This window comes from Diadema antillarum, unplaced genomic scaffold (assembly GCF_040938485.1).
Source record: "Diadema antillarum isolate AM-2024a unplaced genomic scaffold, OU_Dant_1.0 seq00000261_RagTag, whole genome shotgun sequence".
NCBI lineage: Eukaryota > Metazoa > Echinodermata > Echinoidea > Diadematoida > Diadematidae > Diadema > Diadema antillarum.
In genome coordinates this window covers 629,459-701,547 of record NW_027271299.1, presented here as the reverse complement: position 1 = coordinate 701,547, position 72,089 = coordinate 629,459, and the positions used below count along the sequence as shown (strand labels likewise).

Genomic DNA, 72,089 nt, shown 5'->3' with positions numbered 1-72,089 from the left:
TTAGTCGCGCGAAAATATCCACTTTTACAATACATTATATTTAGCTTCTTTCTGCAGCTCTTCAGTGTATTTCACCAGATTTGCAGGATTGTCAACTTTAAAATGTCATACGATGAGAAAGTTTCGACACACGACATCCAAGTGTGTGGACTTCGGCCTACTACATGTATGACGAGTGCCATTATGGGATTTCAACAAAAATTGATGCCGACTTCAGGTGTTGTTCACATCCACCGCAAAGGGCAAATTATCGTGAGAGTCAAAACAAGAGAGCAAGCAAGATTGAGTTTTGCATCCCATGTGTATTGCATAAATTAATGATTTGTGTGTGTGTGTGCAGGCGTACACACACAAGAATTGAGAGTTTTTGCATTGCATTGCCATAAGTCAATTTTAAAAAACTGTTAATTTCATATGTGTGTGAAAGCAGCTAATGAGTGGAGGATATAAAAAGAGGGAGATATTAAGAGAACCATTATGTGGCATTGTGTTTTTTAGCCTCGTGACTGCTGGAGATTAGAAAACAGAGAAGAGCGGACTCGAGCAATTTTGTTTATTTGCTGTTCATGTTTTTCTCACCTCTCCTGAAACTTTTGGCGGAGTAACACTTAAGGCCAGGCTAGACCTTATTGTTCAAATCCCGTTCTCCTTCTAAAGAAGTGGAATGCAAGAATTCTTGCCTCCTCTTTCACACACGAAATGAGGCACTTAAAAGAATGAACAGAAGAAGGAAGAGAGAGAGAGAGAGAGAAAAGCATCGGTTCCTTACCTTTGAATTGCCTAAAGACCTGTTTGCCTTTAATAGCCGGAGCCAAGTAAAGTGATGCTCTGTTTTTATAGTCATTTTAAGTGTTCAATTTACGCCTGTTTGTTCCCGCCATCTGTGTCGAAAGGGAAGAAAACAAGAAGGGTCGGGAGAAGAAATAACTCGTCCTTGCCATCTAGACAAGTATGGCTGGCTAAGGATCTCCAGCTCATTGTAGATAGGCCATTAGGAGATGCAGAAAGGAAATATGTGCCTAGGAATGTAAGAAACTTACCTGCAAAAAGACAGACGAATGTGATTGGAGCGGTTTGTTCCGATCCCCGTGTACCCAGCATTTCACTTTTTAAGGTTTTGTGATGTTTTCAGACAATTGTCTGTTTTTGAAAGCAGCATTCTGAAGAAGGAAATGAGTGGGGGGGGGGGGGGGGGGAGGAGGGGGAGAGCAGGCAAGAAGAAGATGAAAGGGTCCGTGTGAAATTTGTCGGTTAAAAGAAGACTGGCTTCTATCACTTGTGTGGTTTTCCATCACCCTTGGACATTATGTTCGATGTGTTTATCAATGATTTACCATGAAATATTTGCATCACTTCAAGCAAACAGAAAACAAGTAATTGCCTGCGTGGCCTTGATTTCTCTCGTTCTCCTCTCATGGCTCAATTTAAGCATTTGTTTGGTATCTGCGCAAAACAGCGCACTCCTTCACAAAGGGATGAGACCTCAAAAATAAGGATGTTTTGGTTTGTCTAATTAAAAGTCAATAAAATTCAACAATATGCATTGTTAATGGACCTTTTACTTTTTATCACCACTACATCATGACTAGAATGGGAGAGTTTTTTCCCATGGATTCTCAAAAAATATGAGATCTCTCTGAAAATGGTGATTATACAACTGTAGAATAATATAGAGGAAATAAAGGTATTTGGTAATTGTTTTCTTTAAAAAAGTGCAGAGAAAGAAGTGCAGTGACTTTTTATTTGTTGACTGGGGCAGCTTCAGTAGTTATGTCTCTCCTTACAAACTCATGAAGAATTTAAGCGGTGAGAAAGATGCTTGGTAAAGATAGTTTGGCTTGAGAGAAATGAATCAAAGAAATTGAAGTAAATTCAGATAATTTGTGCAAAACTTTTGACCATTTTAGTAAATTCATTTGACACTACTTTCAGTGAGACACCAAAAAATGTATCATGCCTTGGACTTCCCTTCCAAGGCATCTTTTTTTGGTTTTCAGACAGAGAGACCTGCAATTTATTTCCAGCTATAGGCAAGATATTTTACAGCATGAAATTTTTGTGAATTGGAGCCAATGGCCTTTTTTTTTTGTGATACGAAATTTTTGCAAATTGCCAAGTGCTGGCATTCAATGCATAATGGTGTAGACAAGAGCTTTCGCGTGCATTTCAATTTGGTGAATCTTGGCTCTTGCAAAATTTGCGAAATTACAACATGTAAAATGCATGCAAACATTTCTGGATTTGCAGTACAAAAAAAAAAAAAGATCTTTGGAACATTATAAGGATTCTCTTTTGGATGATCTGCTTACAAATATGTGCAATGAATCAAATGAAATTATCTTATCTTCTTTTTTTCAAAACTATATTTCAATTAATTTTGATATCACTGATACTGTCATCTGAATATGTACAAGAATGTGCATCAAAGATCATGCCAAAAAACGTCCCATAATGAATGTGTGCTTTTATGCACATGTACATGTTAAAAAGAAATATTGTGCAAAGTGCTCGTATTTTGCGCTTGTTTTTAGTCCATGGACTAAATTTGAAGCACGGGTTTGATTTTAAGTACCTTTGTGAATTCGGGCCATTGTTTCTTGTAAATTTATAAACCCCATGATTGAAGACAGTTGATGTGATTGTACACTCTTACTTTTGTCGTGTGATGTGATAATAGGCCCGTTCACACACAAGGGAAAAAGTGCGATTTAAAAATCGATTTTCTTATCGCGATCAAAATTTCGAAATTTTTTCGTGTGTGGACAGAAAAATCTCACTAATTACCGCGATCCTTATCGCGATCCAACTCGCACTATTAGTGCGATTTTTCAGAATAATCGTGATTATTTTGCTTGTTTACAAAATCGAGTCTCTTTGAATCACGCACGCACAAAACTCTATTGGGACTGCGGGGTCAGTCTTCGGTCATGCAAGTTTCGCGCATGCGCAATTTGGCCACTGATCGTTCTTTCCTTGCTGCGAAGTGCGATTTTTCCCTGAGTATGAACGGTTGAAAAAAAAATCGAAATTTGGCTCGCGATTGTAATTTCAATTTCCGTTGTGTGTGAACGGGCCTTATGTCAAACAGTCTTGGGTCAGTACAATAAATTGCATGGAACAGATTGCCGCATCTCATGGGTGTCATGATAGTGGATAACAAAAAGCATGGCCACTCATAAATGGTCATTACCCTTTCTATTTTTCTTTTTTTGTGGGGGGGGGGGGCAGATAATACTGGACTGGAGACTTATTGTAAAAGTCCATTGTAATAAACTGTGTTATTTCATCTAGGACAGAACAATTTATCGTGATTAAACCTGCACAGTAGCTAAAGTGCAGCCAATGTTGTGTATTATCACAGAATCACATGACAGACAGCCTTGATGGTTTTGAATACAGCTCTAATAACCCAGGACAATTTTCTTCTTCAGACCTAGGTCAGCAGGTCCCTAACTACATGTAGTTAAAGTTGATGGACATGCACAATCAAAGGTAAAGAGAGAAACGACAAAAAGAAACACAAAGAAAAAGAAATAAGCTGACCCTATGCATCTCCCATCAAAGTTTTTTTGCCAGTTTCAAAATGAAAGCAGGCCTCAGTTGTCGAGCTGAGGACTTTTCATTGACTGCACAGCTGAAGATTTTCAGGGTCCTCGTTACGTCCCATTAAGTTCTTCTTCACAACAGTTGATCACATGACCATGACATGGGGCACACACAGATTCCAGCTACACCCTTCTGTAACCCCCTTTACCAGCTCTTAACCCCCTTCTACCAGATCTTAAGCCCTCCTCTACCAGCTCTTAACCCCCTCTATCTGCTCTTTTAACCCCCTCCCATCAGCTCATAACTTTCCTCTACCAGTTCTTAACCCCCTTTGTCAGCTCTTAACCCCCTTTGTCAGCTCTTATGCCTCTACCAGCTCTTAAAGGACAAGTTCACCTTCATAAACATAAGGATTGAGAGAATGTAGCAATATTAGTAGAACACATCATTGAAAGTTTGAGGAAAATCAGACAATCCGTTCAAAAGTTATGAATTTTTGAAGTTTTTGTGCAGTACCCGCTGGATGAGAAGACTACTGCAGTGTATGAATAACTTAGATGTCACATGCGTACAACAATATAAGGAAAATATAAAGAGAATTTCACAAAATTCCATCTTTTGAAAAAAGTACACATTCCCCTGACTCGTTACCGACAAATGTTATGGGTAATATTATTCCCCCTGCCTTTAGAAAGAGGCAAGTCAAGTGCTCTTTTATTATGCGAAAAAAGTGAAAATATGTTGAATTTTCTTTTACATTTTCTTTATACTGTTGTACGCATATGACTCACAAGCTGTAGTAGTCTCCTCATCCAGCGGTTCCAACACAAAAATTTAAAAAATTCATAACTTTTGCATCGATTGTCCAATTTTCCTCAAACTTTCACTGATGTGTTCTACTAATATTGTTGCATTTTCTCAATCCTTATGTTTATGAAGGTGAACTTGTCCTTTAAGTCCCCTCTACCAGCTCTTAACCCCCCTCTACCAGCTCTTAACCCCCTCTATCTGCTCTTAACCCCCTCCCATCAGCTCATAACTTCCCTCTACCAGTTCTTAACCCCCATTGTCAGCTCTTAAACCCCCTTTGTCAGCTCTTATGCCTCTACCAGCTCTTAAGTCCCTTCTACCAGCCCTTAACCCCCTTCTATACCAGCTCTTAACCCCCCTCTACCAGCTCTTAACTCCATCACTGCTAGAGATGGAGGTTTCCTCCCACGCTACTCTCGTGACGTGTCTGCTTGTATAGAATGCTAATGGCACTTTTTGAGATGATGATCTGTAAAGGGTTAAGGGAAGAATCCAGGTCTTTCAGGATGAGGGAAAAATTTGTGAAGCTGATGGAAAATGTGTGTTTAAATCTTGGCCTGCCTGCCAGGCAGAAACTAGCTCTTTTCCAGGGGTGCGTTCATTGACTCCTCTTTGAATTGAGTGGTATAATGCCTATGGCTGGCAAAGCCAATTTGGGCGATGGAAGAAGAAACCGCACAATAAACTTGGAATGGAACACCTCGGGTCGAAAAGTGCTTTAAATGGAAAATTCAGACAATACTGGTACCTCAAACCATAAACTGGTAGCTGGGGCATGTCTCCTGTTCATTGGTGGAATATTGTTCATGGTTTGCTTGATGGGATTTGCTGATAAGAAAACTCACGTTTTATTTACTTACCCAATAACTGACAAGCCTCTGTGTTGTCATTTGTATGCCATTTGAGTGTTCCTCTTTGTTTGTGTGTGCGTATGTGTATGTGTCAGTGTGTGTGTGTGTGTATGTATCATACTTATGTTTGTGTGTGGATCTGTTCACACATCTCACAGTGGGATGCATCTTGAGAACCTGGTGTGAATGACCCCCTGAGATGCTAGAGATCCTAGTAACGATCAGACAGGATTTAATCTTCCGATCTCTGGTTTACTAAATTCATTTACACTCATCGGTGCTTCTTACTCAAGTCTACTGATGAGCTATGTGCTGTATGAGCTGTATTTTTCAGCTCTAATAATATCCTGCAGAGCTCCATATGAAGGTGTTTCCCCTTTAATATATATCTGGCAAATTTAGGCAAGTTTTCAAGTAGTACCTGTAAATATAAAAAGTTGTATAATGGCAACATGCATAGTCCTGTAAGACGAGGAATGTTTGTGTGCATTTTGATTTCGCAAATTTAGCGAGTGCCAAAATTCGCGACATTAAAATGCACGCGAAAGTTCTTGCCAACACAATAAAATGCATTGGATGCCATTGGCAATTTGCAAAAACGTTATCAAATGCTGCAAGAAAGCCCGTCAGCTCCAATTCGCCAAATTTTCATGCTGTGAATATACTGTAAAACACGATATTTTTGCGGCATGAAATTTTCACGAATTTGAGCCGACGGCCTTTTTCGCAGCATGAAATTTTCGCGAGTTGCTTCTAATATCCATTGCATACAACGTGTAGTGTAGACAACAACTTTCGCGTGCATTTTAATTTCGCGAATCTTGGCTCTCGCAAAATTCACGAAATTAAAATGCACGCGAACATTCCTCATTTTACAGTATTGTGTTTTACAGTATTTGAATATTCAAGTGAAGTTGGCTGAGAGAATAATTCTATGACTTTGGTTTGAATAAAATTTGTAGTAAGTTCTAACCAGAGCCAAACACTTCTCTATTTCAAGTGAAATGGATCACAAAGGAAAACAAAACCCCAAAATAAATGTGGATTGAGTGAAAGGAGCAATAAAAGTATAATACCTTCCCTTTAAGAGAAAGTTTAGATACACGGTGAAGTTGTCATTTAATGTTTAGACCAGTTTTAGGACTTGAAATATCCATGTTTTTTGGTCTCAGAATTACATATTTTTCTTTCGTAGTCCCCATCTACATACGATGAAAACAAATACATTTTCTTGGATTCCTCGTGAAGGAATGAATTTTGTGAGACATTGTTTATACCTGTATGCTTTTGCCTGTTCAGTGGAACCTCATACAAAGTGTTAGCATACCCAAGTATAGCATTGCATAATTGAGGGCATAATTTACAATCTTCTTTTAACCTTGGCATTTCTCAAACTTTTCCTGTGTCTTGGGTGCCATTGTTCACCTGGAAGATAAGTCTTTTGTCGCTACTACAAATCCTCTTTATTCAGTCGTTGAAGATTTTGGCAGATTTGCCGATGCGGCATTTAGTCTTACTGAGAAAGGAGAGCTCTGCGAGTCGAAAAGAGTGGCTGAGGATTTTTTGAACAATGGCTGATGTAGATTTTAGAATGTTACAAATTGGGATCAGCACTGCTGGCTGTTTAGTATGTCTTTCAATATATGCAAGCTGCTTACTAAGTTGAGTTGAGTACAACATTATTCCACATTATTGTGTGTATGGTAGTCTTCTATTGATGTCTGATTTGTACCATTCTCCCATCGTGAGCTTAAAGGGAAGGTAAACCCAAAGAGAAATGTGGATTGAGTGAAAGCAGCAACATTAGTAGAACACATCAGTGAAAGTTTGAGGAAAATCGGACAATTGATGCAAAAGTTATGAATTTTTAAAGTTTTGGTGTTGGAACCGCTGGATGAGGAGACTACTAGAGGATATGACGTATGAGTGGACAACAATACAAAGAAAATATAAAGGAAATTCAACAAGAATTCACTTTTCTAGAATTATGAAAGAGCAGTGGACCAACCGCTTTCAGAAAGCAGGGGGAATAATTGCTACCCTTAACATATGATATGTCAATATCAAGTTGATGGAATTTGTAATTTTCATGAAAAATGGATTTTTGTAGTATTTTCTTTATATTTTCTTGGTATCGTTGTCCACTCATACGTCATAACCTCTAGTAGTCTCCTCATCCAGCGGTTCCAACACCAAAACTTTAAAAATTCATAACTTTTGCATCGATTGTCCGATTTTCTTCAAACTTTCACTGATGTGTTCTACTAATGTTGCTGCTTTCACTCAATCCACATTGTTCTTGGGGTTTATCTTCCCTTTAAAGCCCCATCTCAGCTTCACTAAAATTCTTTAATGTTTAGATAAACAACCTAAAATCTAAATGTGGTGGAATAACAATATCCTACATAATTTTACTGTGTTAACAGTAAGAGCTTTAATCTTTAAAAAGTCTTAACATGCCAGAGAAAATTACACCCCAATGAACTTTTTGTAGTTACATGTATACATGCGACTTTTGCATTTTGAAAGTTAAAATGAGGTTACAATCTAGTGTTCTGTAAGTGATACATGACTAGAGAAGTCATCATGTATTTGGAATTGTGGGACACAATAATGATATTACAGTGGATAGATTGTTATCATTTGGTCATAAGAAAGTTATCTTCCCATTGAAACTTTTATTGCATATCTATTTGTGTCAAGTAAGGCCTATAGAATAATAATTGCATTGTTCAAAGTAAAGTTTTGCAAAATTCTCTTTAAAAGGTGACCTGAAGCAACAGTGTACATGTATGCTTATTAGACATACCTGGGGTACTTTTGCATATATGTATCTATTTTGTTAAGTATTTTTTTTTAATTTAAAAATCAGCAAAAAATTACATGTATCAGACTATGATATGATCATCAGTGCTTCAGATGGTCACTTATAAATTTTACCGAATTCAACAGAATGTCAAATAATTTGATACTGACACAAAATTAGGACTCGATTGACAGAGGAATCTAAATTGGACCTTCATTAGAATTCTCTCACCAAGTAGGCCTACCATGACATGCCATCTATATTCAGCGTATCAAAATAAGAGATTATAAATCTAGGCAATAGTTTTGCTTCAAGTACAAATGTAGGAGCTCTAGAGATGAAAATTCAGCTCTCTGTTTGAAATAGTGACCAGTATCCTTGGAATAAAAGGCAAATTTCATGAAATTCATGATGCCACAGCTAACAATGCAAACTGCAAAGGAACAGACCACCGACTGAAAACCATTAATTATGTATTCTGATATATGTGACACAATTTGTGCTTTTATGATCAGTAATTGAAAATTATGATAAAGGAAGATGAACATGCTTCAGAAATTTATATGGACACTTTGATTTGGTTAATATGGACACTTAAATTAGCCTTTTTCTTAAAGCCACTCTAATTTTGATATGGTCTTGTCATCCTTAATTTTTCTTTTTGCTTAATTTGAAGACGAGGTAAACAATAAGCAATGATGTCATGTCAGATTGCTATTATTATCTTATCACCATTTAAAGAGTGTAATCACAACAGTTTTAGTATAAAAGTCTCTTGTACAATGAGTCAGTAGGGTGACGTGTTACCTCCTTCCTTCCCTACCCCCCCCCCCCCCCCCGCAACAACAACAGCAGTTTTCCCCTCTTTGTTCATATTTCCAAGCTGACCACAGTCTAAGCTTCCCTTTGTGTGGGAGATAGCATTCTATTGAGGGTCTTAAGGAGCAAACTATTGATGGGAGAATGCACAGGTATTTAAGATTCAAGGAGAGGTGTAAATCGGGATTGGAGGGCGAAGAAAGAAGGGGAGGGGGAAACCAATTCGTCCCTAAAAGGTGGTATGTGTGTAAAGGTGGAGTTTGTCCAGCTGAAGAGAACTGTTCAACAAACTTTTTTTTTATCTCTCTCTCTTTCTCTTTTTCTCACTACGCTTACTATCAGAGATGACCAGAAAAGGAGAAGGTAATAACTTAAGCATCTTACAAAGAAAGTTTACACACGTCCATCCTCCATACCGTGATATGTTTGCCTTTTTCAGGGAGAGATTTGGGTCACATGTATAGAAGAAATCTGATAAATGTTGTTGAGTGGACAGCATTTAGTCACTGCACTGTGGCAGAGTCTTCATGGATGACTAGGGACCGTTAAAATCTTTATTCCAGTAAAACTTTGCAAATGTTACGTATCTTCCATCTCGAACTGAGAAAATGCGTCCTCAGATTCAAATATTCATAAAACATGGAAGACTTCACCTGAGCACTGTAGGATTTTCAAGAAAATGAAATGTGGTAAGAATTTGATGTTATACATGAGCAAGTATTTTCCTCTGAATGTTTCACTTGCTTGATGAACTCACAGAAGATGTCATCAATCAACAACACTCCTCAAGTTCAAAAAGAAATTGTGCAATTTGGGTTTACTAATGAGCTACAAAGCTCCCTAAACCCTGCCACACTTGCAGTTTATGTACTGAAGATCGAGGTGTGGCACTTCAAGGTAAATTCTGCACAAAATGGATATGAATCAAAGGGTTAATTTGAACCAACATTGTGATCCAATGGCTCTGACAGGGAATCTAAGAAAAACAGATTAACCCATTCACTCTTCTTCAGAGGACCCATTGGATGAGTACAATGTACCTATTTCCCTCCACCGGTCCTGCACAGGTGTCTGTATGCGGATGAAATTCTAGCGCCATGCTTTGACCGCTAAAAGGCACGCTGCTGTCCTTTGATCCACCACACGATGATGACAGAGTTTCTTTTCGCCAGTAAGCATGTGATTGGCGTCTCTCTTCTCTCTTTTCAAGTTATTTTTTCCTACTGAAAACATTGGTGCTTGTCAGAGGAGAACGGAGGGTTGTAATCTGCCCCCCTTGCCCCATTGATGGAAGGTACTCTGGCTGCAGCAGTGCAAAGAAGGAAAGAAGGAGGGGGATATATGGGGTGGTGGTCGGGCATCGGTAGTCTTTCTGTGCAGACCTTTGTTGTATTATTCACTAACCTGAGGATGAGTCCTTCCAACCATGATTTATGAGGAACAATCTAGCTGTCCTCGGAATAAAAGATACTCTCAATTTGCATAGATCGGTTCAACTGGGTCTACATCAACAAAACAGACACACAAAAACATAATGATGATAGTGAGGGTTACATTTGGCACAAACTGTTCAAATGCAAATCATACGAGGGGTACTATACTTTGACCTTTGCTCAAGACTGATGACTTACTGATGCTGTGCTATTGACATTGAACTAAAAAGCAAGTGTTCAACTATACCAGAAATGTCGTACCTGGTTGCAGGGGAGTCTGCAATGGGAGACTAGACGTGTGCCCAAAGTTTTTTTTTTTTTTTTTTTTTTTTGACTGACAGCTGACAATCTCGATCTGACAAACATTGGGGAGTTTGGACAAGGAGGAACACAACCAGTCAGAAGACTGACTGAATGTAATCTCCGTCGCTGACATTTATGGACACATTCAAGAAAAGCCCTCTCCCCCCCCCCCCCCCACCCCCATCCCATCCATCCATATCTCATCTTCTATGTTGTAGTCTATTACAACATTGTAGTGGAAGACTTTCTAACCATTCTGAACTGGGAGGAAAGAATTTTAATTTTGACCATTCCCATTCTTTGATATTTCGAAACAAGTTTCCTCTTCTCCCTGATAAGTTTACTATACAGACTCCTATGGGAACTGTTCTTTCTTGCCTACTTTTGAGCCAAATCATCAGTATTTTTCAGTCAGAAAGTTGAGAAGGTCATCTATTCTTGAAAGTGTGTATGCACGCAGAATGCATCTACTGCAGTGCATATCATTTATTTTCAGTTGTCTGATCAATAAGTTTCATCAAGATTTAGAATTAAACCTGAAATCGCGATCTACAGGCTTATGATTTGAAGACATTACATCATTCAATGCTGTAAAGCAAGATATTTTTGCAGCATAAAATTTTTGCAGCATAGAATTTTTGCGAATTGTCCTTGGCAATGGATGCAAATACAATATTACGCAGTGTAAACACGAGCTTTCACATGCATTTCAATTTCACTAATCTTGGCTCTCGCAAAATTAGCAAAATTAAAATGCACATGAACATTTCTGGTTTTACAGTAAGCTTAGAATTGGTAGCAATGTTTTTTCCTTGTTCGTGAAGGATGGTTTTGGTGCTCTGTTGTTTCATACACGTATGAGCAAGAGTCATGGATACAGGATGATTAAAGCACAGAACTATTAAAGAAGAAATACATTCATGCAGCGCTATTGTGTAAACGATAAACTCAATAATGTGCCATGATATGTTAGTGTACAATATATAATGGAAGTTAACTTGGAAGCTGAGGGAATAGGGTTTATGAGAGCTACATGGAAGCAGTGTTGCACACTGACACTGGTCCGACGATCCCTGACTTGTAAAAATCACTGTTGGACCAGTAACTTTTTCAGGAATGGACCAGTAAAAAAACTGGAAAAACTGGGTACCCACTGGTCCGACAAGTCGGACCAGTAGAAAATATGGGTTAGTGTGCAGCTCTGATTCAGGTCATGAAACTTTTGATTTTATTGATTAAAATCGTATGTACGTGTCGTAAGCTACGATTGGGGACCCCTTGCGGCTTATGGATTGATTGCACAACCTATGTATGATGTCTTGTTGTTCCAATCATCAACAAGTCTTTATAAAGACTGCTAACTTTTTGAGTGTGTCTACATGGGCTAAACTGCTAGCTAATCGATGAAGATTGAAACTTTGAGCGTACAAATTTTAAGTTTAGGAATGTCGTTCGAACGTAACTACCAGAAGTCAAAAGGGATCGACTGGGCGTGGCCAGCAAGAAGGCAGAACAGGTTGAGAGGATTTCGGGACTAGGATTTGAAATGTGGAAGTGAATGGAAGTGATGATGGCATGAAAAGAGCACAGAGCGTTGACGAAAGGAAGACAAGACTTTGAAACCAGCGTGAATCCTCTGGCATATTTTCCAGATGGCTTGATCTTGGATATGCCTCCGCAATGTCTTCGGGATCGCTGAAAGGAAAAGACAAAAGTGTTTGGATGGTTGAATAAGCTTCAGAGAGCCTCCTTAAATCGCAGGATTAACCTTATAGAAAAGTAGCGGGCTTTGATCTTCTTTTCTCTGATGTGAGCTTCTGATCTTTAGACTTCCAAGTGCACAGATTGCAGATTTGATAATGCTGATGACAGCCAGGGCTAGATTCTTTCTTCACTCAGCCAGGAAGATGTTTTCCAAGAGTGCTAGAGACCTTTCTGAAATCTTTTAAAGGGATGGTATAGTTTTGGCTGAGATGAGGGATGCAGATTTAACTATTTGCGAGATGATTATTAACCACGAAATGTTAAATAGCATGCAATTCTATTAAAAGGAATTCACAGAACTTTTTTGTGATGACAGTTGGTTTGAAATGGCTCAGATATTAAAAAAGACAAAAAAAACCCTAAGTGATAGGAAATGGTCCTAATAAAAGGTGGAACTCACCTTTTATTGAGACCACTTTGCTCTTGGATTTTAATTCAGCCATTTCAAAACTAATTTTTCAATTTGTTACAAAAAGGTTGGAAACCTGAAACCCTTTATCACACAAAACTATACCATCCCTTTAACCCTTTGATTCACGTATTCAGCCGAAACATATTTGTACTATGTTCTTCAGCAAATCTCAATGTGGGTTTGGAATTTCTACAAACAATATGTTGCTCAAAATATGAAACTTTTTTTTTAACGATACATAACATTTTTGATGATTGTGATTTGATTTAGGCCTCCTATTGCATTACAAAAGTCTTCCCTGGTATTGAAGAAAAGGCTCTTTGAAAAACAGGCAAAAGCTGTACATAAGAGCTGATAAGGAGTGATAAATTCTTGGAGTTGTGACCTTTCGAGACTTGTCTAATCATTCTGAATGTTGTGTGCTGTGGGCAAGTTGAAGATGCTATAGGGATGGGATCATTCCATTATTATACGGAGGGGAGGATGCATTACATGTGAAGAAGGGAATGATAAGGGGCTGTGTATATCATACATCATACTCTTGTCGACCAAATGACACATTGATGGATGATACTCTTTGTAATGAAGGGAGGAATGTTGAAGATTGGATAAATGATTCATTTCTGTTTTGTGACCTCAGAGTTTTCCCTATCTCCCAGGGATGCTGTGTGAGTATGTTACTCAGGATTGTTTAAACAGGAAATATGCTTGAGGAAATATAACTTGAGGTGTGCATGTACAGTGTAGTTGAAATCATCCGACGTTTAATAGCCCTTCCTCTTAAAGTACCATTATTATAGATTATCTTGTTTGTATACCTTATTTCAGATGGAAAACTATTGAGTTTGCAACAACACTGTCATCTCTGTTTTAACACTTCCTGCTTTTTTCTTGTGTTCACTTTACAGTTCAGTTTTTACTAACAAGTTTGAAGTGGTACATTGTATGCCTACAATGTACATGGCATTATAAATGCTACTTTTTATCCATGCCCCAGAAAATTCATGTAATATCCTTGATTTTCTCAGGTCTTTAAATATTTTTAGCACATTCATTCAGGGGAAAAGTCATTTGGATGATTCATTGAAAGCCTCATTAAACGAATTTGGTGACACCTGCAGTCTTGTGTTTATAAGATTGGTGAATGACCTGTCTATCATCTGTAATGTTTCAGTGAAATCAGAAAGATTTATTTTCCTTTTAATATAGTGAAACACCATGCATGGAAGCATGAAAAACAAGTAGGCCTACATGTATTTCTCTCAGTCCCACGTATTGATCTTTAAGTAGCAAAATGCTGACTTCATGGAGTGTATGCAAAATTTACTGCTGTCCTGTCACTCTGGTTGTGATATTCATGATGGTCCTGGTTTGAATTCCTGAAGGTACCGGTACTTCAAAACTTGCATGAGTGATATGTTTTCCAGCATGCCAACAAAATTATGCTTTTTGTGTTTTAATCCATTTTCTCAGAAGAGCATTTGGTACATGGGCCAGTCAATGTTATGTTTATTCAGTGAGAAAAATTTCTCTTCTCTCTTGTTACATGTCTACGTGAATGGAAGCAGGAAATCGTAAAAGTCTGAAATTGTTTTTGAAGTCTTCTCGGTGTGGGAAGAATGCAAACCAAAAATTCTCAAGTTGATTTGATATTTATGTGTCAGAGTAGTTCTAGCTGAAGGCAAATGTTAGTCGGTCAAGATTTGCTTGATGTAAACAAATTAGGAGATTGAAGTCGTGCTGGAATGCAGGGGATGTACAATTTAGGAGGCATTTATGGTGGGGGAGGTATTAGGCAGGTGGGAGGAGGGACTGTGGTGAAATGGATGAAAATTGGAAGAAATAATGCCACAAAAAGATAGGCAACTGTGTGGTGAAACTCTATAGACCTGCTGTTTTACCCTCATGCTGAGACAAGGGACGTGAAAGCGATCTAGATTTGGAGCAGATCCTTTCGTCTGCAAGGATGCGCCATTGTTGAGGCAAAATGCCGCTTTTTGACGGCGACATTCCTTCAGTGTCTAATGAACATGAAAAGGAAATACGAGGAAGGACAACATGTTTTGTTAAATGTCTTCAACAGCCAGAATTCCTCGGAAAACACAGAGCTTGAAAAAACATGCTTTTTTCAAAATGGGTGGGAAGAAAATAGCAGAGGAGGAAAGAGTCGGGTTGAGTAGGAGAAAAACATGTTTACGACTGTTCCCTGGAATCACTGGCTCTTAGACTTGCAGTCAGGGCTTGATTGTCTCGGCGGGTCGGATCGTGTGTTTCAAACAAAGACTTGTGTGCGTAGCAAATACTTTGATGTTGATTCACACGCTATTTACATGTTTGTTCTGGTGTCATGCCAAGGCCTTATGGAGTAAGGCCTGAAACCATGGACCTACAACGAACTAAACGCCACGACGAAAATGAGCAATCACTATGTATGGACACATTCGTCTTTTGTTACTATCACCATGAATGTAGCCCCCCTTCAAAAAGCGCTTGCCTTACCCAAGGCCAATGAGAATAGTGACATTTTATAACTCTCTATATTACATAATGTAAACTAAGCCTAAATTGACACCTACAAATGTAAATGGGTAAAAATAAGAACAGAATTCTCTTTTACCCTAGCATGACAGTGACAGCTAAAAATACTTCGTTGTTTTCATAAATTTTTGGTCCAATAGATGTCAAGGCCTGTATTGTTTCACACCTGCGAGGTTGTTACTAGATAATATGTGCAGTACAGATGTTACTCAATAAAAGTGAATTGCAATGACAAAAACGATAGCAAACATGAGTTAAAGTGAGAAGAAATTCTGCAAACAAATGTATGGAAGCCAAGAGTGCATGATATAGAATTATCCCTTAGTGAAATGTATTGACTTACAACTTAGGAATTTCATAATTTTATTAAATGTACTCATTCTTGCATTAATCTTTGTTGCTTGTCAACCTACCAAAGAAAAAGAAATTTATTATTTTCAAATGATTTTATTGTCTTCAGGTTTACTTGTTGGGATGTTACAGCATCCATTTGAAAAACAAGGTTTATGATGAGGTTTCCTCATGGAATTACATGCTCTTTCATATTTCATAAGAGATTTCTCATTATCTCACCAAAAATGTTAGAAACCTGAAATTAGGTCTCGACCAAAACTATATGATCTCTTTAATGAAGACCATAACTATCGCTATCACTAGTTTTCATCATTATCGTGGCTTCATTATTATCAACTGTATAAAATCGTTCATCAGTGCACCATTATTGCACCAATATTCCTTTGTTTCTCAATTTGATACTTGTCAGTGACTATAAACCTTTGTGCATCTTTTCTTAGTCTTTTGACTGAGATGGATGTTTCAATATTATACATTGAAGACTTTTTAATCTTCCTTTGTTGGGTGAGTGATGTGCATTGTTTATTCCTGGAAAGGAATTAGGGGCAGGGTACAAAAGTTAAAGATTATTTAAGAGGTGCGTGTCAGCTACGCTAGCATTTGTGTACATTTGTACATGTGTAGAATGTCTTGTCCTTGCTGGGTGTTCTGTCTCTACAACGTCTCCAACCCTAGACGGCAAACACAAGGCAGCTTTTTGTTCTTTTAAAAAGATAATCAAACACCGGGAAAAACAGCCAAAGTTTCCCCCCTCCTTGTACAGGCCAGATAATTATGTACAAAGGGCACGCACACAAGCTGACAATATTTACACAACCACGAAGGCGACTAAAAGCTACAATACAGCAAGTATCAATGAATTCTCTTTGTTGCTAGGTGATGAATATCATTTGCAATTTGGTTAGTAAACAAAGTGGAGGGTTTCATAAATATGAAGGTTTTTTTCTTTAGAATCATCAGGTTTTTTTTTTCTTAATCATATCGTAAGACTCGCAAGATGCAGACTATTTGTACTTAACAGTTGTGAAGCAAATATGAAAACCATTGAAGTGATTAATTTTCAGCTAATTGAACTCCATGGGACTCCCTGCGCCCAGTTCATATATCTTTTATGTTTCTTTGTGTGTTTGCTGTTTGTTAAGGAATGAAAGATAGGTGCGTGAGGGATTGGTAGAAAGCCAACAAAGTTGATTGATTCTGTTGTAGGGGATATAGTGTTTGTGACAGGGATTTGGGATTTGGAGTGCGCTCCGTATTCATGCTTGATTGGAGTTGATTGAAATGATTTCAGGCAGAAAGTTACTGCTGTGGAATTCTGTTTGCAGACCCCCGAGAGAGGTCTACTGCAGTCAGAATCTAATTCTCACTCTTTTTCATGTGAATTAAATGTTTTATTGAATGTTTCCATATTGGATTAGCCCTGCATGTCTGTAAATTTGTTTGTTATTGAAATCGATGTATAGCCTTAAATGTCAACACTAAAGCCTCCAAAGTTATAGTAAGATAAAAAGCTTGGTTCTTTTTTTTTCTCCCCCACTTGGGGGACCTTGTATAGCAATTTATGTATTCAAGGTACTGTAGGAAAAGGAAAGATTTTTTCAGGCTTTTAACACCCAATATCCCACTTTAAAGAACATGGAGAAAATTATGGCAAAGGTGAGTGCCAAGTTTTATGATACACCGCCATATTCATTACAGTGTACACCATGTACACATATATATTCACAGCTGTAAGTGTAAATCAAGCCAATTCTCAGTTACCATACATCAAAGAGATGTGTATTTCAAGATGGAGTTTAAAGATTTTAATCCCAATCATTTGGATCAAAGTTATGCAAACAATTTATACAGCACATGACCCAGCAAGATTCCAAATGGGGCAGTATACTTTTAATATCAGTAAAGAGCCACCTTACTTTGTACCAAATTTGAGCATTGACGTACTATGTAGTTGATGTCATTCAAATTCATGAAATTCTTCCGTTGAGATGTTTTTCATTGCAACTGATTCACAAATTGCCCTATTGTACATCGATGTAAATGAGCACTGAATTGATCAGTACTTATTTCTATCGATGTTGGACAAGTTGTTACTCAATCAGTTACAATAGTTGTTAGTTGATGAAGATGGAGGTTCTGTTGAATTCCTGTCTCGATTTGTTTTAGAGACCAAACCATCTTTTTTCTTTACATTTTGTGTGAATAAATCAACTTCCTCTGTGTTAAAGGGTTTGTGTGGTGATGCACCATCCTTGATATATCTTGACTCAAGTCTAGAAGGAAATTTGCTCAGAAAATAAATGCAACTTTGCTAAACTGTATTGAGTGCGATGGAGAAATGCAAATTGACTGAAATGAAAATAACTCAATCTGCGAAAGATTCTCCGCAACATCCTGTAAGGGGGCAGCATTATCAGTGATCTGCATTCAACAGATGTACAAGTATAGGAAGAATATATTGAAACAGTAGACAATACATTCACATGGATGCCTTCATTGATGATAGCAACTCATCAATGATTAGAGCTTACTCCCAAAGCTGTGCTGCAACAAGCATCCACACCACACATAATCTTTAAGATTGAACTTTTGAGCGAGAGTCTTGATCGATGATTGAACCACAGTAACCAAAAGAAATACATACGCACAGCACTCGCAATAAACCTGATAATGTGCAAAGATACAGTAGTGTACTCTTAACACTGGACATTGACCCAGAAGATATTAAAGAGGAAATGGGGTTCACCGAGAGGTTGTGCTAACTTCAAGTTTGTTGATAATCGTGTCCACACAACTCGAAACATTCAACTCCCATGACTCATGGATGGAGCGTAAACCACATGAAATTTTGTAGTTCTAATCATTGTCTAATCTTAACCCATTGAGGACGAGTCCCGACTCCCGAGTATACTCGAGCAGGTGTCTATAGGAAATGCATGTTGTATCAAAATCAGTCCCTCCTCAACGGGTTAAACTTTGCTAATATGTTCAGTGTGTCTGCATTTGGCTACAGCTTGTAAACTTGGAGCTATTCACTGAAGTTTAAGACTTTGAGTGAGTACAATGTAATCTTTGAGATTAGGAGTGTCGAGTGAACCAGTAAGTTCTATCAATTGTCCATTTTTTTTTTGTTTTGACAGGTGTCCTTGGAAACGATGTATCTGGGTCGGAGTGCCACTGTCAGCCATACCAGTTCGCCTGCCCTCCCAAACCCAATCAAGAGTGCATGTGCATCCCCTTAAGATGGCGCTGTGACCGCGACGACGACTGCGGCAACAACGGAGACGAGATCGACTGCGGTGAGACATTCAGGGAAAAGTTCCACTGATTTTCCACGAAAATTTGATTGCGTTTTATGTTGTCCCTCTGTAATTCTTCTGCACCTGCACTGGTTTGGTTGCTTTTGATTTAAATCTGCACTACAAATTGTAGCAACAAGCATACAAGGTTTAAAAAGCAAAGTCCAGGTTTTAAAGAAGTAGAAGTTAGAAGCAGCAGATGCATTGAGAATATTCTTTACCGGGACCTAGGGTTTAAAAACATCCATAAAATTGACTGCATTAGAAATGGGTATGTTGAATTGATTACAATAAGTTGCTACAACAACAAGAACAAAATAGATCAAGGGTGTAAATGCAAGGGAAAGGTCTTCTGTAAGCATTCTGCTTAAAAAATCTCCACAAAGTTGGGACCATACCTTTTATGGATCTGACTCAGGCCCCCCTGCCCCAGCCGCCATCTTTGCAGTGCTTCGATTGCCCTCTGTCATGCGTAAAACTTGAAAGTAGAAACCGAAAGGTGACCGAAGTCACAGAATGACACCTTAACCCAAAGTTTGCCAAACTTTGGGAGCGGTAGGAGCTCTGGTGAGAATTAGTACCACCTGCCAATCCACTCTCACAGCAGGTTGCCAAGGTGTATCAATATCTGAGAACACCTAGGCCCTAACTCCAACTCCTTTCATGAACAAAAATATCACCACCACCTCTCACTCCTTTCACACTGAACTGTAGCTTGGTTGGAATTCATGCTCTCTCTCTCTATTTCCCCTTTCATACTGACTCTGGATTGGTTGGAATTCATGCCTGCATATATTCTGACACAGGTGATCACATACATGTATTAAATCAAAAACAGTTGTGAGTGCTATAGACATCATTGTTCAAATGTTTTATTTCAAAGTCGTACAAGAACAAAGCACCTCATAAATCTGACACTGAATCACACTTAATTTTATAGCAACAATAGCCACCTGCATCTTTTGTATAAAAGCAATTTATGACTTCTACAATGTATTCATTGCGTTCTCCATGTTAGCAGGTGGAAAAAAAACCCAATGAGCCTCAAGAATTATGTTTCGTGTCATGGTAGCAATAACTTGAACAAATGATGAATCTGTTTAAGAACCGGGGTCAAGACACATTAGAATGAGAGACTATGTGTGAAAGCTTATTGTACAGCACCTAAAAAGCTGTTGAGTAGTCAGTACCTCATCATGTTACTTGCAGTTAAAAGTACCAACAGTTTTACAATGTTGTTGTAAAGCTGTGTATTTTTGTCTTCAAAGCGATTTTGGACATTGCACGTCATTGTCACTGAGTTAATAGGCTCATGATCAACTCGTAGTTTTTGCACCACTGTATGGCTCAGACATCACAATGGGGTGGTGGATCTTTACTACACACACTCAATCAGTCACAAGCACACATTCAGTTGCTCATTCTACTGTTGACAATTTCTGCAACTGATCACTTTCGGATATGACCGTACTGTCCCACAATATTGTACCGGAATAAACCTTGCATTTGCCTTTCATGAAAAAATGGTTGCCATTTCTGTACTAATGTATCTCAAGGATTGGTGTAGATCACATCTATTGACTTGCGAGGTGTTATATTATAATAAAATAGTATGAGGTCTTAACGCATGCAATGGAACAAGATTTCGCACTTAGTAAAAGTTGAGGCGCTCTATTCAACTCGGCTTTTCCTCGTTGAATAGAGCGCCTCTATCTTTCTCCACGTGTAAAATCTTGTACCATCACACTCACGATCATTCTCTCCAATACCATGCTGCATTTATGCAGGGAGGTGGGACCTGTTCCCACCTCCCTGATTTATGCCCACTTGGGACCATCATCACCAAATGCCCCTGACATTAACAAACAGCATGCCAGTTGTAAGGCCCCGTCACACTACAGCGAATGCCCAACGAATGCCCAACGAATGTCCAATAAATTTGAAAATTTGAAGATATGTTCACATCCGTTGGTAATACTAGAATAGTTCGTAACATGCTTGGCATTCTTTGTATTCATTAGCTATTCGTCGGGATTTGCAGAGATACGCTGGAGCCGATTCTTTTTTTAAACGTGTCCAAAATCTCCAGCGTATCTCTGCGAATCCCTACGAATAGCTATTGAATACAAAGAACGTCAGACATGAAAACTGTCTTCACATTTTCGAATTCGTTGGGCTTTAGCTTGGCATTCATTGGGCATTCGCTGTAGTGTGACGGGGCCTTAAAGTATTAGAGTGTTAACTTGGGCACCTGTTCGCATTATCCTTCAAATAATGAAACTCATATTTGTTCCCTGCTGTTTTTCCGCACATGCATAAATGCAATCTATGGCTTTCATTAGTCACTGTCTCTTTCTCCCCCATTCTGGCTAGCCAAATTTGACTTCCAGTGAAACAGCCTTATAGTATTTTCCATCTTTCCATCACACCTCCCAATTTTTCTCACCATGTTGGGTGACGCCAGACGACTACCAGCTGGGCAGGTGGAGAATTTACAGGAAGCGCCTTTTTTGCCACTCATATTAAACTCAGGAGTGCCTAGTACACCTGCTCCCTCTATAACCTATAAACCCCATGATTGGCTTCTTTCTTTACCAGAGACTCCGCCTCAGCCTCCACCACTGCAAAAGGCAGACCACCTTGCCCTCAAGCCAGTGCATATGTTGCCTAGCAACAGGAAAAACATGGGGGAAATGTTGCCAATTTGTTGTTTGTCATGTTCTCTAGAGCATTTCAGACCAAATTTTTGTGGCCGTTTAGAGAGCTCATCATCAATTGCCTGAGTTACTAACAATACTTCTCTCAAGTCTGAATATAGTTATTTTGACCAACTCGATGCTTTTATATCCTACCGGTACCTTCTTTGGACCACAGTTCATTGGAGAATTGCTGAAAAATTGCTGTGAGGAGTTTACAGTATTTCTTGAAGAATAGATCTTACTTCCAACAGTATTCACACGTTGAAAATGAAAGCTACTTTTGTGCATTGCCTACAGGCAATCAAATGTGACGTGTCTGAAACACAATGAAAACATGCTATAAAACCGATTATGATGTTGAATGTGTGTCTACAGTGTTTTTACAAGCCATCGGTGCATGAATTCAAAGATTGAGTTATGGTGCTCTATCTTTAATTCATAGCACAATAATATACAGTCGAGATACACATACCAGGAACATGCATTGTACAGTACGTTTATGGTTATTTCAAGTACTCTTGATAATTTCTACCATTCACATGATTTGATGAAGTAATTTTGCGAATTTCGCGAGCGCCAAGATTTGCAAAATTAAAATGCATGCGAAATTTCTTATCTTCTATATGCTTTGAACGGCAGTGGCAATTCGCGAAAATTTCATGCCACGAAAAAGGCCGTCGGCTCCAATTCGCGAAAATTTCGTGCCGCGAATGTACAATATCATGTTTTACAGTATTCAAGATGTCAACCATCCATTCTATCATCACTCAAAGTCAAACTAAAAAAAATTAAAATGCATGCGAACATTCTTTGTTTTACAGTAATTCATGGTGTACGATTGCAGTATATGTGTCAGTATGACAACTACGACATGTACCAGTATGTGAAAACCATAGTGTGCAGAACATGCACCTTCTCTCAAGTGAAGATTATACACATAGTTTGTAGAATCCGTATGAAACTTGCCATTTGGAGCAAATTTCAAGTTCTCATTGCATTTCTAAAAGAAGTGATACTGCTACTCCTTCAGAGTAACATTTTTTGATAGCCCACATTTTCTGGAAATTATTAGACTTTGCATGTTCATATCGATGTGGGAGCAACTTGTACTGGTCCTGTGTAAGCTGTTATTTTCACAAGGGTTTCATTTTTGCAAATTTCTCGAATCACTGTTGGACTGCAAATTTAACAACATACAAAAATGTCCCCTTGCACTAGAATAATAGTGCACTTTAACAATAGCCTCGGTGTCAATCTGTGAAAACAACATCTTTAAAAAATGTCTGTGAGCTGCTCATTCACAAAAATATGTGGACATGAAAATAACAGCTTATACAGTAATTTATTGCATATTTGTCGATGGAGTAGTATCACTGTCTGCTGTAAAATGAAACCCTTGCTGGTTCTCTTCCTTGTTTAGATCGTCCAACGTGTAGGGCGGAGGAGTTCAGCTGCGACAGCGGGGAGTGTATCTCAGCCGAATGGAAGTGTGACGGAGACAACGACTGCTCCGATGGATCGGATGAGGCTGAGTGCTGTGAGTACCACTCTTCCACATCGTCAAGGGGTGCTACCCCGACCCCCTCTCCCTACATATGCCCCCCTCCCTCTAGAGATGACCCCTCCCTCTAGGAATGTTACCCTCCCCAGCCCCTGTTTCCAGGGGTGATAGTCATAACTTCTTTGTACTCTTCTACATCATCAAGGGGTGCTACCCCCAGTCCCCCTCTCCCTACAGATGCCCCCCCCCCCCCCTCCCCAGGGATGCCCCACCCCAGCCCTATTTCCCTGTGGTGATAGTCATAACTTTTTCAAGGGTACTTCTCTAGTGGCAATGCTGAACTGCCTGTATTTCAATTTTTGGTGCATGGGGTGTATAAAGATTGTTCCATAGATCTACAAGACATATTATGTGTGAAATAACAACATCAGAATGACAGATCCATTTTCATTTGGTTTAAGATTTATTGTACAAGTGTACTTTTGACTTCTTTCGTTGAGTTCAGCCTAAAAAAAGAAGAAGAATGATGAACAATCAGCAGATATTCATAAAGATTCACTTTTTATGACACAAAAAAAAGCTATGTCTGTAAATTTCTGATCGTTATTTTTTTTTTCCTTTTCCAACAGCCGACGTGGAGTGTATGGGAAGCGACATGTTCCGATGCAAGAACGATCACTGCATTCGGACGTCGTGGGTTTGCGACGGCGACAACGATTGCCGAGATGGATCAGACGAGACTTGCTGTACGTATTCTCAGACTCATTTCCCTTTCTCTTTAAACACTTCCTCACAGGGGTTGCTTTGATCATTGTTTATATTATGTTCAATGCATTATTGTCTATAAAGTTACAGTGCTATGTTATTTTGTCATTCTTAACCCGTTGAGGACGAGTCCCGAGTATACTCGGGCAGGTGTCTATGGGAAATGCGTGTTGTAGCAAAATCAAACTGTCCTCAACGGGTTAATGATGTTGGACTGTAGTGTCCTTTACTCAAGAAATAATGATTTCTGTAAAATATATTGTAAAATGCAAGTATATCCAACATTGATGTGTAAAATGCATATATCCAACATTGATGTGTAAAATGCATATATCCAACGTTGATGATAATGAGAATACTCTTATGAAATGTGAAAGAGCATGTAATTCTAAGAGGAATTCAAGGTTTATTTGATGAAAATTAGTTTTGAAATGGCCGAGGTATCCAAAACAGAGCAATCCTAATAAAAGGTGGGACCCACCTTTTATTACAATTGCTTTGTTTTACTTTGTTTTTGGGTGTCTCAGCCATTCCATAACCGATTTTCATCAAATAAACTTTGAATTCCTCTTAGAATGGTATGCTCTGTACTCTTTCATAAGTGGTTTCTTGGCATCGTGTAAAGTTAAAAGCCCAATCTTCATCTCCACTAATACCATACCATCCCTTTAATAGATGATGATTTCTTTTCTCAAATCTCTTCACCCTCCAGTGATGGAGTGTAGTCCGGGTGAATTCCAGTGTCGAGGGGGCGGGTGTGTCGACATGGAGTGGACTTGCGACGGTGACAGGGACTGTAGTGATGGATCCGATGAACAGAATTGCAGTGAGTGGCTAAAGATGTGGTAGAGTAATGCTGTCGGTAGAAGTAAAGTGGAGAGATTTTGATTGACGACGCGTAGGTTAGACTGCGCGTGTCATGTGCAATTTCTACTGTTGGCATGGCTACGATCTTGAAACGGTGCATCCTCTTGAGTCTTTAACAATAATAGACCAAAATAGCATTCACGTGGTAGTGTAGTGGTGTCGGTTGAGGTAATGGGGAGATTTCGATTGAGGTAATGGGGAGATTTCGATTGATGACCTGTAGGTTAGACTGCATGTCGGATGCAGACTTTTGCCTTTGTCATAGTTGCGATCTTGAAGCCGTGTTTCCTCTTGAATCTTCAACGGTAGTAGGCCAAAATAGCATTATTCTAGAATCACCGACACATCTGAAGGAACAATACTGTTTGATAACGCTATACACACATTTGTACCTTGGAAAGGTGCAACTCGGCTGAGTAGATACAGTGCACATTTGTGAAAGCGTCTGTATGGCACAATGAACGGCAGGACGCAGTCCTTCCAGGTTGGATGGTTATTGCATCGCAGAGCTCACTGCATTGTCAGTTGAAAACTCCCTGGTGGTAGAGGACTGGGGAGTGAGGAAGGAATAGATACTGGTAGAGATATTGGTAGAGGTTTCGGAAAATTGTTAGTTTGATAGAGTGACAACTTATTTGTTTTTTTGCCCAGAAGAGTACAAAATTGGCACAAATCTTCACACAATGAAATTTGTCATGTTTACAGTAACTTCTTCAAATTTGTCAGGGACCTCTTTTTAACTTTAGTTGAAATTTACGGGGTGTAGTTTGTATTAAAATATTTTCGTGCTTGTATATAATGACCCACAGCAAACCAGGACAGCGCCCCGTGTACCAGCGGTCAGTACATGTGCAACACAGGGGACTGTATATTCATGAGCTATGTGTGTGACGGCGAAAGAGACTGTCCAGACAACAGTGACGAGTCACACTGTGGTGAGTGACCATCCAGCTCTGACCCGCTGACCTCTTGACCACCTGGCCTCGTTTCATGAAGAACTAACGATCATTGTGACTTTCAATCTCTGTAGATTTTATTGTTGCAAAAGAAAAGTAGTCAATTAGCGGGGGGGGGGGGGGGGGGGGGGGGGTTTGCAGTTATGGTTTTGTAATTGCAATAATTTCAGGTAATTGTCATTCAAAACCATTGAGATATTGACCTTGGGGTGATGGGTCTATTTATGAATGGCATTGGTTTCAGACTGTATCAGTGACCTGGCAAGGCTATTATTAGTGACCACCCACTTTCGACTACCCACTTTTGACCATTTGACCAGCTCAGAGATACGCTGTCTTAAATTTGCTAGCGAACCTTCATAAATCAGCATTGTGTATGCCATCAATATATCAAGAGCCTAAAATCACCCCACACCAACTTCTTCTCTCTGTTCAGTTAATCAATTTCCATATTTCTTTATTTGTGTGAAATTGAATGAGTGATGATACTTATTTGGTTAGAAGGCAGTTTATTTACTCAGGTAATTGTCTTTGATTTGAGAGTGCTCACATGTTTTGCATTGATTATTTACCTTTCTTTCACTTTCATTCACCCTACAGCAAATTTTACCTGTAGAGACAATGAGTTCCTCTGTGCTAATAATGTCTGTATCACCATGCTGTGGCATTGTGATGGAGACTACGACTGTGATGACAGATCAGATGAACAAAATTGTCGTAAGTCGAGACTATATCTCCAACGTGTGTGTTTTCTCTTGCCCTTAGAGTGGAAGGGAACTTTTTAATGCCTTGTCTTTTAACCCACCCCATTCAGGAACCTGGTAGCTTGTGTTTTAAGTCTATGGGGATTTCAGAATCCAGTATAGAACGGGTTAAATTTCTCCTATAAATGTAGTTTCAGTTTGATTTTGGAAAATGATGGAAGACTTATCTTCACATGAATATAAAATCTATGCGAACAGCTGGGGTGTATATTGTCTATACCGAGAACAAAGTAAACATTGATAAATCATGAAAATTGTCAAAATGATTCAAAAGTTGGTTTTAATCAATTTCTTTTTATATTGTTAAAATGACAGTACAACTATTTTTGCAAATTTTTCTTTTTTAGACATTTTTGTGTGTTGTTAATTTTTTGCCGTTTCGAGTATTTAATCCGGTACTCATTCCTTCAACTTTCATGATAAAAAAAAGAGGAAATTCAGGGTTTTACGAGTTACTGAGATTTCAATAGAAAATGAATTACATACAGCTACACATAAATCTATCATTGCCATGTTGTTCTACCCCAATATTGCTATAGACATCATTGCATGGATAGTGTTCTGTTTTGTTGTGTGTGTGTACATGTATATGTTTCTGATTTTGAAATTATATTTTCGCATGTTGTTATTCTCATATGTTGTTATTTTTGCATTTCAAAGCATTATTCATGAAATTTGCATTACAACTGCCACATAAATTTCAGCTCATATTGCATTCGTTACCATTGATTCTGTTCTTGTGATATTCCCTTCCCCTTGCAGCTGACAGGACGTGTCTGTCAAACCAGTTCCAGTGTGCGTCGGGTCGGTGTATCACGGCGTCGTGGGAGTGTGACGGGGAGAACGACTGCGGGGACAACAGCGATGAAGAATCATGCCGTGAGTGTTTTTAGACATCACATTGCAACTTTAACACCGTTGAGGACGAGTCCTGAGTATACTCGGGCAGAGGTGTATGTGAAATGCACGTTGTTGCAAAATCAGCCCGTCCTCACCAGGTTAATACTCCCCTTGGTTCCAGGCAGGCATTTAGCCTTTTGTTGACATGATGCATTTTTTTTCACCTTGTACTCAATCCCTTCATGATGATGATATTGAAAAGTATATCACATGTAGAGATATGAGTTTACTTGGATCAAACAACAAATTATCATGGTAGATACACAGATCAGCTTTGCTATTTACAAGATTGTTTTTCTGATACTTAATAATCAACCCGTTTTTGTTGAGAAAACACCAGTGATACATGATATGACAATTGTGGAGATGTTCGAAGTGAAAACAAGAATGCACTTTACTGTATCCTCATCCTTGTGTTTATGAATGACCTCCGGGGGAAATTACAGTGTACATGTGTAACCACATGCTGTACAAGAAAGTTTGAAGGTTCATTGTCCTATTCAAGAACACATTTTGGGTATTGGAGTGCAGTACAAATACATTTGAATGTATTTCACAGTACTTTTAGCTATTCAATTATAACAAAGTGCTTCACAAAATGTACTAAATAACAATAATAAAACTAGAAAAGCACTCTGAGAGCGCGACCTCCGCCAAGCAGTTACTTTCCACCGATGATCTTGCTCTTCCATAGAGATCAGTGATTTCCAACCATGCGTATGCATGCTGAAAATTGCCCAATTTCCCAGTATAGAAGCCTTTGTTACGACATGAACCCTCAGTAACTGTTGCGCGGCGAACCTCGCCCTAGCAGAAACTAGAGCACGCACTTTAGTGCGCGTATGAAAACTTACGAAACGTATGAAAATGCGCAGCTTGTACTCCCAAGTTGATTGACCCTACCTGTCAAAATATTGAAAATCCTTCAAAAAAATCCATAGAAATTTCTGGATCACTACCATATTGTAATCATCTGTTCCTTGTGTCATTCTCAACATTCCCTGCAAGTTTCATCCAAATCCGTACACAACTTATTGAGTTATTTTGCACACGGACAAATTAACTATCTAACAAACAAACCAACGGTAATGAAAACATAACCTCCTCCCTTGGCAGAGGTAACAAGTGTGACTGGTGAAATATTACTGGGAAAAACAAATTGTAAAAATGTGAAGAAAGATATACATATTATAAAGTTTAAAAAGATTAGAGAGAGAAAGAGAAATAGACATGAAAAGGGGAGAATGAGAAGGACACTTTTAATATTTCAGAAAAAAGAAAGAGGTAACAGAGGTGATTCAAACATGTGTCGTTTTATAACTACAAAACTTGGTTAAATCGGAAGGGACAGTTTTCTTTTCACAAGTGAATAATTGCGATAGAGAAATACAGTATACATACAGAGGCAACATACCCCAGTATTTGTGCATTTTGACTTGTGACAGCTTTTATAACTGTCCTTGGGTTGTTATTCTCTACTCTGGGCGAAGACCCTGACTTAATGGAGAGACCTGGTTAGAGTTTTGTTTGGGTAAAATTTCACTTACCGTGTTTGAAGGATCTTTGCAGGAAATGAATTCATTTGCGACATACACGAAGGATTTAACTCTCTGGAAAGATAAAGGATAAATGGGGATTGAAAGGGATTAGGAGAGCAGATTTGCAAGGTTTTGACTGGAATGGATGGAATTTTGTTTTTATTTTGCATGGATATGCTTTGGGATAATATGCTTTGTGTGTATACAAAATTGTGACAAAACTGTTGACCAAAATATTTTTTTGCTGGTGGTATTATTGACACAAACAAATCTATCAGTTCCCGAACTCACCCTTTGTGTAGATATCGATGTATTTGTCATTCATTCACTACTGGTTTAGGGAGTGATGTTTGTATAACCTTGTGAGCTTGAGTTGTTTTGGTTTTTTTTAAAGCTACTTTACAGTGGTGGCACTGCTGCTTATTAGACAGGCATGTCAAGATCCAATTTGCTATAAAACAAGTTTCAAATATTGCAACTGATTGACAAATTGTCCTACATCAACTAAAATTAACGTCTTGACGAAAGAATTTCATGGCTTTGAAGTTTCAAATAGATTCCCTAGTCTCCTGTTATGAAGAAAGGCAGAAAACATCAGATGTGATTCATGTGTTGTTTCCCTTTAGATAGTACTACTGAGTGGCTAACCCCAAAATGCTATTAACACATGTTGGTCATTCTTTTATCAAGAATCGTGATCACATGGTTCACTGTGGGTAGTTACCCAGGGCAGCCTTGCAGGTTTTACACCATATCTGTCCTGCCATCATTACCTCACACTGATTTGTAGTCATAAGTTTGCGGTTAGACAGACCAAACTCTGCAAAACTAATTTGTGGAAATGGAACTACCTGTACAGTAGTTTGGAGTACTGTGAAAGTGGATATTTTTGCGCGAGTAATTTTTTTGTGCTTCGTTCAGTAAGATTAATTTGGCATGTTTGTAATTCCGCGGAATCAGGTCATTATGTACTAGAATATATGGCATGCAAAAATATTCATTTGCTTTTATTATTGCGTTATACAGCTTCTGGTTGCGCAAAATGTGTGAGAATTTCCGCTTTTAAAGCCATGTGACTAGGGCTATAGATGCAGTTATTGGAAGTGTGGATGTAACTGTGATAAATTAAATGTTCTTCCTTTTACCTCTCTCCTCAGAACCAAGCCTATGCAACCCAAACCAGTATCAGTGCAATAATAATCGTTGTATCGGCCAGAGGAAGGTGTGTAATGGAAGGGATGACTGCGGAGACGGCAGCGACGAACTTCCCATCAGGCCTTGCAGTGAGTCACGCTTTTCTTTCTCCCACCATGCGAGGGCGTTAGCACTTTGTAGATTTTCCAAAGAAGCATTTTTGAAAAAAAAAAAAAAATTACTTAAGTGATATGTACAAATGGAAGTCTTACAAGTGAAATTTGCAAATGCTTATTAGAATCTTAGATACCTTACGATAAAGCCCTTATAGCCCATTCCATAACATGTGTGACATAACATTTCCATTGACAAGGTGCCTTTTGTAATGATATTTACAAAACACAGCAATCACTGTTGAGTTCTGACACAATTCCTGTAAGATTTTCTCAACAACAACAAAAAAAAGATTAGAATTAGTGTTGTATATTACTTGAAACATATCATGTCGCTCAACTCTTAAAAGTGATGAAGTTTGTGTTTATACATGTAGGTCCACCCTTCTGAATAGAAAACAAAAGCAAAACCTAATTCCTAATGTCGGCAGCATAGATTCACATTATGCAGACATGGGACTACATGTTAAAACCGTTGACACTTGATGACATGAATTGTAATGGAAATTAGCATGTATTCTCAGCTTGAAACCAGGCATATTTGCTGTGAATATAATTCACATTCTGTCCACAACAAACGGAAAATATATAAAGTCCCTTCACACTGCAATCGGACAAACTGACCATAATCATGAAATGACCGCTCCACTCCAAACTGTCCGTCTCTTCTCTCCAGACACGGATGACCTGTCCATCACCAGCTGTAGCTCACACCGGGCAAGCACCCGGTGTGAACACACCTGCATTGACCTGAACCCAGGAATTCGCTGCTCCTGTCGACAGGGCTTTGCTTTGGATACTGATGGGAGGAGCTGCACAGGTACGAGATCAGCAAAATCCTTGTCTGTGATTGAGAACTTTGTCACATTTTGTTGATGCAGTATAATGTGTTCAACCACAAAGAAGCTGTCAAGAGTACTAAGGCATAGCTATTACATCACCTGCTTACAGGGGCTCCACTTTTTCTTCTCCCAAAATACCACCCCCTTGCTTTGGTATGAACCCTTCTATCTCCACTTATTATAGATTTTACACACAAGTTTTGAGAGCTCAACCAAATGTATATTCCCATTCAACCTTGTGATAGAGAATGTCTGCCCAACTTTCCCAAGTAATCATCCTTTAAGTGTTGCAATTTATTTATTTTACTTTAATGTAACTTTTTTTTAAATTTTTTTGTAGGTATGAAGCTATTCAAGCATTGTGGGGGATCAAGTGAAAAGGGATTTTGAAAAGGACAGTGTATAACTCAAAGAATAAATGTAATGAGTGTTATTGAATTGCCATGAAATTGCAAAAAGGGAATTATTTATAGTAGTGGGAAATGCTTTGCAATATATGTCAAACGTATGTCCTCTCCTATTTAAACTTCTTGAATAACTGATCAACGAAAATTGCAAAACTTATCAACTAGCATGTAGTGGATTAATCTGCAAGTGGATGAGAAAGTAACTTTGGTAATGAGAAGGAAGTGTGAAGATGGCAGCCTGAAGAAGGAAGCCTAAAGAATCGTTAATATTGGATTTCTAAAAGTTTTGATGATTCTGTGTTGAATTCCTCAGATATTGACGAGTGCCTTCAGGAGGGAGTCTGTAGCCAGCAGTGCTCCAACACTCCAGGCTCCTTCCAATGCTCTTGCATTGAGGGTTATGAACTCCGACCCGACGGCAAGACCTGCAAGGCCCAAGGTGAGAGGTCGTGTCCCCTTCCCATACCCACAGATATCTTCCACCCTCAGATTCTGAGGCGAACAGGAGTTTACTCCTTGGAGGTTTACCATATCAAAGTGACAATTAATCAAAACAGAACAAAATGAAGAAAATATTTATCACAAGCATGGCTTAATTTCTTTGGGTAGCTACATTTAGGAGACTATCTTCCTTTGATTCTTTGAAGAAGGCTTTAAAATTTTACTGATTGTTGAAAAGACATTAATGATTTTATGTTTTTTTATGTCAAGTGCATAGAGAATTAAGGATGATTGCTATGCGCTTTAGAAATGCAAAGCGTTATCATTATACCCCCGCCAAACGAAGTTTGAAGGGGGTATATAGGAATCAGCGGACGGCGGGTCGGGGGCGGCGGGCGTCGGAGCGGTCGGTCGGGGCGGTCGTGCGGTCGGTCCGTTGCAAATCTTGCGTCGCGAACTACTTTCCTCAGTTTTCAACCCGATTCCCATAAAACTTGGCACAGATGTGTGCCTTGGTTGCAGATGTGCAAGACCGTATTTTTTGACAGTGACCCAAAAGTACGTTGCCATGGTAACGGCATATTATGGGCAAAAATGGGTAGAAATCTTGCGTCGCGAAACTCCTCCCACAGTTTTTGATCAATTTTTTAATGAAATTAGGTACAGATGTTCATCTGAATATGTTAATGTGCAAGACACATATTTCCGCAGTGGCAAAAAGTGCATTGCCATGGTAACGGCATGTTATGGTAAAATATAGGGCAAAATGCTTCATGGCAAACAACTGCTTCATCAGTGTTCTTTCCAATTCTCATGGAATTCATATTGAATGTTTGTCTTAGGATATAGGTCAGCATGACACATTTCTTGACAGTGACAAAAAGTATGTTGCCATGGGTAACAGCTCACATATTATGAGCCAAAATGATGGAAAATTTTGGTGTTGCAAAACTACTTCCTCAGTTTTTGCCCAATTTCCATGAAACTTGGTACAGATGTGTGCCCTTTGGTTGTAGATGTGCAAGACGCATTTTTCGACAGTACCCGAAGAGTACGTTGCCATGGTAACGGCATATTAATTGCAGAAGATCAAGGAAAGATCTTGCGGATTTAACTACTTCCTCAGTTTTTTGACCAAAGCTTATGAAATGTTGTTTTGACCAAAGCTTATTAAAAGTTGTTTGGCGGGGGGTATAACCAGTCGCTGTAGCGACATTTCTAGTTGTTATTGTGATCAATGTTTGCTATAGAATTATTCTTCCCAACTTTCCTGGCAGATGTATTGAAAAAGATGTCACCTTCTGTTCTCTATGAGGTGGCGAGATGATCAGTTCTCTTATCACAGCAAAAATATTTTGCTAGGTTCGTAAAATTATGTGTCCTAGTGCCTTCAAAGCTCAACTTTCTATATGTTGTATGACTGTAGAACCGTAATATTTACTACCGGTAATCTTGGTCATCCACTTGTATGATGGGATGATAGGTCCGGAGCCGTACCTCCTCTTTGCCAACCGGATCGACATCCGTCGCCTGGAACCTCTCCACTCCATCTACACCCCCATCCTCAGAGGACTGGAGAACGCCATCGCGCTCGACTACCACATCGAGCAGCAGCTGGTCTTCTGGTCTGACGTCAGCCTGGACAGCATCAAGCGGGCGTACCTCAACGGGACCGGCGTCATGGATGTCGTCTCCACGGGGTTGGAGAGTCCAGGTAAAGATTGTTGGTCTCGCTCTAGGGATTACTGGTAGAACAATCTTTTGTGTTCTGCAACCCGGTGATAAGTAACTCGAGGAGACAGGTGTTGTGAACCGACAGTCAGTGAAAAATGCAAGTGTTTAGTTCAAAGTTGCAGTATGCGTTATATACAACCATTACATCGTCAGTATGAGATGAGAGAGGTGTAGGTGGCAGAGGAAATGGAATGACCATATGACCAATAATGACTTTCTCTGGGTGTGGTTGGATAGAAAGGAGTGTAGGAATCAGAAGCAAAGAGACCGCAGAAAGGATGACTAAAAGGGTGATTACATAATGGTATTGTGAGATGATACATGGAGCTGCTAACAACTTCAACAGTAGAGTGTAGTATAAACACAGTACAATCATTGACTATTCATGGTTGAATTCAGTCCATTTCTGTTGAATAATATTAAAGTTAAGACTCAAAATCACTTGGCATACACCTCAATGGAGAGAGAATTTTGCATATATTACATTTTTCGTGTGGTATATCTTGATAAATTTTTAGTTTGAAGACTTAAACATGTTGCACAGTGTTATTAAATGACACTCTTCAAATGTTTTTTTATGTTTATTTCAAGTATTGTACAGCAATGGGTAAGCAAGTAGTGATGATGATGGTGAAAACAGCCCTAAGTATATATTTTCAAAAGACTACCAGTCTTTCATATTCTGATATGATATATCTGATTACCTCTGTGGTTAACCTTCCCAGGTGGTGTAGCTGTAGACTGGATCAGTGATAAACTCTTGTGGAGTGACTCCGGAACATCACGGATCGAGGTCTCCAACCTGGACGGCTCATCTCGATCTCTTCTCATCTGGGAGAGACTGGAGAAACCCAGAGCCTTGGCCCTCCATCCCCTCAAAGGGTGAGTCCTGGAACTAGTCCTGGACCTAGTCTTGGACCTAGTCCAGCCTTGATCAGTCTCTTTAATAGATCAAGGCCCTGTTACATAAACATTGAGATCACACATACAGTGTAAGTCCTTAATACTCGATTATGATTTGTTGATACCTGACATATATTTGATTTTCTAACTTATCTTTTCATGCAGCAGGTCACAGATCTGTTTTGCTGTTTTATTTTTTATTTTTTTTCTGATGAAGAACTGTGACAGGTGGCAGTGGAAAGGGCGAATAAGAAACCAGTGTCATGCTATATTGACATGGTGGTGTGTCTTGTGGGATGTGGTAGGATCTAAAGGAGAATTAAACCTACAATCGTAGGTCTATACAATGTATTTGGATTGAAGGAATGCAGCAATATTAGTAAAACACATCAGTGAAAGTTTGAGGAAAATCTGACAATTGATTCAAAAGTTATAAATAATAAAAATTTTGGTGTCGTCAGTATAAGAAGCCTACTACAGTTCATAATGTAATGTATGGATAACAATATTGAGAAAATATATGAAGAGTTCCACTAAAATTTCATTTTTCATGAAAAGTACACATTCCCGTGGACTTGTTGCTGACATATATCAATGGTAGTATTATTCCCCCTGCTTTCTGAAAGAGGTACAATATAAGTCAAGTGCTCTTTCATTGTGCTAGAAAAGTTAAAATATGTTGAATTTTCGAGATTCTATGTTGGTATACTGAGATGATATGCTTTCTCAGAGTGTTTTCTGACTAGGCTACACAGGTTTGACTGTACATTGCTCCATCCTCTTTCAACTGCTCTACGTGTCTCTCCCATTCAGGACCATTTACTGGACAGACTGGGGCAGTCGGCCCAAGATCGAACGAGCCAACTTGGACGGCTCCGGCCGCCTCATCATTGCAGACACCATGTTATTCTGGCCGAACGGTCTGACCATTGATTACGCCACAGACAAACTCTTCTGGGCTGATGCCAAACATCACTCCATAGAGAGTGCCAATCTGGATGGGAGTGGGCGAAAGATTGTCATCAACAAAGGTGAGCTGCATATAAACTATTTCTGATTAGAATATCGTGTTACTATCTTCTTCTTCTTTTTTCAATTGTGACCCTGCACCTCAAAACAAACGAAAAGTCACCAGACATGAATTTTTAGTTGAGACCATGTTCTGAAAGAGCAGACTTTAAGCTTTAAAATGATGTATAACTCAAATCAAATGGACTCTCCTAACCTATCTAAATATTGGAAAGAAAGCACAAACTCAGGAAAAGTGTAAAACTGAGGAAAGAGGCTCTGAAGTACAGTGTCTATTCAAGCGCTTAATCTTTTACACCAAACCATGCTGGCTGTGCGATGAATGGGACAAAAAACAGGAAGTAAACCTCCAGAGTAACAACAATGAAGAGGTTATCAGATTAAACTGAAATTAAGCTTGCCTCATTAACACATTGTGTCCATAATTAATGCCAACTTTCAAAGCAGTAGCACTATCCTTTCAAAAGTTATTAGAGTTGAAAGTGAAGAGTGTGGACAAGGTTTTTCAGAAATGAAAAAAGGATTCTAAAGACACACCTAATCACACTATTCTACCAAAAATGTTGGAGATGAACTGCTAAAAAAACACACTTTCCTGCCCGTTTTATGATACCAAATTTTAGCATAATGTAAAAGGAGACCCGCTCTTTCAGAATATATGAAAAAGTCAAGATCGGCTCGGTTGACTCATTTCACTTATTTTCAGTCCTCACGCAAAATCAGTGTGTGCGACTTTATGTTCGTTTTGAAGTGCACAGTCACAATTGTACTTTTGTCAGAGATATTGCTTGTGGTACATGTATATACCAGAGAGAGATTGTTTCATCGTGAAGCTAGAAGTGTTGCAAAATGCCACCTGATTGATTTGACTTGATTTGATTTGATTTTTTCTTTATTATGTACATCCATCTATATTTCATCATCAGACTTATGTCAATGGCGTGATATAAGTAACTTCATGTGCGTGTGTGTTTACATGGCATCACAAGACTTTATGGATGAGTTACATTTGTTTATTTAACTCAAATTGTATTCAAAGAAAATGTGAACACTATAGACTTCATTCATACAAACTTGTTTCATGATTTTCTGCTGAAGGAGTACCATATGTATTGGTATCCAAAGCATGAATAGACTTTGTTAAGGCAGTGTATACAAATATCTCGGCTGAAATTGTGAAATGAATATGAAAGATCTCTATTTTCCCTGACCGCTCCCCCCCCCCCCCCCCCAGGTCTGCCCCACCCGTTTGCCATCACCCTGTTTGAGGACCACATCTACTGGACTGACTGGCACACCAAGAGTATCAACACAGCCAACAAGTTCACTGGCACTGACCTCTCCATTGTCCGCAGTGAGCTTCACTTCCCCATGGATATCCACACCTTCCACCCCCAGCGACAGCCCAGTGGTAAGTGCCCCGCCCACCAGATGCCATGCCCACCTTGCATCACATCCTCTGTGTTTCATGCCCATCCTGTGTCATGCCCACCTTATGCCACACCCACCATGTGTCACCCTCACCTTGTGCCACACCCACCTTGTGCCACACCCACCTTGCCCCTCCCACGTACTGCTCCACCCTTACAGTGCCCCACTTCAGTATGTCACACCAATGCTGTGCCCAAAAACGAATGTTATGTCCCGAGTCGTTTGCGTACAGACTCCTCATGCTTTACCAACCTACTTTGATACCACCTGACTTGCAAAATTGTCGTAATTCTGTAGGAGGCTTCCTGAAAACTGAAATATCTCTTCATGTCTTTACAAAAGAATATGAAATCCTCCCTGATTGCGGTGTTATTTTTGCATACATTGTTCTAGTATCATCCTGATGGCTCTGTGGAATCTTCCTGATTTTGATGTGTGAACGTTGGCAGCCCTGTGCCACCCTTGACCCTCTCTCACATGATACCAAAACATCCTGGTACTCCACCTAACTAATGCCACACCCGTCTTATGCTCAGCCCACATATAATCACATCTAATTTTGTTCTCCATTTGACTGTATTTGATCTCACTTCCTACCTTATCAGAATCACATCAATTTTGTACTTCACTCTGATCACATGTGATCGTTCAAATAAACTTAAATCTCTAATAGCCAAGAATACTTTTTACATGTACGTGTAAATGTGTCTAAAAGATGAAAACTTTCATGATTTTTGTAAATGTTTGATATTGTATTTGTAATATTTATGAAATCATGATTTGAAAGTGATGGTTAGTTTGCAGTAACAATGCTCTGCTTGTCTTTGTGTGTGTCAGGCTTCAACCCATGCATGATGTCAACCTGTAGCCACTTGTGTCTCCAGACGGGAACAGAAAGCAGTAAGTGCAGCTGTCCGACGGGCTTCAGGCTTCTCAACGACACGCACTGTGCCGACCGTAAGTCACTTCTTTAGATTCTCACTAGCCTCAGCTCCCTTCTACAGGTCAAATCTTTTGTGCAAACCTTGATATTAACCCGTTGAGGACGAGTCCCGAGTATACTCGGGCAGCTGTCTATGGGAAATGCGTGTTGTAGCAAAATCAAACTGTCCTCAACGGGTTAAGTAGGGTCACTGTGGCATATTTGAGACTCCAGACTCTCAATTGGAGGACCCAAGTTCGAATCCCGCCCAGTGCTTACGTCCTTGGACAAGATGTTTTTATCCACCGTGTCCCTCTCGACCCAGGTGTAAAAGTGGGTACCTGGCAACGCTGGGGTAATAATTATGGCAGGGCCCTCTGGTAGAACAGTGTCAACACTGAAGAGGCTACCCTGGATAAAGAAGACTATAGAATGGCTATTATTGATGGTTGTTCCTCACAATCAGATGTCTTGCCTGACATAGCAACAACTACAGCACACAAATTGATCTACAATGGTTCCTCATGGCGATGACATAATTATCAAGAGTTAACCATCAGGACCTTCTCTGCAGTTTTGTGATGGCAAGATGTGAAAATCTAAAGAACATGCCTTGAGATTACGCAGAGGATATTTTCTATTTTCTCTAGTCTATGACAAGTTATTCATTGCTTTTCTTCTACCAGGCATTGATAGTTACTTGCTGTTCAGCCGGGAGCCAGATATCCGTCTAATCTCGTTCGACACCCCCGATGGATCCGACGTGGTCCTGCCCCTGACCGGCATCAAACACGCGGTGGCGCTAGACTGGGAGGAGCGCGATGGAGACTGGGTGTACTGGACCGACGTCAGCACCAACAAGATCAACCGCGCCCACTGGAACGGCTCCAACCAAGAGGTGAGAACAGGGTGCACAGTGGAGCCCCACCCTGCCCTGCCCAGCCCCGCCCTGCCCCGCCCAGCCCAGGCTGAGTGGGATTGGTCTCTCTTTTTTCATTAACATGGTCTTATGTTTACAGTGATTCAATGACTCACATTTACAGTACATTGTCACCATAGATTGGCTCTCTTCTGACTGTGTATGTGAAATACTATAGATGTACAAGGAATATGATGATATGTTGGTTACTTTCGACAGTAGCTTTATTCTGCTTGTATTACAGGTTGAGAAAGGGTCCAGATACCTTTCTGCACAGATTAACAAAATATGTTTTAATAAGTTTAATTTATAATCAGGTAAGCATTGTACATTGTACTCAGCATATCAAAAGGATCCTTAGAAGAATGGAATTTCTTGAAGAAACTCACAGAGACCTATAATCTTGCAAAACAAAGTGAAGATTTTAATGTCAGAGGAGGTATTGTTGAGCTATAATTTTTTTTCTTTTTTTTTGTGATGAAAAAGACTTGATTATGTTATTATATTCAATATTGACCTTTTGATAATCTGATTTAGTTTGTTTTACTGTCCAACTCTTAAAGCATTCATGTTGAAAATGGTAAGTTATGGGTTGTTAGTTGTTTGTTTTTTGCACCCTCTGCTATGTTCACCCTACTCATGATCAATTTATTACATTAATTTTTGTTTGTTATTTTTTGTTTGTGTAGAACATTTCGTTGCAAATTTTCTGACATTCCTCTTGCTCGAACAACATGCCTGAGTTGAAGTGTGTTTTTGCACGTGTTTGATGTTTTATTTTCCTTGTGAAAGTATTCTAATCACGTGATGCTTTTCTGCATTTGTTTTACTGACGTGATGTATACATATTAAAAGTTTGATTTGGACAGACTGGCTGTGAACTGAATTTCATTCAATGTTGATAATCTAATACTAGAAAGGCATCAAGTCCAGGATTTCTTCTTTCTTTCTTTTTTAAGTATGAAGGACTGAAGATCTACATTTGTAGTAGCCATTGATTTCTTAATGTGAGTCGTAAGTGTCAAGATTTGCATGTTAGCATGTTTGAATGCACAAAGCTGTAAGCAGTAGCTGGTTGATGTCACGTATCTGCAGCTAAGAACCATTAGGCCATTTACATGTAGTCAGTAGACTTGATGTCATTTGTACACCCTTTTAGTGAAAATAAAACAAGAGACACTGCATCTTTCCATATTGTACATGGTGCATACTGCACTTCTTGAAATCTTGAAATAAGAAGAGCTTAAATGCATGTGGGATTTTACATCAAATTTTGAAACCATCTTGAATTGAGAAGGGCAATGTTTGTGGCATGTACAGTCAGACTTACACAGTTTTGTGGCATGTACAGTCAGACTTACACAGTTTTGCGGCATGTGGTTACATGTGCAGAGGTGCAACATGGTGAACAGTAGCCCCCTTTTATTGTGTTTGGTGATGCTGCCCTCATTGTTACAATAGAGAACATGGACAAAGGGAATGCCCTATAGTCACATTTTATATTTTTCATCCTAGCCCACTGAATATGCATGTGTCTTTCCTTCATGTAAGATGTTAAGGGACTTTAAAAAAGGGAGAGTTGTGGGAAGTTGGACAAAGAAAGACCAGCTATTGCAGCTGAATATGTTCTATCCAGCTATCTTCTCAGACGGAAAGGAAACAAACAAACAAACAAACAAACAAACATGTGCATTTTTCTTTGTGGTTTAGAAGAGTGCATTAATTTGTTCATTGTTTTGTTGCAGTGAAAATATTGGTCAAAACAGGACTGGCCCTTTCCCTCGCATATCACTCTCCAGTTTCGTTCTGTTTTTACATCTGTATGTCCTTGCTGTTAAGCCTTTGAATCTTTGCACCTTAACACACTTTTATGACATATCCAAAACTTAAATTCATATCACCTCAACACACGGGGTATTTAAATTTTAGATGAAAAACCACCTCTCTAAGAAGGCAGTGTGCCACATGAGCTGAAATCACCATTTACATGTATACATGTATCACTGCCTACAGTCTGAGAATATTATTGACCCATTACTTTCAATATGCAGTCACAGTTGTATCTGAAATCCACATGGAATTAAAACATGACACATCCTTTTACTGTAAGCAATGGGTTACTGGTAAATGCATCAGAAGCATTCTTTGAATTCTCAGTTTGACTGACTGGTAAACGATCCTTTCTCACCTCCCAGGTGCTGATTGACACCAACATAAACAGCCCTGCCGGTCTGGCTGTAGATTGGATCACCAGAAAGATGTACTGGACCGAGGCCACCATGGACCGGATTGAGGTGGCCAACACGGATGGTACCATGAGGACCATTTTGGTCTGGGATGACCTGGACCGGCCCAGGGACATCATCGTAGACCCAATAGCCAGGTTTGTTGGACCAGGACCCTGTATCACTAATATGGGAACTGTATCGAAATAAACAATGAATCCAGAGGTGGGACAAATTCAGTTCAGATCTAGTCAGGAAGGATACGTAGATATTCAAGATATATTCCAAAATGTGGCAAGATGGGCATAAGATGTTGTTCCCAAATGGCTTAGTGAAACAGTTACTAAATTCTAAGGACTGATTGATTCCATAATTGTCCCGAAGATCAGTTGAACTGAACTTAGAATTGATAAGTAGAGTATAGGGAAACAGCCCCTGGACTCCATATTATAAAATGTTGGTTTGATAGCAAGTCTTTGATGCCATGGCAAGTGTCATGGTAACTGCAAGAATCCAGCTGCTTGCTGATTGGCTGTTGCTGCGGGAAGTTGTCATTCTAGCGAACATTGCTATCATAACATACATCTTTTATAAAATGAGTCCCTGATCCTGAGAAACTTAACAATTTCTTAAAAGTTGCTACCAGGTGTTGGAGATGGAAATTTGTATAAGCTCTTCTCTGCAAATCCAAGAAAGTAACTGATTCTTAGAAATAATATCTGGTTGTTCATGGGTCCCTGAAGTGCTGTTAATAAAGTGTGCAGAATTCTTTATAATTGTTTGCAAACGAAACATGCTTTATATACATACTTCCTAGCCTTCCCCTGCTAAGTAAATGCACTTTTGTGTGGAACTATTTTGCTCAATCTGCATATCAATCGTAATAATTATATGTGTTGATGAAATAGAAGCACAAAATACACTGCTGTGGAAAACAAGCTCTTGGAAAAAAATAGAAGTAGTTTCAAGAATCATTGCGAGGAGATGCATTCCTTGTTTATTCATAGATATCTTCCCCTCACCCCCAGAGGGAGCTCTGTATACTTACTGTGATTTCAAGAATTTAAGTTTGGTACTCCCAGTGTGTAATCGGAATGCTTGAACAGTACACAGAAGTAATAACACCAAAATCCATTTGTTGAAATTAAATCCCTCAGTGTGATGTACTGGACGGACTGGGGCCATACTCCCAAGATAGAACGAGCCGGGATGGACGGGTCAAGTCGGATGGTCATGGTCTCTCAGGCCCTCTACTGGCCAAACGGTTTGTCCCTTGACCGGGACAGAGGGAAGCTGTACTGGTCAGATGCGGGAACAAAAAGGATTGAATTTAGCAATCTGGACGGGAGTGGTCGACAGGTCAGTGCGTACACTTGATGTCTTTCACAAAAAAGTTTTTAATTTTGCAGGTAGTTGACTCATTTCGTGATTTCAGCATTCATCATCATCATTCATTCATCGTTCATCATCATTTCTGATGTTATGAAGTGGTACACATGTGCAGCACTGTTTCCCATTTACCTATGCTTTGAGACAATCATTGCTGTCTCTGTACTTAGAATTCATGACCAACATCTTGTCAGACTAGAAGTTTAACAAAAGTCACATTTTTGCTTGGTCACACAAGAAAATAAAAGACATGTTTTGTCCCAACTGCATGCGGACATATCTTAACCCGTTGAGGACAGAATGATTTTGCTAAAACACGCATTTCCCGTAGACCCCTGCCCCAGTATACTCGGGACTCGTCCTCAACAACATACATGTGTGTCATCTTTCTGTATCTACAGATCCTGATAAATGTCCAGCTGCCCCACCCATTTGGTCTGGCTGTCCATGGTCAGTGGGTTTACTGGACAGACTGGGAGACCAAGAGCATCCAGAAGGCCAACAAAAGGAGTGGACATGGGAGGGTAACGGTCAGGGATGGTCTGGAGAATTTAATGGACGTCAGGGTGTTCCACAGGGACCGGCCTACAAGTGAGTTTCTTGGGACTTACTGCCTTCTTGCATTCAACCTAAACAAGCCTCCTGCAGAAAGTTATGATATTCACTTTTTCTATGGTAGTATTTTGATGTTGTGTATTAACTCAGATTTCATTAACTATGACTCATTTCTGTCTGATTTAACAAACTCATCATTTTGACTGTCTGACATTTTAAAGAGAGAGAGAAAAAAACAACAAATGAATTTCAGAATATTCAATGAAGTAGCACATTCGCAGTGCCTCAAAACAAAGTAGCAAATCGGCCGTAATCTGGCAGAACTCCCTAAGTCGATTTTGGTCGATTTTCAGGTTTTGAGTGTTTTGTGTGTTTTTTCTCATGCTCTTTCAAGTGGGCCAAAAAATAAGTTGTGAATCGGTACAGAAAGTTATTTTTAGAAAGTGATTTTGGCAAAATTCCTGAGGAGAGAGGGCGATTAATCTGGCAGAACTGCGTAAGTCGAGATTCGAAATGAATTTTCCGATGTTAATCAGGCAGAACTGCGTAAGTCGACTTACGACAACGCTTGGACCAAGGTGTTCCTGCATCCCGCACGGACATGGTATATCTTAACACGCGCGTGCGCGACCTTGGTAGTGACGAACGCGCTGCGCGTTCAGGTTAGCAGTGCCTAGCTAGCTAGCTAGCTAGCTAGACACGTCGTGCGGCTACGTGTATTGTACACGACGACAGTCACGCTAAAGCAATAAACCTCGTTACTCTTGGGGGAAATTGCCACTTTCTTTCCCTTCATAGACTGGCAGGCTTCAAAACAGGTCAATATGCGGTATGCCTTACTATTAAGTTTTGCTACAATCTAGTGTTTTTTAAGCCTAGAGCATTTCTAGATCTAACAAACGTTATAGTTTGCATCTTGTCTGACATCACGCTCCAGTCAACTTTAGGCCTACTTGGTACTGCTGCAGCACTTGTCCATTGTTAGTGTACGTGAAATCAATGTACTGTGCGGTAGCGTAGGTCACGCGAACAACAATATCTGTAATCCATTGACCATAGCTTCTTATTTTATTTTTCATTGTAATAAGCGGTTAGTGGGCTTGGATCTATGGGATTGATCTCGAGAAGTTTAATGAATATCTAGGATACCGTCTATAACGATGGCATTTTCGATCCAATCCTACAGACGTCAGAAATTGACCAATACTAACACTTTTACAGTTTACTTTTTAATACCGGTAGGTACCTACCGTACCGGTACTCCCAGTAAATTGTGCAGTAGGGGCCTACTACTAGTAGACTACTGGGGCCTACCGTTACTTAACTTAGGCTGAATCGCCGGTTATTCTGTCTTTACTCAGTTTTCTATTTTTCTAGATTTGATTCGGCCAGACATTTTTGAAGTCTGTAATATGAAGAATCTAGAATCTACAGGTTAAACGCTAAATTATAAACATTTAGCCCTAGAAATAGATCTGAAACTTAGATTTATATCTGTGTTCTATACATTACTATTAAGTACTAGGGGCCTACTACTAGACATTATAGGCTATAGACTTTACTATAGACTTACCGTTACTGCTTGGCGTTAGTCATTATAGATAGGCATGTTAGGCTTTATGTTGTTCTTAGATCTACAACATTAGTACCTTCTAGGCCTAGATCCCCAATAAACAGTCTAGCTGTAACGCTAGATTTAGCCCCTACCTGGATATAGAGTCTAGCGTTAGATCTAGAGTCTAGACTAGAAAATCTAGAAACTAATTTTCATTGATCTACTAGTCTGTTATAATGACGCCCCAAAATAGACGTCTGGATGTTACATAGACCTAGACAATCGAGTAGACAGAGTTCGAGAGTTCTCGTACGTTTTTAATAGGCCTGCGTAGAAATAGATAGTAACGGTTAGAACACTACTACCCTAACGTTAGTACTGTAAGTAGTTAGTGACAATAAGGCCTACAGTAGGACTAGGAGTCGACACAAACGAGAACTAGGGTCTATTTTTTTATTTTCTAATAAAGCTGTGAATAAACTTTTGGTCAGGCCTAGCTCCTCGTATTCTTTAGTTTAAATAGAGTTTAGGCCTTCAGCCAAAAGGGTCTAGGCTTACTCTTACTTTGGGCATAGAGTAGGAATACTAGGATAATGATGAGATCAGTAGGCCTATCGTATGCAGATTCCTACGTACCGCTCTACTAGTACTAGTCTCTAGATGTCTAGTGTATCGTTAGGCCTGAATAGACTACGGTCTAGACGGTCTACAGTGTAGTACCTGTAGTCTTGATGAACAATATAGCTTAACATCTAGAACCTAGTCTAATATTATTCTTAGTCCAAATGTAATGCTTCATGAGATCGACAATAACCCAAGCAGCAGCCAGGCTTTTGATGTAGCAGTACTTCTTGTGCCGCTAAATAATACTGAAACATGAACACAGACTGACAACATTTGGGGAAAGCAAGTTATTTTCCATATACAAATGAATGGATAAAATGAAATTAAATGTGAATCAATAATGATGACTTTATACAATACAAATATTTCAAAAAAATTGTACTCGATCTAAAATATTCATTGTTTTGACACTGCATCCGCTGAATAGTAAGAGGGTGGATGGTAAAATACGATAGACAACCCGCAGAAAATAGACCGAGATACGTAGTTCTGGTTGATAAACCACGTGTTTATCAGCCAGAACTGCGTATCTCTAGGAGATACGCAGTTCTGGCTGATAAGCACGTGGTTGACGACAAAAAGAGATACGTAGTTCTGCCTGATGAAACACGTGCTTATCAGGCAGAACTGCGTATCTCCTAGAGATACGCAGTTCTGCCTGAAAAACCCCCCGCATGGCCAAAAACTTACGCAGTTCTGGCTGATCAACCCGGGCACGTGACCAGAGATACGCAGTTATGCCAGATTACGATCGCAAAAATTTGGCGACGATTAATCTGGCAGAACTGCGTAAGTTTTTAAAATTGGTAATTTTTACTACTTAAAAAGGTCAAATTGTCATTTTTTTGCTGGAAATAAATTCTTTAGACCAATTATGACCGAGAAAAGAGGAAAAATGCAACTCATCGTATCTCAGTTTAGAAAGGTGTAACATTGAATCTTTAAACCCGATTTCTGGCGTAATGTGTTAAAGGAGATACGCAGTTCTGCCAGATTACGGCCGAAATGATGTCATCAAAGAAAATGTTGTAAAGTAGCAGGATGTAGCATATACTGAGTAGTTTCACAGTAGGTCTTTATTAAAAATAACATACTCGGTATTGTTCAGATTTTCATAAAGAATATACCTGGGTTAATGCCCTCTATCAACCTTAGTAAGTCTTGCTGCTAGGATGACATTTCATGCCTTATATCTCCATATATCACATTTCTGTTTGGTGTTTTACCTGTTGAGGACGGTTTGATTTTGCCACAACACACATTTCCCATAGACACTTGCCTGAGTATACTTGGGACTTGTCCTCAACGTGTTAACCATAAACACTGTTTTGACACAGCAAACCTTAACACTCTTATACTGTACCCCTCTACCAGGAGCCACGCCCTGTGATACCAACAATGGAGGGTGCAGTCACCTGTGTCTCCTCTCACCCACACCCCCTGGCTACACCTGTGCCTGTCCTACCGGTATCAGTCTCCAGGGAGACGGACACACCTGCCAACGAGGTGAGATCTATGGGACTTTGATGGTTCTTTCTTGTCTTAATGTGTGATTCAAAAAGCAGCTCTGCAAAGAATTGAGACTGGTCTTCAGAACAAAATATATTTGTAATGTGAAAGAACTTTTATTTCATTCAGTGACTTATTCAAATGAAAAAAAAAAGCTGTCCATTTAATATCATGCATAGCATTTGGGAATCTATGTAGATACATAAATAAAACTAACAAATGTGAAACAACCTCAAACCATATGAGCCGTGACGTGAGAAAAGGGCCCTTAGCGCTGCTTCGTGCAAGCAAGCGCCAGAAAAAGATGCGGAAGTTTGACAAAGCAATACACGCAAAAAAAGATAAGCTAGCTAACTGTGCGCACATGCATAAACGCATCAAAAAGTGACAAGATTTGGACAAAACATGCTTTTTGAATGTCGTAATTGGGGCATTTAGGAGTGGAGTTTCAGAAAAAGGTTTGCATAATTATCTAAATACATCAGAGTTCCTTCTACAATGTGGAGGTGAAAACTCATTTTCGGTATTTAATGCCCTAAGGGCCCTTTTCTCGTGTCATGGCCCATATATTTACAAGTACAAATGTACATGTTTATTATGTACACTGTATGATACAAGACTCATTTGACTTTATCCATGTGAAGTACTGTTTAGTGTACCACCAGTATAACGGTTGAAAAGAAAAATGTTGCAATTAAAACAAAAGTGCTGGCACTACTTATGACTTACCCTTCAACAGGGACGTGGGCCGCTGTTCCACAAGCATTTATTGTTCACCATGTTTTGAATTCATTATTCAAATCATAACTGAGATCATAATTCATCACGAGAGCCCAGAGTATTCCACCTACTAGCACTATGGCTGTCAAACAGATATCACAATGTTCATACAGATCATTTAAAGTTTTATCACACAAGATACTACTCTAAAACCAGAATTTTTTTTTGTGTATGAAACTGTTGTGAATTTCACAAGGAACCAAGATTTGCGAAAGTAAAAAGCACACATACATGTAAGTTTTATTGTTCTTTTTTTCCCCACAATGCATTGAATGCCAGTGGCAATTCACAAAGTTTCTTGCCACGAAAAAGGCCATTGGCTCCAATTCGCAAAAGTTTCATGCTGCAAATGTTTCTGGATTGACAGTACTGATGGTGATGAAAATGTAAATTTATGTGTGTCTATGTTTTTGCATTGCTTTCTCAGATATGACTCAGTTCCTGGTCTTTGCCCGTAAGACTGACATCCGAGTGGTGTCCCTGGAGCAGCCATACCTCGCTGATGTCACGCTTCCTATCAATGGGATCAGGAATGTTGTAACCGTTGATGTTGATACTGTAGAAGGTAAGAACTGCTTGAATGTTAGATGATGAATGAGGGAGGGAATTGGTGTACAAATAATACACATCAGTGAAGACATTTGTAAGGATTACCAGACAAGGTACCTTTGGAACAGCCTAATATGCCCAGGGTGATAGCCAACTGCACTTGGACAGTTTCAAAGGTATCTGGTGTGGGTAATTATACTAATGCCTGAAAAAATGATGTGTATTATTTGCTTTATAATTTGAAGCAGATCCTTGTCATTTGATAACTCACCCTCATCGCGGGTAAATAAAGTGATGGAATTTTGCCTGGTTGCCATCACCACTTGAAAGTGCTTATGACCGGTCATTATACTTTACTTGTGACTGGTCATTATACTTTACTTGTGACTAGTCATTATACTTTACTTGTGACTGGTCATTATACTTTACTTATGACCAGTCATTATACTTTACTAATGACTAGTCATTATACTTTACTTGTGACTAGTCATTATACTTTACTTATGACCGGTCATTATACTTTACTTATGACTAGACATTATACTCTACTTATGACTGGTCATAAGCAAAATTACCTGTTAGGCAAAATGAATGCCGGCCACGTGTATGCTCTCTACCGTTCATTCGATAGGATATGCTTCATCATTTTAGGTATCATTTATTTGGAGGGAAAAAACCCTTGACAGAAATACAAATGGATGTGACTGGGAAGGATTGTTTTAGTCCCAATAACACACATTTTTGTTAGGTATGATGGAAAGTGTAAGGTCTGTTTTACTTCTAAGCTGTTGAGCAAATAAGTCAGAGGAGACACACATTGTATATTGTGAATGACAAGAATTAGGTAAGATCGGATAAATGATTCTATACAAGAGAATGTAATTGAAAGAAAATGTGTTGTTCCTTCTACCATGAAGATTTGTTAATTGTGAGCCTGATTGTATATTCTTCACCCTGATCTAGTGTCTCAACCTTCTCAACAGCAAGGCTCTGTATGGTACAATTCATAACACATGTACTGTAATTATGTCACAGATGTATAAGTAATGAAAATTACTAAAACTGTAGAAACTAGCTATAATGAGTATCATATTTGTATATGTTATATTTGATTATATCAATTAAAAAAAAAGAATTGTGAATGATGCCATACAATGAATAGATAAATCAAATCAAATCAAATCATATCAAATCAAACCTGTCATGTTTTCGTTGCCTTCTTTCTTACATTCTGCAGGCAAGCTCTACTGGGCTGATAATGCTGTCGACAACATCATGCGGTCAAACCTGGATGGGTCAGAGGCCGAAGAGGTGCTGTCCATCTGTCTGGACACCACGGAGGGTCTGGTGGTGGACCGAAAGGGCCGCAAGCTGTACTGGACGGACACTGGCCGTGGCCTGATTGAGGTGGCCAGACTGGACGGCGGTCAGCGTAAGGTCCTGGTGTGGGAAGACCTGGACGAGCCTCGAGGGATCGCGTTGCATAACACCAGAGGGTGAGAGACGGAGCTGACCTCTTTCCTTTATCACCTTTTGATGTATGCTGTACAAAGTATATTTAAAACACCTTTTACTTTTGTTTGTTGTGGGAAGGGAGACAAAGTTTCAACTTTAAGATAAATGAACAAGTCCTTGTTATAACACCTGTTACTTTTGTATGTTGTGGTTGCCATAGTTACATGTTCTGGACAGACTGGGGAGCCAAGCCTCGGATTGAGAGAGCCTGGATGGATGGGAGGATGAGAGAAGCCATCATATCGGAGGACGTGGAGTGGCCAAACGGAATCGCTGTGGACGAATCTACCAATAGCCTCTTCTGGGTCGATGCTATGACTGAGGTCTGTTAGCATAACATTTGAACTCCGACCTTTGAACTATAAGCTCATTCACAGCTGCATCTGAGCACATGCAGATAACGGTCATTGCAGACCTTGTCTTGAAATTATTATTTCTTTTATATTCATGTTTGAACCAGGTGCACATTAGAATGTGCAGGCGAATATGTATTTTCTTTTAGACCGAATTAACCGATGCCATTCTTGCAGCACTTCCACGTAAAGTACCACTTTCTGCTTGACTGTTTTCAACTGCTTTTTTAAAAGATTTTTCCATGTTTTACAAAGTCTTTGGTTCCAGAGGTCATTGCAGAAAAGTGCCAAATGTGAAATAACTTATTTCCTCAACATCAAATTGATAATGGTGTAGGAGTTGCGAGCTGACGTAGATTGGTATAAATGTGAATCCAGTAAGACTGAGATTTTAGATTACAATAATGTCATCTCAGACATTGTAAGAAAAGATCACAGTCCGCAGATCTAGGTAGACCATAGACTTTGATATAAGAAACACTGTACAGTGTAGTTCTGGATATGAAATACAGTTACACACAATCTGTTTCATAAAACAATTATTTGGTTTTAAGTAAGATGGAGGTTTTGTGATAGAAGAATGTTATCTCAGAATTTGTTTAGTAGGACCACAGTCCACAGATCAAGGTGGACTATAGACTTTACAAGGAAATGCTGTCTAGTTTGGGATATTGGATACAGGTATTCACTATCTGTTTTACAAAACTAATGTCTGGTTTTGAATGCAGAGAGTGGAGACCTGTCAGATTGACGGCAGTGGACGGCGTGAGCTGGTGGTCAGCAACGTCCTTCATCCTTACGGCATCAGCTACCTGGACGGTCACATCTACTGGACGGACTGGGATACGGCCGCTATCCACAGGGCCCGTAAGGACGGTAGTAGGGTCTCCGATGTCCTGGGAAACGTCAACAGTCTGATGGACATCAAGGCAGTGGACATGAGGGAAGAAGGTGAGCTTTGGAAGGGGTGAAAGGTCAAGATGAGGGGTATGTGGATTAACCCCAGGGGTGTAAAGATTAACCCCAGGGGTGTGTGGATTAACCCCAGGGGTGTAAAGATTAAAGGTTGTGCAATATCCCTTTGCAAACATCACACAATTTTGAATGGTTGAAGAACCATACCTCCCAACATCATATGAAATCTTTCAGTAATACACTTCAGAGTTTTGTTTTCTTTTTTTTTTAATGAAAAACTAACCCCAAGAATACACTCATCTTTTGTACCATGAATAATGTTTTGATTTTTTTTTCTGGGTCTGAATAAATTCACTGGAAATCTATAGTATTTGTTTCCGCTCTGTCATGATGAAGTTTCCAATTTTATTATTTTGAAGAAAGGTCTGCATTTTACATATCAGCTTATGAAAGGAATCTAATTTGCAGGGTTGCAAAATGGACACACAAACTTAAGGTGAGAGGCTTGCAACTAAATTAAGGAATGTTGTAAATTTGAGTATTGTCATTAAGATGAAGGTTGGTGTCATACAGAAGAACCATGCTAATCATAAGATGAGTATTCAAGTTAGATGAGGGATGTTTTGATAAAGATAACTGGAATTGCTTTTGAAAAAGGAGTAAAAAAAACTCCCACAGGTAGGAGTATAATTAAGTTTCCTCAAGGTTGGAGGTGTTGTAGGGTAATGGAGTAAGTTGAGTTCTTTCTAAAGTTCAGACAATTTACACGAAATGCTCCAACTTCAGTCAGTAGCTGCCTAACAAAAACAGCAAAAATGTAGTGTTTTTTAAAATGTGTGACCATGTGCAATGTGTCCGTCCCTCAATATTTTGATTTCTGATTTCCGTTTCCCACCAGTGGAGAGTGTGTGTGGTCCTGATAACGGTGGCTGCAGCCATCTCTGTCTGGCCAACCCTCAAGGGTACTCCTGTTCCTGTCCTACCGGTATCAACATCAACGGAGATAACAAGACCTGTGGAGATGGTAAGTTTCTTGGTAAGAGGAGGGTGAAGGGATTGGTATAGGTAAGGAGGGTCATAATGATGTAGGTGATGATGCTATTTGAGGAACCTCCAGGGGTACTCCTGTGCCGGTCGTACCGGTATCAACATCAGCACTGATAACAAGACCTGTGGAGAAGGTGAGTCTCTTGGTAGGAGGAGGGTGATGAAATTTGTAGCGACGAGGTGGTTAATGATGATACTGGTCATAATGCTCCTACCGTTATCACAATCAACAGTGACAACAAGACCTGTGGAGATGGTAAGTCTTGTGCTAGAAGGAGGATGAAGGAATTGATATAAGTAAGGAGGTTAATGATGACATAGGTGATGATTCTATTTGGCCAACCCTCACAGGTACTAATGTGCCTGTCCTACTGGTATCACAATCAACAGTGACAAGACTTGTAGAGATGATAAGTGTATTGGTGGGAGGAGGGTGAAGAAGGATTAAGGGATTAGTAGAGGTAAGGATTTAATGATGGTGATGTTGTCATGGTGAGGGAAATGGTAAATCTGTGCAGTCATTCTTGGCCTGGTCATCAAGGTTATTCAAAAAAATTTCACAAAGGAGTCAAATCAGTGGCATGTGATTGTATATTTTTTTATGATATCATTGTTAGCATATTCATTGCAGATATGGAAATAGCAAGTTTTATAGGGATGATAATAACGATAATGGTGCTAATGATGATGATTATAATAAATGTCTGTGCTGTTGCTATAAGAGTAGATAATTTAGTGTTTTTTCAGTTGATATACATGTAATTAATGGATAATAAATTCATTATGATCTCACCTTGAATTTGTTTTCCTTCCTTTCCAGTTCCTTCCACATTCCTTCTCTTTGCAAACCGTCAAAGCATCCGCCGTATCTCCATGGATACGCCAGACCACACTGATGTCGCCCTTCCCATCGACAATCTGCAGAATCCCGTCGCTCTGGACTTTGACAGTATCGAAAGAAAGATTTACTTCACAGACGTTTTCCTCGATGTCATCAGGTTAGATCAGAAATGTCCTTTATTTAATTGTAGTTTTAGCAGGTTATTATTGTAGTATGGCTGAAACTCAATTGCCAATAAGTGTCTTTAACAGTCTGCCACTAGTGTTGTGATGTTATCTTGTTTTAGCCTTGTTTTTGAACATATGCAACAAAACTAAAGTTGAGCAGATAAAAGCTAAATGTTAAGCGAGAGGTATACAGCTAGAGCAGGAGAAATTAAAAACCAAGCGGGGGAGCAGCTAATTTTGAAAAAATGCCTTCAAAGTGGGAGATGTCCTGCCAAAACCGGGAGAATTGAGTCTCTACTCATTTTCTTCAGAATGGATCATTTCCTATAGGCACAATAAAGGTTAGGGTAAAGGGTTTTCTATTAGACTCTAGAATTGCTACAATGAACAGACAACATTACACAACTATTAAAGTTGATTCTGTTTTATTTCTGTCTGCAGACGAGCAGACTACGATGGCTCCAACGTGGAGACCGTCATCTCTGAGGGACTCCAGACCACCGACGGCATCGCCGTGGACTGGATCGGCCGGAATCTCTACTGGACCGACACGGGGCTGGACCAGATTGAGGTGGCGCGCCTGGATGGGTCGGCTCGAAAGGTTGTGGTATCGTCCGGTCTCCAGGAGCCGAGGGCCATCGCTTTGTACCCCTCCAGCGGGTGAGTGAGGGGTAATAACCCCAGCCACCTGTTCTCTCTGAGACCGTCAGCTGACTCTAAGTTTGTGGTGTGCATCTTGTAATGGGAAGGTTGTGAGTCATTCAGTGCTGGAAAGCTTGATGAATTAATGATTTCCACTGTGATATGATAGCGGTTCTTTTGCAACACAGGACTTCAAGTGTACATAGTTTGTAGAGTGTTCAATGCTCACAGCATCTTCTTGATGTAAACCATTATTACGACCTGAAACAGATACATAGAAAATGCACAGTTTTCTATAATACCCTAGATTTAGTTGTTTTCTGAGATTTTTACATTGTCTTTCTGATATATGTGATGGTGATAAGATGTGTATAGCTGCTTACTGGCAGTGATTTACTCCGTAAATTTCTAGGGACATGTTTTGGAGTGATTGGGGAATGCATCTGTTTTTGTTATATATGTGATGGTTAGAAGATGTGTAGAGCTGATTAGTGACTGTGTTTTACTGCTTAAATTTCTAGGTACATGTTTTGGAGTGATTGGGGAATGCACGCCAAGATAGAGAGGGCGCACTTCGATGGCACTGGCCGGCGAACGGTCATCAGCAACGACCTCGGCTGGCCCAACGGACTGACCATCGACTACGCCACCCGACGCATCTACTGGGTGGACGCCCTCTTGGACAAGATCGAGACCGCTGATTTTGCCGGCAAACACCGTGTAGTGCTGACCGATAATGTGACCACTCACTCCTTTGGCCTGACAATGGTAGGTGCAGGGTCAGCCTTGGGGTCTTGGTTTATTTGTTACATATTGTGGTCATTTTATTTTACTCAAAGAGGTAATTGTGTTCTGGTTGTGTTTATAAAATGAAGCAGATCCAAACCAAATGATCAGATTACCAGACATTTATTTGGCTTATGACCATTGCCTCATCCACTGTCACATTTTATGTGCCAAGAAATTGCATTCTCCTGCAGAATAGTATGAATTATAATGTTATATGGAGATTAGCATGACAACTTTTAAAATGATCTTGACCGATCCCATCATACACATTGTGACATATACTTTCCTTCGAATTCCTGACGAAGTGTGCTAAAGGAAGCCACAAGCCCTTATCTTTATTGTTGTTGTTGTTGTTGTTGTTGTTGTTGTTACTATTATTATTATTGTAAGTACATGTATTATTCATTGATGTTTTAATATTTTCTATGCTTACAGTTTGGCAGCCGTCTGTTTTGGACTGACTGGCGAACCAACACCATTGAGACCGTTGACAAGTCGACTGGCCTAGGAATGGTCACCTTTCAAAGGAATCTGGATTCTCTCATGCATATTCATATGGTTTCTCCCTTGAGACAGACTGGTAAATAACCCCTCTCTTGTCACCCCATTTTAGTATCTGAATCTAGATTAGCTAGTAGAGAACTAGGTTAGGAATGGTCACCTTTCAAAGGAACCTGGATTCTCTCATGCATATTCATATGGTTTCTCCCTTGAGACAGACTGGTAAATAACCCCTCTCTCATTCCTCCGTTCTAGTTTCTGAATCTAGATCAGCTAGAAGAGAAGTGAGAGACTGGTGAATAATTCCATTCTTATTCCCTCCTTTCCTGTTTTTCAGATTGTGTTATATCAGCTAGTAGAAAATGAAAACCTTCAACTTGCCCTTGACTGTTACATAGTATTGAAAAGGAAAGGGAAAGTTTCTGTTTAAAAAAAAAAGAAATTTCTCTTGAAGATATAATCTTTTACAAGTGCATTGATGAGTTGTAGTTTCAAGTGGTATAGGCCCACCTCTATTTTAAGCTTTTGTGATACTTTGTAGACGATATCACTCCCTAAACAGTCAAAGAAGTAAAGCTGCAAATGGATTCACTTCACTGCAGAGCTCCTAAGTCTCCTGATCTGCAGGAAGCTCCCTATAAAGCTAGAATATCTCTTGATGTTCTTGCAAAAGAATATGAGAGCCTTCCAGGTTTTGGAATGATGTTTGCCTCTTGAGATTTCTATACCACACAAGTATCTCATTGATTGATCTTTGGGATCCCCCTGCTTTTCATGTGTGAGTGCTTGTAGGCTTGCGTGGTGGCAGAATTATAGAGTACTCAACAGCTCCAGTCAGACCATATTAAAGAAACTTCACATAGTTTCCTTCCCGTTAAATTTCTGCAGTTTGAGCACGCGATCACATTACCAACGAAGCTGTGCGTAGTTTGAGCAATGCAAAACTATGTGTAGTATCGATCTCCAACATGCAAGCTCTACACAAATGAAAACCGCATACCTTCCCTGAATGTCAAAAAGGCAAACGTACGACAGCGAGCAGAATAATGTGCATAAACAACATGTAATGGATCTAATCATAAACTTGTTGAAGTTTCGGCTCTTTGTGGCCACACTATACAAAACTACACTTGAGATTTGCGGGAAGTGAGTAACTCTCCAATTGCAATCAGTAAGTTGTGCAGGGAGTTTCGCCAATAAGTTTTTTTGAAAATTTTGTGGTCAAACTGTCCAAACTACTTGAAGCAAAATACCTAGAAGTGAAACTAAGCTGAGTTTCACGTAGTCTGATAGGGGCTATAAGCCAGTTCATAATTAGGTTATGTACACATTGGTACAAATGACCTCTCTTTTTTCTCAGTTGGTTAGGCACTTCACTCGCTTTCAAAGTGGCATAATGCATAAACTTGCCCGACATAACAATTTATGGAATTCATGTTCAAACAACAATGAGCTTACATTTAGAGCAGGTGATCAGATCTGTGTACTCCATCAGTTGACAATTTAACAGGCATCCATTTCGTTGTTTTGCATTGAATGCAATACCGGCCTATTAACTTTTTATATTGCAAAATACCATTCATGCTGTCAGGTGGATGTGCTGGCAAGCACCATTTAGACAAGGATCACATGAATAATCATCGCATCACAGATGCTTATCTCAGTGAATTTACAAACCCAAATGCCTGTTGGTACAAATGACCTTTTTCTGCTCATGCGCAAAGTGGAATTGCGAACTGGTCTATTGTCAAGGCATGGTTTACTATTTAGGAGGTTGAGCTGATGTCATATCACTCTCACCTTCCTTTACCCCCCTTTCAGGGACCAACCCTTGTGGAGTGGACAATGGGGGGTGTAGCCACCTGTGTCTGGCCAGACCGCAGGGCTATGTCTGCGCCTGTCCAGATCAACCGGACGATCGACCCTGTTCACTGAGTGAGTATCATTCCTACTCATTTGCTGTTTGTCTGTCGGTCTGTTTGACTGTTTCTATTGTATCTATCTGAATGTCTCTTCTCATTTTCTCTGTATTAATTCATCTCTTCGCAATGATGGTAACAACATACAGTTACAAGGAATAACCTTATTTTCCCAAATTTTTGAACACCAAACTGGTTCTTTTGATGAGATATATTTTACATGTAATGCTCTCATGTTCTTAGTTACTACAGAAATCACCGAGACTTGTGTTAAAAAAAGATTAATGCGTAGAAAATGTATTACATTGTGGTGATTTGTTGTACTGTGTGTCATTATGCTTCAGTTTCATTTCCAGTTTGTGTTATGTCTTTGTGTATACTTGTATTGTATTTTTGTTATGTGTTGTAATATCTAATGTACCAAGAATTTCCATTGTGGACAATAAAGTCAATCAATCAATTAATCAATCAATCAATCACTCAATAGTTATTTAATCAGTTGATTTGCAGTCAGGCGATCAATTTATCAACCAATCAATCTATCTGTCAATCAATCAATCAATCAATCTGCTCACAGCTCCCGGTGCTACATCAGTGATTCAGACCAGACAGCCGACGCCCAGTTCCCCTACCACCAAACTCCGCCCAAACTTCTCCATCACCCAGCACCCCTTAGCAAGACACACCACCAATGCTCCTGGGGGTATTCACACCATCATCCACCAGCCTGCTACTGGTAATGGGGCGGGCGTGGCTCAGACTACTCCGCCCTTTGGAACATTCTTACCTGGAGGGTACATTTTTTTCACTTCCTCTCAACTTTTCATATTCATGCGCTGGCTTCAGAAGGCACAAAGTTGACACCACGGTCAATTCAAGTCAGATCCACTCCAAGTCTGCTTTATTAGTAGAATGTACTTAAATGCAGTTGTGTTGTGGATGTATAAGGAATGAATTGAAGAATTACATGGTTGACTCAATACACTCACTGATACATATGCGCTTGAAAGCTAAGCAAATTGCATTCAATTCATACAACTGTAACCCATAATAGAGTGTCTTACAGAAGTATTGACTCCCATATTGTAAGTAGCTTAACCCATTGAGGATGTGCTGATTTTGCTATAACACGTATTCCATAGACACCTGCCCAAGTATGCATCCAACGGGTTAATGAGAGCTGCAGTTTTGCTGTGAATTAAGAAACCTACTCGTACAGGCGACGTCTGTTTTAATGAAGTCATCAGGATGGGCAGTTTCCTTATATCAAAATTTGTTATAGCCAAATGAATAAAGTATTTAAAGATATGTAGCTAATCATTTTGGGAAGTTAATTTTTACCAGGTTGGAATGAAAATTTGTTATAACCATGTTCATTATAACAGGTGTGCACCGCTAGCATTAAGGCATAATTTACCATTTGCAAATGAAACAAAACCCCACCATTGGTGCTTCAAAATAGTTCTAAAATGTGAGTTAGGGATGGAAACAACCAATGTAAAAATTTGAACCAGTATAATCGATGTTAAATATTGTTAGATATACAAAATGTGAACAATAGATATAATAAAAATGTTTCCAGACTAAACTATGGTTTAATGAGGAAAATAGTGATATCTCCTTATGTTTTAGGCTTTAATGCAACAATTTTATATGTTAGTATGTTTTGTGTTACAACTGGCCTACACATATGCATCAAATGTGATATCTTGAACATCTTTTAAATCACTGCTCCCAAAGGTAAATAGGACCTTTACGAGATGATGTATCATCTAATCAAGTCTTTTTTTCTTTTCTTTTTTTCATTTTCCCTCATTTCAGGTGCACCCGAGAGGAGATAGAGACTGGCCAATGTCCAGGATTCGGAATGGAAGCTGACAACGAAGGCATCCATCAGGCTGGCCAGACCAAGTTCCGATTCTTCTACCTCTACATCGTCGGCGGCATCCTAGCTTTCCTCGTCATCATCATCCTACTCATGGTCTTTTTGCTCTGGAGACGAAACAGGTCAGGGTTAACCTTTGACCTTCTAACAATGGCATTAACCCCTTGTCTCCCAGATCCTCTTATTCTTCATTGGTGTAACATTAACTGTTAGAGACCAGTGGGTTGGCAGTTCCATGTCTTCGGTTTGTGCTTGGGTTGTGTTTGTTTAACCAACAATCCCTAAGCATTTATGGCACAAATAGGAAAATGAAAGATCATTTTAGCATATAAAATGAATGGAAAATCAATGTAGATAAATTCAAAATAAAGTTTTGTGAAACAGATCTCTAATGTCTGATCGTAACATTCTTCTAGAGTTTTGAAATTGAAATACATGTATAACAAATTGGGTTCAACGAGGTTTGGTAGAATGTCTTACTGTACAAATATATATTTTGAGTGTAAGAGTTTACAGTTTAATGCAGATGATACTCTTCATATTTTAGAAAGTTGTGCCTTACGTCGTACTATGCATCTTAAAGGACAAGTTCACCTTCATAGACATGTGGGTTGAGTGAATGCAGCAATATTAGTAGAACACAACAGTGAGAGTTTGAGCAAAATCGGACTATCCGTTAAAAAGTTATGAATTTTTGAAGTTTCTGCTCAGTCACGGCTGGATGAAAAGACTACTATAGCTTGTGATGTCACATGAGTACAACGATATAAAGAAAGAATAAAGAAAATTGAACATATTTCCATTTTTCTCGCATAACAAAAGAACACTCGACTTCTCTCTTTCAGAAGGCAGGGGGAATAATATTACCCTTAACATACGTCAGTAGCAAGTCAAAGAAATGTGCACTTTATTCAAAAAGTAAAATTTTGTGAAATTCTCTTTTTATTTTCGTTATATAGTTGTACGCATGTGACATCATACACTGTAGTAGTCTTCTCTTCCAGCAGTGACTGCGCAGATACTTAAAATATTCGTAACTTTTGAACGGATTGTCCAATTTTCCTCAAACTTTCACTGATGTGTTCTACTAATATTGCTGCATTCTCTCAATCCTTATGTATATGAAGGTGGACTTGTCCTTAAAGCCGTTGAGGATGAGCTGATTTTGCTTTAACCCTAAAGGGGCGGGGCTTTTTTATGGTGCGATCGCGATGAAATTTTGCATGCTTGAGACCCACGTCAAAATCTACAAGATTGTGTCGTAAGATTTTTTGAAACAATCAATTTCTAATTTTAATTAATTAATTGTGCAAATTAAGCTCAAGATCATATTTTAGCCTAATTAAAAGCATTGAGAGTCTAATTTTTGATCTGTAAATCTGTTTTAGCATATTCAACAATTGTACATCACAAAAACTTCCAAAACTCATTCCAATTCTTATGTATTTTATTGTTTTCAGAATTTCTTATGTATTTCTTTGTTTTTCAACTTTTGTTTTTTTCTTTATTTTTTCATTGGAAATTGTCACTGATCACTTTTCTACCATAATTAGCTCAAAATTAATCAATGAAAGTGATTAATTGTAAGAATAATTAGGTTTTCATGACTTTCATAACAGAGCACCGTTTTCCATAGGAAATGTACACAAATCACAAAATTGTGCCCGTTTTGGAGCGACATTCCATTACAAAAATGGGCGTGGCTTAACAAAAGTATGCGCGGACGTTGCAAATTTGGTCTCAAAAGTTGCGCGAGACTTGAACGAAGAAAGTCAAGAAGCCTCGCGACGAGGCCTTCTCGCGTTACAGAATTATAGGGCGAAACGTCGAGGGGGGGCGGATTCTGCCCCCCCCCCCCCCCCCCCCCCCCCCCCCCCTTTAGGGTTAACACATATTTCCCTTTGACATCTGCCCGAGTATACTCGGGACTAGTTTTCAACAGGATAAAGTTACCGGTAACAAATCAGAAAAATTTGTGCGGCATTGTTGAAAATGTATGTTTGAAGGGTATAGAGGGTACAATACAGGAATGTGGTATGTAAGATCTCAATGCATGCATATCTAGTTTATTAAACAGTGATGATGATATGTCATGTAACAGCAAGTATGCACTGTTGTTTCCCAACACTTTTGTCTCCGTTGTGAAGTGAGCATTGAACCTCAATTTCTTTTTGCCCTTTCAGGAGAAGAACCAGGTGTAGACTTGACAGTCGAAGTAATTTCTACAACCCTCGCTACAATCACATGACCAACGAGGTCATGATAGAGCCGAGGATTACGAGAGCTTGGTTGACGTACTCCAAACCGGTAGGTTTCCTCTCGGCCTTTAGGTAACAACATTGTAGGGTACTGTAGAAGTAGATATTTTTGCGTGAATAATATTTCGCGCTCGGCTAGGTGATGTGAATTTTGTATGTTTTTAATTCCACAGAATCCGGGCATTAACTACAATCGTGTTGGAACATTCGGCAAGCAGAAATATTTGTGTGCTTTTAATTTTACTCCAGTTTATGGTTGCACAAAATGTGTGAAAATTTCCACATCGCAAAAAGTTGCATTTTTACAGTAATAATTTCTTATTTATCCCTATGAAGAAATAAATGAAATTGCATAGCATCATTTTTATGTTCATGTCGTCATGTTTGTATACATATGCGATACGGAGAATTAACAAATGGTTGTGGGTGAGTTAAGTGTCAATTCATCAAGTTAGATTTTTTTCCCCATCACTTTCCTTCCAGTGAAAAATTCTTTTTTTACTTTTATTCTACAGACGGCAAGTCATACAAGCAGCTCCAATGGTAGTCTTCCCTCAAGGCTCAATAATGAAGAGACTGATAAAATGTTGTCTCCGCCAATGGTGTACGGAGCGACGGCACCGTGCTACAATGACACGAGGCCTTGCAAGAAAGGCAAGCGTGCCAAGAACTGCAACAACCCTTACCCTACATTCTGCGAAGTGCGTGTGACCGAGAACGAACTCTGCAAATATTCGGATGGTTGCTGCGACTGAGGCTACCCACGGCCAGTGTGTTGATACGAAGACACAAGATGCCGCCTCATTTTTTTTTTCTGCCATGCGGATGAGGTCTCAGACATTGCCACCAAAGGGAGCCCTCTATCTGCACAGGATGTGCAGCTTTGGTGGTGCATTGTGGGAAGGAATGAAATGCACTTTATTGAGAGTGGCCACCCCTGGATGCATTTGTTTTTATTGTACAGATAGAGAAAAAAGATGCATATATGGCGTGCAGCAATTTTTTATTTTTTATGTATACAGTCGTATATATTTTTTTTTTATTGTGGTGTCATATCAAACAGAGGAAGGAAACAGGGAGACGACGGATACGAGATGAAAATGTTCATAAATGCCAAAATATCTTCATTTTCCTCCAAGATCAGCTCGCCTATGCCACTTCAGCATTCTGCACAATATTTTGCAATTAATTTCCTTGTGGGAAAAACGAGAAATTTGTTGTCACAATTTTTTGACGGAGAATTACGCAATTCTTACTTTGTTGTGCTGTTGTGAGAAGCTAATGCAATGTGAATTGTTTACTATGCCAAGCGTTGCACATGTATGCAAACACGGATGGTGTGTAAAAAGAAAATTCAGCAAACCACTGCCATTTTATGATGTTATTAGTCTTGTGCTCCAGGAATTAGGACATTATATGTCTTCTGGCTTGACTGCGTGAGATGTGAGATTTATTTTTTTTAAATGGTTTTTCAACCTGTGTGGGAGTCTGCAGTAAAAACTTCTGTCCAGTTACATTTTTCAACTGTCAGTTCTACCATGTAAGCTGTATGCATTGCGACAGACATTAAGATAGAAAGTCCACAAGTTGTGAGATGATATTTTCAAGAGTTGTTTTGAAAACAGAAAAATCATTCTTGAGCCTCTAGTTTTTCCTAGGAGTGAAAAACTTACATAAGATTCCTGTAAGATTTTGTCAAACTAGAATTCCTTTTAATGGCATTTTAGCTACATTTTCACGAAGTACTGTGAGTCTTTGAGCAAGACTAGGGTGTTAGGTGTCACCATTTTGAAGAACAATATAAATTCAGTACTTCAAGGAAGTACTGTGAATGTTGTCAAGACAAACTGAAGAAATGTTTGATTATTTAGCACAGGGTCAGGCTGTTTTTAAATGCATCTTTAATGGGATTAAAACCTAGGAAGGTAATAAGTGTACCATTTTGGTCTTTAATTTTGATGAACAACTGCAGGAGAAAGATATACAACTGAAATTTGTATGATAGTTACTTTTTGTTGTAAATAGATTTATTTAAGATGATTCTGGTGCATCTCTACTGTTTAGGGAAGAGGAAGTGTGAAGTTTGTGTGTTTTTCCTTTTTTTTAAGATAATCAGCAGCTGAAGAAGCTTAGAAAGCAAGAAAAGGTCTTGACAAACTAGACTACAATGTGTAGTCTTGGTTAAAGTGGAGTTTATGGATAATGCACAGTGATGACATTGGTGCTTGGAGCCATAATATTAATGCTTGTTGGGTTTGAAAAAATGTAATCTTTTAAGGAGTTATTTTCTCTGAGGCAAAGGCAAACGAATATTAGATCACGTTCTGTGGGTCAGCAGTGGTGAATAATTCTCAGTTTGAAGCTGGTAAATTTCCATATAAAGTTGTTTTATGTCCTTTAAACTTCCTACAATGTATAGGGAGACACACAGAAAAGAACAGAAAAGGACAAGGAAAAGTGGTAGGTTCCTTTAAATTTGTAAACTGTAGAGTTTTCTTCAAAATGTGAACAAAAATTACCGAATAAGACAATCTAAAAATGTTTCAGCTAAGTTTTAGATGAAAGAAACAAAGTTATGCCTTTAAAAAAATATATAGGAAGCATGTATTAGCATCTTTAGTTTTTAGCTATGTAGTATTTTCACAGAGATTTATATTTTTAGAAAGCTAGCTGGAATATTTCTATGTAGAAAGCTAGCTGGAATATTTTTATGTCAGCACAAGTCATATCAGATTTCTGTGAGAGGAAATTGCCTAGTTGCAATAGATAAAACTTTATTTCAACCATTTCAAAGAAAAATGTAGATTGCTAGCTCTTTGCTGGAACATCTGTATTTTAATACATTCAGGAAGTTTTACCCAAGATTAATGATTAAGTGTCATGTGATTTTATACATTTTAAAGTCAAAGAGGACAACGATTTTTGAAAAGAGTCAAGATGAATAGTTTTACTTGTATGAGAATACAAATGTGTTGTGAGTCAACATAGATATGTGAAACGAAAAGTTGCATATTGGGAAAAAAAAAAACAAGGAAAGTTTTATCTATGAATACAGCCGTCAGATAGTGAAATCAGGAGTTCACATTTAGGGTTTTCCTGTTTCAAATTCAGTTGTAGATCTTGCTAGGAGATGGTACTTAAAAGCTTAAGTTTTTACCCCTGGAAAGAAAGGGAAAAAAAGCACCCTAGAATGACAGGAGTGGTCTGTCCACTCGTTCTTATAAGATTTGATGTATGTGGTTTGGGGGTAAACTAATGATATTTTGTTTAATCTATTGAAAACTCTCATTGTACAAAGAGAGTTGAGTCTAACATGGAAATATCTGCCATTATCTTGTCCACCCAAAGTTTATTTATGAACATGTGACCCTCCTTTATCCAACTTTGTCTCATTTATTTCTGGATTTTTGCCAGATTAATGCATGGCAGACAGCATTGTACAAGGCATATCATTGTTTTGATTTCCAAAGATAAGCTTGATATCATTTTTGATGGTTCTGTATACTGCAGTTCAGTGGTGCATGTCATTTAAGTTTACTCGAGTTACTTTATGCAGTGTACAGACATACAAATTTATTGCCCAGGCATTAATCTGTTGGAGTCCTTTGGTGATTATATTGTAATTACTTTTCCATGCAAGAATGAAAGATACCTCATGAGTACTATTGAAGTTAATTGCTGTCATTTTGTCTACAATTTTCTTGCATTAGACTTTCTTTGAGATTCTTCCATTTGACAAGGAAATTATATTGGTTATTCTCTTTGAATGTTGTTTTTTTCAAGACTAGGCTTTTGACATTTCTGTGATTGAATACAAATTCTAATATGAGCATACTTCTACTCGAATTGATATGTTGGTGGATGCAATTCTACGATTTTTTCTTACCTCTAATTGGCATTATTCCCTGAAGCAAAGTACATTGTATTTTTCTGGATATTACCTTTGCTAAAAACATCTTATTTTCTAAAGATGAATATACATATTTCAGTACGTAAGTCAGCCTTGTTGTCATGTCAATAGGCATTTTATATTGAAGTTTTGCCTGAGCTTTATATATAAAGAGGAGAATTTGAAAAACAAAGCAAACCAGAACAACAAAATAGATGGACTTGAACAGAAAATTGAAAAAGCACATTTAGTTTGGAAACACAACTATGCAGTTTACCTTTTGTGCAATGTGGCAGTGATTTGATATATATGTCTGCACATTAATTGGCATTTGTAAATTATATCAGGACTGCAATTATGACATTGCAGGTGATTAAGAAGTGATAGATATTTTCAGAGTTTTATTTCTATTTTTATGCCATTGTGGCTGTTCTGGATTAAATTAATTCCAGGCTTGAAAAAAAACTTCCTTGTTAGGGCATTAGAATTTCTATATTGATGTCCTGAAATATGTTTATTTTTGTCTAATTGATGTTAATTATAAAAGAGACATACAAGGTATTTGCAAATTAGTATGAAAGTTCACAATTATGGTAGCTTAATAAACTCTCTTTCAATTTGAGATGGGGGAAAAAAAACACATGAATTTTGTCAAAATTAATGAAGAATGAATATTGTAGATTGTCAGACATTTTCTTCTGCATGTGGCATTTTTTCAGCAAATAACTTCTCCTATTTTGGAATGCATTTGTCAAGTGTCCCAGCAGTCTTCATGTACCTGAGGGTATATCGAAGAGTGAAAGTTCCATTGTTGCAAATTAATAGACTTTATTGCAGAAATTCACAGATGAATGAGTTACATTCTCTTTCGTTGAATTTTCTGCTTCGTTTATCGTCCTGAGGCTATTATTGCTGGTATTGTACGTGCTTAGAATTTGTACTTTGCTGTGTTCTTTGTTTGTCATGTGATGTATTGCCATGGTAACCATTGTGTGAAATATGCAAGCATCTGCAATCTGCAAGACATTCTATGCGATCTGGTCCGTGATTGTAAAGGTCGGATTTAGGAGTATTTTGACAGTATTTTGTTGTTATATTCTCCCTTGCATCCTGCGACAGTACACTGCCTTCGTCCCTCAAACAGTATTAACGGATGTATATTTTCTACTCCTCGCCCAAAGTTTCTGTGTATTAATTGTTTTATAATTCAAGCATTCCCAGTGCAAAAAGGGCGCATCTTGACATGCTGTGTGATTTCTAGTAGACATCCTTGCAGTGATGTCTCGTAGATGTTGGAGTGGTAAAAAGTTGCATCTTGTAGTGAATTATATTGTTAGAAGCAGAAAGCATTCAGTCATCTTAATTTTCATATCATGAATGCCCTTCTAGCAGTCAACATAGGATGCTGTTTCAGGCAGCCAATGTGTACAAACTGTCAAATGCTGTCTGTTTATATTATTATATATATTTTGCTTCAGCACGCTGAACACACTGTACCATATAGTGAGTGAGTGAATATTAGTAACGGGTAACATTAGCTGTACACTTCACCTGGCTTGTACAGAAGAAGAATTCATAGCAAATAGAGCGAAAGGGTGTATATTTCATTGTGTCTCTCATTTATGTATAGATATATAATTTATATACATATATTTTTTTGCAGCAATACCAGAGTGGAAGGGAAAAGATATTAATGCATGTATAAATTGCAGAGAGTGATAATATGTTTCATGGTTTTGTGTGGTATGAAGTGTTGAGTGTGCGGTACGCCAAGCCTGATGTCAGGCTCTGCTAACAGGTGGTAATGTGTCAAACTTGTTAGTCTCTCTATACAGTCTTTTTTGTTCTGTGTTTCATGCTAGAGATGCAACCTTTTGCTGCAGATAGAGTGTTGCTTTTCTCACATGAAGGATTGGTAGACAATTGATCAATTGTTGGTCAGACTTTTTCTTCTTTCTTAATATAAGAGGTTTATGTGTTGTTGTTGTTTTTTTTACCCTACCAACCAGTGATTAGGAGTGTGAGATACTTGTTGTCATGGTAACTATTTCACTGGATGGCTGGAAACCACAGACTAGTTAACATTCAGTTCAGCTACCGTTTCATTGCCATGAGGAAATATTTAGGACTTCTTTTCTCGTTTCGTAAATTTTCACTTAAATTTGGTACTTAGGTAAGACAATTCAAACATTCATCCAGGATGTTTGAGCAGCAAGCTTGTGTGGTGTGGAGGGAGAAAAAAAGAACAGTTGTGGCTTATATCTTAGATTCTGACACCATTCCATAGTCTTTTGATGGGATTAAGTTTGTGTGAAATAACAAAATCTGTGCCAAAGTTTGCTGAGTAACTCTAATAAGATATGAATCATCTTTGATATTTTTTTTTTTTTTTGGGGGGGGGGGGGATGAGAGAGAAGAAAAAGGGAAGCAGAAGAAGATATCTGTTCCCTGTTCCAATTTGCTGTGGATGTTTTGCTACTCCTTTTAATAATCAAACTTGCACATTCTACCATATTATGTTATCTTCAAAGACTTTGTTTAAATTTGCTGAGGCTGTTTGATATGATGCTTAGTGTTCTCTTGGTGGGCAGGATTTGAAAGGAATGCATACTTTGTTTTGTACCAGTGTATTCTGATGACCCACCAGTTTTAGCCTTAATCCCATTTTGATATGCATTTGTCCGTCTTTTTTATCTATTTCTGTTTTCATCATCAAACTATGCAAGTGGTGAAGTCCCTTTCGTATTCCAATAATGACAGTATTTCTCTCCTTGATATCAAATGTTTATATTTCCCTTGTGATGGGGGCTTTCTGTGAGATTTCTACAGTACTGGGGCAAACTTGGGACAAAGAAGAGAAAAGGTTATTTGTTGTTGACAAGACAATAAAAGGCCACCTCTAAGCAAAATATGGTGAAAATTAGACACATTTAAGAGTGATGATCAAAACATGACCCTGCAGGAAGAGGATGCCAAAAAAACCCAGTATGGATTATCCACAGTCACTCTGTAATTAATTGTACGTTACGTTCACTCTTTACCAACCAATATCCATTGTATTTGTTGCGCCATGTCACTGCATGGATGATCTCTGCTTCTTATGCAAATATTTTCTTCCTTTTGATGAATGCAGCAGCATGAATATTTGTGTGTCTTCTATGTCCCTGATGTAACTTTAAAAAACCAAATTCTTGCTAGTCTGTTCTCTATAGGAAGTAAGTATAAAAAAGCTATGTGTGAGGGTGAATCCTAAATGCATGGTGCGTGGACACGATGCATGGTGTAGCAGACTGATCAAGCTTTGGCAAGAAGCCTGAACATTAGTTCATGACCTGCTAAACTCTGGTTAACCTCGGATACTTTTAACATGTATGCTTCTCCTACCTTCATTTGTACTTACTTCAAGGTTTTATATCTTTTTGGCGAACATCACAAAAATTTTTATAATTGAAAACAATGTTTCCCAACATTGTATATAAAATCTTATACAGTGTACTGCAATACCACAGTTTTTTTTTTTAAAGAAATGACAAACTAACCATATGCCACTCTAAAATGTGTTCCCCCTTTGTCTCGAGAACAGTGGTTGGAAAACCAAGTAGTCCTAATTAAAGATGGGACGCACCTTTTATTAGGACTACTTTGCTTTACTATGTTTTTGGATATCTCAACCATTTTTAGACCAATTTTCATCAAATAAACTTTCAATTCCTTGTAGAATTGCATGTTACATTTCACGTAAAGTGGATCGTAATTATCTCGCAAAAAGTTAAAACCTGAATCCCCATCTCAGCTAACCCTCTACCTTCCAGTTATGAAGACAAATAACCTTGATCATAACAGGGCTGATAACAGACAGGGGTGAAAAGGCAATTCTGAAGGTCAACATCTCTTTTTTTTGTGGCTAATAGACAGCATGTGTTATTAGTCTGAGAAAGTGACATCATTCCATGAGTGTTCTTATCATCAATGCACAGATTACAGACAAACAACTCCCTCGTGTGATCGCCTTTGACATAGCTGCCTCATAGTAAATTATTAGCAATTATTTAAATTTCAGTGTGTTATGGGATTACATCTTAAAGAACAAAAATAAATACATGTAGTACTCTTAGTATGCTAAGACAACATTTTACAATACTACACATTTGAAGGGGTGGGGATGGCTAGTGGTAATTATATTTTTCATGTTTTTTTTTGCAGCTGTTTGGTGACATCCTTGTTGCAGGTTTGACTCATTTAGACAGCATGTTGACATAAAACTAAGCCCCTTTCGCCCCTCAAACATTGGGGGAAAACTCCCTCGCTTGGCTCAGACTAAATTAGCTCTTGGGAGCGACACCAAAAATAATTTGAGGAAAGTTCGCTGGCACTTTCTAATATTTGAGACACTTCCGCAATAACTTTTTGCCCAGCTCGATACTTCCTGTTTGTACCTAGCAAATGAAGTTTATGAACCGCTGCGTCTACATCCTGACAGTGAGAAGGGGCTAAGGAAAAGGGAAGAAAAGATATGAAGGGAAGGAACATGTATACATTTTGCTTATAAGGAAGAGGATATTTGGATCATATAGTGTGTTGCAATAATCTTCGGTGAAGAATGAATCTGAAGACTTTTTTTTCAAAGACTGTTGATTTTAAATCTTCCTTTTCTGTCTAGTGAAGAATGAATCTGAAGACGAAGACAGTTGATTTGAAATCTTCCTTTTCTGTCTAAATTACTGAATGATTTGTTGATGGTTGTAGAATCTCCTCTACACTATCCACAAAGTTTATTACCAAGAAACATGCCCCCTTTTTATAATCATGTGCCTTAATTTAAAGTTGTTAGCAACTTATCCACATTTTCAAACAGGTATGAAATTACTTGGGGTTTTAAGTAGGGTGACATTGCATTCATCCTTTCATAACAAATGTTAATCATCTTACAAATTTAATAATTATCTCTGGTATTTTATGAGCGTTTTATCCTTATATGGTAGCTCTAACAATTTATATCTCTGTCGTATAATATTTTGTATTCCTATATTACCATATTCCCCATTCACAGTACTGTGATGTGATATTTCATTTCTTGATACTAGTAGTCTCCATCCGAAAGGAAGTATTTATTTGACGAAACTCTTCATTAATTTGTATTTATTGAAAAACTTTCACAATGTTCTGTCCTTATATTTGTTCACATGTTTGTTTCCCCAGTTCCTACAGGTCATGTTATCCTGTAGTTAAAGCTTGTCCTTTGTTGCAATTTTTTATTACTTTTGCAATGAATTTGTTACATATTAACATTTTTACTCTTCATCATTTTTAGGAAATTGTGAAGTTCAGAAGTTGAAACAGAATTCAATGTTGAGATGCAGACTTGTTCTCTGCAATTTGCTCTGAACTTGACAATATGATTTTTTATGTTTTTCACCTTTTTTTCAAGAGAACCTGAAGTTGAAATGTTATTTGTATAGAGGGAAGAGAGAAAATATGTTTGTGTTCGGTGATAATGCAGCAAATTGTATTCAAAATTAAAAATATTGTTTGAAAATGAAAAAAAGAATATTTTTATGAGCAGTTATTTAGTGTTTGGGTTTTTGTTTGTCTTTCCTTGCACTTTCAATGTGTATATATGTAGAGTTACTGTACAGGGTATGATTGATGTGTGTGTGTTTATATTAGTGTGCTTGGTGGTGTTTGCCTGTGGCACATTAAAGGAAACCCCCGGATGATTTTTAGACTTTTACATTTGAACAACTATAAATAGATTAGTCACACTGGGTACAGAGTTTCCAAATTTATAGTGATTGGAATGAGGAATGAGAATGTTTTCAAAATTTATAACTAATTGCAATGAACAGGGATGACATGGCAGCCTCACCATAAGAATGCATGAGTTGGGGCTCAAAGAAGCAGAACAAAAGAAGAAGGCGTGCATAGATTCTACACAGGTGAACCTGTTTAGTAAGCAAGCGGTATTGTAATGGAACAACACTGCTACATTTCTAAAATATGTGAGGCTCCTATGTCATCAACACTGTTCAGTATAATTTGTTTAAAAATTTTCAGACTGTTGGTTTCTCTGTTCAAGGACCACAATAAATTCCACAAATTTATGCATTGAGCTGTCGATTTATGTACTGCATGATGTGAAATTATGAAAATCGTCTGGAATGCCCTTTTAATGTACCAAAGGACATTGTTGCTCAAATTGCAGAATTCAATCCTACAAGACCCCATCTCCATTATTGAATGGGTCATTTATCTACACATAAATCTGTTTTTCAAGTATGATACTTTTTATAAATATGCTTTTTCTTTCATGGATATATTATGAAAAACGGAACCTTGTCTTGTGAATTGTATCAGTATTTCACTCGTGGGCATAAAGTTGATCAGTAATGAGTGAGTAAAACACAAAGATTGGCATAAGTTTATATATTGGTTGAAGGTCGGGAACCACATCAGAAATCAGCAATAGGGAACGGAATTAGGAGAAATAGGCGTGGTAACTCTGAGGACCGATGATACAATCAAATCTGTCTATAGCGACCTCTGTCTCTTGCGGCCACCTGCCGTATGTGACCACTATCAAAACGGAATCCCCCCAAGAAAAAGTCATTTAAACGACCCTCTCTATGGTGGCCATCTGCCTACAACGGTCACTTTTTCATCTCTCTTGGGGTGTAGCCGATATACAGACAAGTTTGACTGTATTATCATTCGGAAAAAAAAAAAGAAAGAGAAAGAAAGAAAGAAAGAAAGAAAGAAAGAAGGCAATCAGAAAAAAGATGGGGAAAATCTAGTAGTATATCATATACGCATAAGTCGACTCTGAATTTTGCATATGTCGACAGATATTCTCACGGTTCCTTGAACAGTGTGTTGACGTACACGACTTCAGGTTTGTGTGTGCATAAATATCATATGCATAATAAAGAGAGAGAGAGATTGTTACCATACATCAAACTATATAGATTATCCATTTCAATTGACAAGACACTGCTCACAAAGTAAGATACGGTACAAATCATAGATAAGCAATTGGAATAAAAAGTGGCCTACAATCATTAGGATAATTATTATTACAATAACACCAGAACCCTGGCAAGGCCCCTGTAGGGCGCCCTCATTGCCCACAGACAGCATTTTCCAGATATTGGATTTCTTGTGAAAGAGCTGCGCCACTATTCTTATCACGAACTGTCGATTACGGACACAGCAAATTTTGCCTCACGTTGCAGCTGTAATGACTTGTCAACGGGTCTCAATTTATTTTGATTGAATGTGAGGTGAATTTGTAAAGTATTCCCGCCGTTGACGCTGAACACACAATT

General features: G+C 38.7%; 1 protein-coding gene across 1 annotated transcript; it reads left to right on the top strand.

Annotated features, from left to right (window-relative positions):
* The first annotated feature begins 18,781 nt into the window (after window positions 1–18,781).
* LOC139729734 (low-density lipoprotein receptor-related protein 4-like) lies at window positions 18,782–62,442 on the top strand. The gene is made up of 34 exons (XM_071640670.1): window positions 18,782–18,935; window positions 23,055–23,171; window positions 23,765–23,881; window positions 24,613–24,726; window positions 25,577–25,702; window positions 26,324–26,440; window positions 27,250–27,366; window positions 30,083–30,208; window positions 30,909–31,052; window positions 31,795–31,920; window positions 33,406–33,636; window positions 34,382–34,538; window positions 35,373–35,590; window positions 36,823–36,999; window positions 37,857–37,976; window positions 38,628–38,839; window positions 41,056–41,243; window positions 42,243–42,444; window positions 42,876–43,065; window positions 46,583–46,714; window positions 47,925–48,062; window positions 49,284–49,542; window positions 49,722–49,884; window positions 50,643–50,865; window positions 51,728–51,853; window positions 52,697–52,874; window positions 53,326–53,544; window positions 54,048–54,294; window positions 54,751–54,895; window positions 56,638–56,751; window positions 57,313–57,529; window positions 58,557–58,742; window positions 60,804–60,927; window positions 61,394–62,442. The coding sequence occupies exons 1-34, from the start codon at window positions 18,863–18,865 to the stop codon at window positions 61,631–61,633; spliced, it is 5,583 nt and encodes a 1,860-aa protein (XP_071496771.1). The 5' UTR covers window positions 18,782–18,862; the 3' UTR covers window positions 61,634–62,442.
* Window positions 62,443–72,089: the final 9,647 nt, after the last annotated feature.

Excerpts from the sequence above, each read along its gene's own strand:
- LOC139729734 (XM_071640670.1), top strand. The coding sequence starts at position 18,863 with ATGTGCATCCCCTTAAGATGGCGCTGTGACCGCGACGACGACTGCGGC. Across the intron at positions 31,921-33,405 it reads CAAGACCTGCAAGGCCCAAG|GTCCGGAGCCGTACCTCCTC; the intron begins GTGAGAGGTCGT and ends ATGGGATGATAG. Across the intron at positions 46,715-47,924 it reads CGGACACACCTGCCAACGAG|ATATGACTCAGTTCCTGGTC; the intron begins GTGAGATCTATG and ends TTGCTTTCTCAG.